Source organism: Schistocerca gregaria, unplaced genomic scaffold (genome assembly GCF_023897955.1).
Source record: "Schistocerca gregaria isolate iqSchGreg1 unplaced genomic scaffold, iqSchGreg1.2 ptg000259l, whole genome shotgun sequence".
Taxonomy (NCBI): domain Eukaryota; kingdom Metazoa; phylum Arthropoda; class Insecta; order Orthoptera; family Acrididae; genus Schistocerca; species Schistocerca gregaria.
In genome coordinates this window covers 3141453-3213541 of record NW_026061764.1, presented here as the reverse complement: position 1 = coordinate 3213541, position 72089 = coordinate 3141453, and positions in this window count along the sequence as shown.

Here is a 72089-nt window from a genome sequence, read left to right as displayed (position 1 = left end):
CTCAAACAGTCTACATATTGATCGTTCCCTGGAAGACCAGCAGTAGTTTCCGATGCACATCTGGAGGCATTCTGTAATCTGTGGACCATCAGAGTGTTGATGAAACACAGAAATTGCCTCGGGATTGAATACAACAGTCACCATGCGCACTTTACTCCATGGGTGTAATGTCTCAAACAGTCTACGATTTGATCGTTCCCTAGAAGACCAGTATAAGTTTCCGATGCACATCTTGAGGCATTCTGTAATCTGTGGACTATCAGAGTGTTGATGAAACACAGAAATTTCATCGGGATTGAATACAACAGTCACCATGCACACTTTCATCCGTGGGAGTAATGTCTCAAACAGTCTACGCTTTCATCTTCTCCTGGAAGACCAGTAGTAGTTTCCGATGCACATCTGGAGGCATTCTGTAATCTGTGGACCATCAGAGTGTTGATGAAACACAGAAATTGCATCGGGATTGAATTCAACAGTCAAAATGCGCACATTCCTCCGTTGTAGTAATGTCTCAAACAGTGTACGCTTTGATCGTTCCCTGGAAGACCAGTAGTAGTTTCCTATGCACAACTGGAGGCATTCTGTAATCTGTGGACTATCAGAGTGTTCATGAAACACAGAAATTGCATCGGGATTGAATACAACAGTCACCATGCGCAGTGTCCTCCATGGGAGTAATGTCTCAAACAGTCTACGCTTTGATCGTTCTCAGGAAGACCAGTAGTAGTTTCCGATACGCATCTGGAGGCATTCTGTAATCTGTGGACTATCAGAGTGTTTAGGAACACAGAAATTGCTTCGGGATTGAATACATCAGTCACCATGCACACTTTCCCCCATGGGAGTAATGTCTCAAACAGTCTACGCTTTGATCGTTCCCAGGAAGACCAGTAGTAGTTTCCGATGCACATCTGGAGCCATTCTGTAAGCTGTGGACAATCAGAGTGTTGATGAAACACAGATATTGCATCGGGAGTGAATACAACAGTCACCATGTGCACTTTCCTCCATGGGAGTGATGTCTCAAACAGTCTACAATTTGATCGTTCCCTGGAAGACCAGTAGTAGTTTCCGATGCACATCTGGAGGCATTCTGTATTCTGTGCACTATGAGAGTGTTGATGAAACCAAAATTGCATCGGGATTGAATACAACAGTCACCATGCACACTTCCCTCCATGGAAGTAATGTCTCAAACAGTCTACGCTTTCATCGTTCCCAAGAAGATCAGTAGTAGCTTCCGATGCACATCTGGAGCCATTCTGTAATCTGTGGACTATCAGAGTGTTCATGAAACACAGAAATTGCATCGGAACTGAATACAACAGTCACCATGCGCACTTTCCTCCATGGGAGTAATTCTCAAACAGTCTACACTTTGATCGTTCCCTGGAAGACCAGCAGTAGTTTCCGATGCACATCTGGAGGCATTCTGTAATCTGTGGACTATCAGAGTGTTGATGAAACAATGAAATTGAATCGGGATTGAATACAACAGTCACCATGCGCACTTTACTCCATGGGTGTAATGTCTCAAACAGTCTACGCTTTGATCGTTCCCTGGAAGACCAGTATAAGTTTCCGATGCACATTTTGAGGCATTCTGTAATCGGTTAACTATCAGAGTGTTGATGAAACACAGAAATTTCATCGGGATTGAATACAACAGTCACCATGCACACTTTCCTCCATGGGAGAAATGTCTCAAACAGTCTACGCTTTCATCGCTCCCTGGAAGACCAGTAGTAGTTCCCGATGCACATCTGGAGACTTTCTGTAATCTGTGGACCATCAGAGTGTTGATGAAACACAAAAATTGCATCGGGATTGAATACAATAGTCACCATGCGCACATTCCTCTATTGTAGTAATGTCTCAAACAGTGTACGTTTTAATCATTCCCTGGAAGACCAGTAGTAGTTTCCGATGCACATGTGGAAGCATTCTTTAATCTGTGGACTATCAGAGTGTTGATGAAACACAGTTATCGCATCGGGATTGAATACAACAGTCACCATGCGCATTTTCCTCCATAGGAGTAATGTCACAAACGGTCTACGTTTTGATCGTTCCCTGGTAGACCAGTAGTAGTTTCCGATGCACATCTGGAGGCATTCTGTAATCTGTGGACTATCAGAGTGTTCATGAAACACAGAAATTGCATCGGAATTGATTACAACAGTCACCATGCGCACTTTCCTCCATGGGAGTAATTCTCAAACAGTCTACAATTTGATCGTTCCCTGGAAGACCGGTAGTAGTTTCCGATGCACATCTGGAGGCATTCTGTAATCTGTGGACTATCAGAGTGTTGATGAAACACAGAAATTACCTCGTGATTGAATACAACAGTCACCATGCGCACTTTCCTCCATGGGTGTAATGTCTCAAACAGCCTATGCTTTGATCGTTCCCTGGAAGACCAGAAAAAGTTTCCGATGCACATCTCGAGGCATTCTGTAATCTGTGGACTATCAGAGTGTTGATGAAACACAGAAATTGCATCAGGATTGAATACAACAGTCACCATGCGCACTTTCCTCCATGGGTGTAATGTCTCAAAGAGTCTACGCTTTGATCGATCCCTGGAAAACCAGTAGTAGTTTCCGATGCACATCTGGAGACTTTCTGTAATCTGTGGACCATCAGAGTGTTGATGAAACACAAAAATTGCATCGGGATTGAATACAACAGTCACCATGCGCACATTCCTCTATTGTGGTAATGTCTCAAACAGTGTACGATTTGATCATTCCCTGGAAGACCAGTAGTAGTTTCCGATGCACATCTGGAAGCATTCTTTAATCTGTGGACTATCAGAGTGTTGATGAAACACAGTTATCGCATCGGGATTGAATACAACAGTCACCATGCGCATTTTCCTCCATAGGAGTAATGTCTCAAACAGTCTACGTTTTGATCGTTCCCTGGTAGACCAGTAGTAGTTTCCGATGCACATCTGGAGTCATTCTGTATTCTGTGGACTATCAGAGTGTTCATGGAACACAGAAATTGCATCGGAATTGAATACAACAGTCACCATGCGCACTTTCCTCCATGGGAGTAATTCTCAAACAGTCTACACTTTGCTTGTTCCCTGGAAGACCAGTAGTAGTTTCCGATGCACATCTGGAGGCATTCTGTAATCTGTGGACTAGTAGAGTGTTGATGAAACACAGAAATTGCCTCGGGATTGAATACAACAGTCACCATGCGCACTTTCCTCCATGGGAGTAATGTCTCAAACAGTCTACGCTTTGATCGTTTCCTGGAAAACCAGTAGTAGTTTCCGATGCACATCTGGAAGCATTCTGTAATCTGTGGACTATCAGAGTGTTGATGAAACACAGTTATCGCATCGGGATTGAATACAACAGTCACAATGCGCACTTGCCTCCATGCGAGTAATATCTCAAACAGCCTACGCTTTGATCGCTTCCTGAAAGACCAGTAGTAATTTCCCATGCACACCTTTAGCCACTCTGTAATCTGTGGACTATCAGAGTGTCGATGAAGCACAGTTATCGCATCGGGATTGAATACAACAGTCACCATGCGCACTTTCCTCCATAGGAGTAATGTCTCAAACAGTCTACGCTTTGATCATTCCCTGGAAGACCAGTAGTAGTTTCCGATGCACATGTGGAAGCATTCTTTAATCTGTGGACTATCAGAGAGTTGATGAAACACAGTTATCGCATCGGGATTGAATACAACAGTCACCATGCGCATTTTCCTCCATAGGAGTAATGTCTCAAACAGTCTACGTTTTGATCGTTCCCTGGTAGACCAGTAGTAGTTTCCGATGCACATCTGGAGGCATTCTGTAATCTGTGGACTATCAGAGTGTTCATGAAACACAGAAATTGCATCGGAATTGAATACAACAGTCACCATGCGCACATTCCTCCATGGGAGTAATTCTCAAACAGTCTACACTTTGATCGTTCCGTGGAAGACCAGTAGTAGTTTCCGATGCACATCTGGAGGCATTCTGTAATCTGTGGACTATCAGAGTGTTGATGAAACACAGAAATTACCTCGGGATTGGATACAACAGTCACCATGCGCACTTTCCTCCATGGGTGTAATGTCTCAAACAGCCTATGCTTTGATCGTTCCCTGGAAGACCAGTAGTAGTTTCCGATGCACATCTGGAAGCATTTTTTAATCTGTGGACTATCAGAGTGTCGATGAAACACAGTTATCGCATCGGGATTGAATACAACAGTCACCATGCGCACTTTCCTCCATGGGAGTAATGTCTCAAACAGTCTACGCTTTCATCGTTCCCTTGAAGACCAGTAGTAGTTTCCGATGCACATCTGGAGACTTTCTGTAATCTGTGGACCATCAGAGTGTTGATGAAACACAAAAATTGCATCGGGATTGAATACAACAGTCACCATGCGCACATTCCTCTATTGTAGTAATGTCTCAAACAGTGTACGCTTTGATCATTCCCTGGAAGACCAGTAGTAGTTTCCGATGCACATCTGGAAGCATTCTGTAATCTGTGGACTATCAGAGTGTTGATGAAACACAGTTAACGCATCGGGATTGAATACAACAGTCACAATGCGCACTTGCCTCCATGCGAGTAATATCTCAAACAGCCTACGCTTTGATCGCTCCCTGAAAGGCCAGTAGTAATTTCCCATGCACACCTTTAGCCACTCTGTAATCTGTGGACTATCAGAGTGTTGATGAAACACAGAAATTGCATCTGGATTGAATTCAACAGTTACCATGCGCCCTTTCCTCCATGGGAGTAATTTTACATAGAGACTACGCTTTGATCGTTCCGTGGAAGACCAGTACTAGTTTCCGATGCACATCTAGAGGCATTCTGTAATCTGTGGACCATCAGAGTGTTGATGAAACACAGAAATTGCATCGGGATTGAATACAATAGTCACCATGCGCACTTTCCTCCATGGGAGTAATGTCTCAAAGAGTCTAAGCTTTGAGCGTTCCCTGGAAGACCAGTAGTAGTTTCCGATGCACATCTGGAGGCATTCTGTAATCTGTGGACCATCAGAGTGTTGTTGAAACACAGAAATTGCATCGGGATTGAATACAACAGTCACCATGCGCACATTCCTCCATTATAGTAATGTCTCAAACAGTGTACGCTTAGATCGTTCCCTGGAAGACCAGTAGTAGTTTCCGATGCACATCTGGAAGCATTTTTTAATCTGTGGACTATCAGAGTGTCGATGAAGCACAGTTATTCCAACGGGATTGAATACAACAGTCACCATGCCCACTTTCCTCCATAGGAGTAATGTCTCAAACAGTCTACGCTTTGATCGTTCCCTGGAAGACCAGTAGTAGTTTCCGATGCACATCTTGAGTCATTTTGTAATCTGTGGACTATCAGAGTGTTGATGAAACACAGAAATTGCATCGAGATTGAATACAACAGTCACCTTGCGCACTTTCCTCCATGGGAGTAATGTCTCAAACAGTCTACGCTTTGATCGTTCCCTGGAAGACCAGCAAAAGTTTCCGATGCAGATCTGGCTGCATTCTGTAATCTGTGGACTATCAGAGTATTGATGAAACACAGAAATTGCATCGGGATTGAATACAACAGTCACCATGCACACTTTCCTCCATGGGAGTAATGTCTCAAACAGTCTACGCTTTCATCCTTCCCTGTAAGACCAGTAGTAGTTTCCGATGCACATCTGGAGGCATTCTGTAATCTGTGGATGATCAGAGAGTTGATGAAAAAGAGAAATTGCATCGGGATTGAATACAACAGTCACCACGCGCACTTTCCTCCATGGGAGTAATGTCTCAAACAGTCTACGCTTTGATCGTTCCCTGGAAGACCAGTAGTAGTTTTCGATGCACATCTGGAGGCATTCTGTAATCTGTGGACTATCAGAGTGTTGATGAAACACAGTTATCGCATCGGGATTGAAAAGAACAGTCACCATGCGCACATTCCTCCATGGGAGTAATGTCTCAAACATTCTACGCTTTGATCGTTCCCTGGAAGACCAGCAAAAGTTTCCGATGCAGATCTGGATGCATTCTGTAATCTGTGGACTATCAGAGTATTGATGAAACACAGAAATTGCATCGGGATTGAATACAAGAGTCACCATGCACACTTTCCTCCATGGGAGTAATGTCTCAAACAGTCTACGCTTTCATCCTTCCCTGTAAGACCAGTAGTAGTTTCCGATGCACATCTGGAGGCATTCTGTAATCTGTGGATGATCAGAGAGTTGATGAAAAAGAGAAATTGCACCGAGATTGAATACAACAGTCACCTTGCGCACTTTCCTCCATGGGAGTAATGTCTCAAACAGTCTACGCTTTGATCGTTCCCTGGAAGACCAGCAAAAGTTTCCGATGCACATGTGGAAGCATTCTTTAATCTGTGGACTATCAGAGTGTTGATGAAACACAGTTATCGCATCGGGATTGAATACAACAGTCACCATGCGCATTTTCCTCCATAGGAGTAATGTCACAAACGGTCTACGTTTTGATCGTTCCCTGGTAGACCAGTAGTAGTTTCCGATGCACATCTGGAGGCATTATGTAATCTGTGGACTATCAGAGTGTTCATGAAACACAGAAATTGCATCGGAATTGAATACAACAGTCACCATGCGCACTTTCCTCCATGGGAGTAATTCTCAAACAGTCTACAATTTGATCGTTCCCTGGAAGACCGGTAGTAGTTTCCGATGCACATCTGGAGGCATTCTGTAATCTGTGGACTATCAGAGTGTTGATGAAACACAGAAATTACCTCGTGATTGAATACAACAGTCACCATGCGCACTTTCCTCCATGGGTGTAATGTCTCAAACAGCCTATGCTTTGATCGTTCCCTGGAAGACCAGAAAAAGTTTCCGATGCACATCTCGAGGCATTCTGTAATCTGTGGACTATCAGAGTGTTGATGAAACACAGAAATTGCATCAGGATTGAATACAACAGTCACCATGCGCACTTTCCTCCATGGGTGTAATGTCTCAAAGAGTCTACGCTTTGATCGATCCCTGGAAAACCAGTAGTAGTTTCCGATGCACATCTGGAGACTTTCTGTAATCTGTGGACCATCAGAGTGTTGATGAAACACAAAAATTGCATCGGGATTGAATACAACAGTCACCATGCGCACATTCCTCTATTGTGGTAATGTCTCAAACAGTGTACGATTTGATCATTCCCTGGAAGACCAGTAGTAGTTTCCGATGCACATCTGGAAGCATTCTTTAATCTGTGGACTATCAGAGTGTTGATGAAACACAGTTATCGCATCGGGATTGAATACAACAGTCACCATGCGCATTTTCCTCCATAGGAGTAATGTCTCAAACAGTCTACGTTTTGATCGTTCCCTGGTAGACCAGTAGTAGTTTCCGATGCACATCTGGAGTCATTCTGTATTCTGTGGACTATCAGAGTGTTCATGGAACACAGAAATTGCATCGGAATTGAATACAACAGTCACCATGCGCACTTTCCTCCATGGGAGTAATTCTCAAACAGTCTACACTTTGCTTGTTCCCTGGAAGACCAGTAGTAGTTTCCGATGCACATCTGGAGGCATTCTGTAATCTGTGGACTAGTAGAGTGTTGATGAAACACAGAAATTGCCTCGGGATTGAATACAACAGTCACCATGCGCACTTTCCTCCATGGGAGTAATGTCTCAAACAGTCTACGCTTTGATCGTTTCCTGGAAAACCAGTAGTAGTTTCCGATGCACATCTGGAAGCATTCTGTAATCTGTGGACTATCAGAGTGTTGATGAAACACAGTTATCGCATCGGGATTGAATACAACAGTCACAATGCGCACTTGCCTCCATGCGAGTAATATCTCAAACAGCCTACGCTTTGATCGCTTCCTGAAAGACCAGTAGTAATTTCCCATGCACACCTTTAGCCACTCTGTAATCTGTGGACTATCAGAGTGTCGATGAAGCACAGTTATCGCATCGGGATTGAATACAACAGTCACCATGCGCACTTTCCTCCATAGGAGTAATGTCTCAAACAGTCTACGCTTTGATCATTCCCTGGAAGACCAGTAGTAGTTTCCGATGCACATGTGGAAGCATTCTTTAATCTGTGGACTATCAGAGAGTTGATGAAACACAGTTATCGCATCGGGATTGAATACAACAGTCACCATGCGCATTTTCCTCCATAGGAGTAATGTCTCAAACAGTCTACGTTTTGATCGTTCCCTGGTAGACCAGTAGTAGTTTCCGATGCACATCTGGAGGCATTCTGTAATCTGTGGACTATCAGAGTGTTCATGAAACACAGAAATTGCATCGGAATTGAATACAACAGTCACCATGCGCACATTCCTCCATGGGAGTAATTCTCAAACAGTCTACACTTTGATCGTTCCGTGGAAGACCAGTAGTAGTTTCCGATGCACATCTGGAGGCATTCTGTAATCTGTGGACTATCAGAGTGTTGATGAAACACAGAAATTACCTCGGGATTGGATACAACAGTCACCATGCGCACTTTCCTCCATGGGTGTAATGTCTCAAACAGCCTATGCTTTGATCGTTCCCTGGAAGACCAGTAGTAGTTTCCGATGCACATCTGGAAGCATTTTTTAATCTGTGGACTATCAGAGTGTCGATGAAACACAGTTAACGCATCGGGATTGAATACAACAGTCACAATGCGCACTTGCCTCCATGCGAGTAATATCTCAAACAGCCTACGCTTTGATCGCTCCCTGAAAGGCCAGTAGTAATTTCCCATGCACACCTTTAGCCACTCTGTAATCTGTGGACTATCAGAGTGTTGATGAAACACAGAAATTGCATCTGGATTGAATTCAACAGTTACCATGCGCCCTTTCCTCCATGGGAGTAATTTTACATAGAGACTACGCTTTGATCGTTCCGTGGAAGACCAGTACTAGTTTCCGATGCACATCTAGAGGCATTCTGTAATCTGTGGACCATCAGAGTGTTGATGAAACACAGAAATTGCATCGGGATTGAATACAATAGTCACCATGCGCACTTTCCTCCATGGGAGTAATGTCTCAAAGAGTCTAAGCTTTGAGCGTTCCCTGGAAGACCAGTAGTAGTTTCCGATGCACATCTGGAGGCATTCTGTAATCTGTGGACCATCAGAGTGTTGTTGAAACACAGAAATTGCATCGGGATTGAATACAACAGTCACCATGCGCACATTCCTCCATTATAGTAATGTCTCAAACAGTGTACGCTTAGATCGTTCCCTGGAAGACCAGTAGTAGTTTCCGATGCACATCTGGAAGCATTTTTTAATCTGTGGACTATCAGAGTGTCGATGAAGCACAGTTATTCCAACGGGATTGAATACAACAGTCACCATGCCCACTTTCCTCCATAGGAGTAATGTCTCAAACAGTCTACGCTTTGATCGTTCCCTGGAAGACCAGTAGTAGTTTCCGATGCACATCTTGAGTCATTTTGTAATCTGTGGACTATCAGAGTGTTGATGAAACACAGAAATTGCATCGAGATTGAATACAACAGTCACCTTGCGCACTTTCCTCCATGGGAGTAATGTCTCAAACAGTCTACGCTTTGATCGTTCCCTGGAAGACCAGCAAAAGTTTCCGATGCAGATCTGGCTGCATTCTGTAATCTGTGGACTATCAGAGTATTGATGAAACACAGAAATTGCATCGGGATTGAATACAACAGTCACCATGCACACTTTCCTCCATGGGAGTAATGTCTCAAACAGTCTACGCTTTCATCCTTCCCTGTAAGACCAGTAGTAGTTTCCGATGCACATCTGGAGGCATTCTGTAATCTGTGGATGATCAGAGAGTTGATGAAAAAGAGAAATTGCATCGGGATTGAATACAACAGTCACCACGCGCACTTTCCTCCATGGGAGTAATGTCTCAAACAGTCTACGCTTTGATCGTTCCCTGGAAGACCAGTAGTAGTTTTCGATGCACATCTGGAGGCATTCTGTAATCTGTGGACTATCAGAGTGTTGATGAAACACAGTTATCGCATCGGGATTGAAAAGAACAGTCACCATGCGCACATTCCTCCATGGGAGTAATGTCTCAAACATTCTACGCTTTGATCGTTCCCTGGAAGACCAGCAAAAGTTTCCGATGCAGATCTGGATGCATTCTGTAATCTGTGGACTATCAGAGTATTGATGAAACACAGAAATTGCATCGGGATTGAATACAAGAGTCACCATGCACACTTTCCTCCATGGGAGTAATGTCTCAAACAGTCTACGCTTTCATCCTTCCCTGTAAGACCAGTAGTAGTTTCCGATGCACATCTGGAGGCATTCTGTAATCTGTGGATGATCAGAGAGTTGATGAAAAAGAGAAATTGCACCGAGATTGAATACAACAGTCACCTTGCGCACTTTCCTCCATGGGAGTAATGTCTCAAACAGTCTACGCTTTGATCGTTCCCTGGAAGACCAGCAAAAGTTTCCGATGCAGATCTGGATGCATTCTGTAATCTGTGGACTATCAGAGTATTGATGAAACACAGAAATTGCATCGGGATTGAATACAAGAGTCACCATGCACACTTTCCTCCATGGGAGTAATGTCTCAAACAGTCTACGCTTTCATCCTTCCCTGTAAGACCAGTAGTAGTTTCCGATGCACATCTGGAGGCATTCTGTAATCTGTGGATGATCAGAGAGTTGATGAAAAAGAGAAATTGCATCGGGATTGAATACAACAGTCACCTAGCGCACTTTTCTCCATGGGAGTAATGTCTCAAACAGTCTACGCTTTGATCGTTCCCTGGAAGACCAGTAGTAGTTTTCGATGCACATCTGGAGGCATTCTGTAATCTGTGGACTATCAGAGTGTTGATGAAACACAGTTATCGCATCGGGATTGAAAACAACAGTCACCATGCGCACTTTCCTCCATGGGAGTAATGTCTCAAACAGTCTACGATTTGATCGTTCCCTGGAAGACCAGTAGTAGTTTCCGATGCACATCTGGAAGCATTAAGTAATCTGTGGACTATCAGAGTGTTGATGAAACACAGTTATCAGATCGGGATTGAATACAACAGTCACAATGCGCACTTGCCTCCATGCGAGTAATATCTCAAACAGCCTACGCTTTGATCACTCCCTGAAAGACCAGTAGTAGTTTCAAATGCACATCTGGAGGCATTCAGTAATCTGTGGACCATCAGAGTGATGATGAAACACAGAAATTGCATCGGGATTGAATACAACAGTCACCTTGCGCACTTTCCTCCATGGGAGTAATGTCTCAAACAGTCTACGCTTTGATCGTTCCCTGGAAGACCAGCAAAAGATTCCGATGCAGATCTGGATGCATTCTGTAATCTGTGGACTATCAGAGTATTGATGAAACACAGAAATTGCATCGGGATTGAATACAACAGTCACCATGCACACTTTCCTCCATGGGAGTAATGTCTCAAACAGTCTACGCTTTCATCCTTCCCTGTAAGACCAGTAGTAGTTTCCGATGCACATCTGGAGGCATTCTGTAATCTGTGGACCATCAGAGTGTTGATGAAAAAGAGAAATTGCATCGGGATTGAATACAACAGTCACCATGCGCACATTCCTCCATTATAGTAATGTCTCAAACAGTGTACGCTTAGATCGTTCCCTGGAAGACCAGTAGTAGTTTCCGATGCACATCTGGAAGCATTTTTTAATCTGTGGACTATCAGAGTGTTGATGAAACACAGTTGTCGCATCGGGATTGAATACAACAGTCACCATGTTCACTTTCCTCCATAGGAGTAATATCTCAAACAGTCTACGCTTTGATCGTTCCCTGGAAGACCAGTAGTAGTTTCCGATGCACATATTGAGTCATTTTGTAATCTGTGGACTATCGGAGTGTTGATGAAACACAGAAATTGCACCGAGATTGAATACATCAGTCACCTTGCGCACTTTCCTCCATGGGAGTAATGTCTCAAACAGTCTACGCTTTGATCGTTCCCTGGAAGACCAGCAAAAGTTTCCGATGCAGATCTGGATGCATTCTGTAATCTGTGGACTATCAGAGTATTGATGAAACACAGAAATTGCATCGGGATTGAATACAAGAGTCACCATGCACACTTTCCTCCATGGGAGTAATGTCTCAAACAGTCTACGCTTTCATCCTTCCCTGTAAGACCAGTAGTAGTTTCCGATGCACATCTGGAGGCATTCTGTAATCTGTGGATGATCAGAGAGTTGATGAAAAAGAGAAATTGCATCGGGATTGAATACAACAGTCACCTAGCGCACTTTTCTCCATGGGAGTAATGTCTCAAACAGTCTACGCTTTGATCGTTCCCTGGAAGACCAGTAGTAGTTTTCGATGCACATCTGGAGGCATTCTGTAATCTGTGGACTATCAGAGTGTTGATGAAACACAGTTATCGCATCGGGATTGAAAACAACAGTCACCATGCGCACTTTCCTCCATGGGAGTAATGTCTCAAACAGTCTACGATTTGATCGTTCCCTGGAAGACCAGTAGTAGTTTCCGATGCACATCTGGAAGCATTATGTAATCTGTGGACTATCTGAGTGTTGATGAAACACAGTTATCAGATCGGGATTGAATACAACAGTCACAATGCGCACTTGCCTCCATGCGAGTAATATCTCAAAGAGCCTACGCTTTGATCACTCCCTGAAAGACCAGTAGTGGTTTCCGATGCACATCTGGAGGCATTCTGTAATCTGTGGACTATCAGAGTATTGATGAAACACAGAAATTGCATCGGGATTGAATACAACAGTCACCATGCACACTTTCCTCCATGGGAGTAATGTCTCAAACAGTCTACGCTTTGATCGTTCCCTGGAAGACCAGCAAAAGTTTCCGATGCAGATCTGGATGCATTCTGTAATCTGTGGACTATCAGAGTATTGATGAAACACAGAAATTGCATCGGGATTGAATACAAGAGTCACCATGCACACTTTCCTCCATGGGAGTAATGTCTCAAACAGTCTACGCTTTCATCCTTCCCTGTAAGACCAGTAGTAGTTTCCGATGCACATCTGGAGGCATTCTGTAATCTGTGGATGATCAGAGAGTTGATGAAAAAGAGAAATTGCATCGGGATTGAATACAACAGTCACCACGCGCACTTTCCTCCATGGGAGTAATGTCTCAAACAGTTAACTTTTTGATCGTTCCCTGGAAGACCAGTAGTATTTTCCGATGCACATCTGGAGGCATTCTGTAATCTGTGGACTATCAGAATGTTGATGAAACACAGAAATTGCATTGAGATTGAATACAACAGTCACCATGCGCACTTTCCTCCATTTGAGTAATGTCTCAAACAGTCTACGTTTTCATCGTTCCCTGGAAGACCTGTAGTAATTTCCGTTGCACATCTTGACTCATTTTGTAATCTGTGGACTATCAGAGTGTTGATGAGACACAGAAATTGCATCGGGATTGAATACAACAGTCACCATGCGCACATTCCTCCATTATAGTAATGTCTCAAACAGTGTACGCTTAGATCGTTCCCTGGAAGACCAGTAGTAGTTTCCGATGCACATCTGGAAGCATTTTTTAATCTGTGGACTATCAGAGTGTTGATGAAACACAGCTATCGCATCGGGATTGAATACAACAGTCACCATGTTCACTTTCCTCCATAGGAGTAATATCTCAAACAGTCTACGCTTTGATCGTTCCCTGGAAGACCAGTAGTAGTTTCCGATGCACATCTGGAAGCATTTTTTAATCTGTGGACTATCAGAGTGTCTATGAAGCACAGTTATCGCATCGGGATTGAATACAACAGTCACCATGCGCACTTTCCTCCATAGGAGTAATGTCTCAAACAGTCTACGCTTTGATCGTTCCCTGGAAGACCAGTAGTAGTTTCCGATGCACATCTTGAGTCATTTTGTAATCTGTGGACTATCAGAGTGTTGATGAAACACAGAGATTGCATCGAGATTGAATACAACAGTCACCTAGCGCACTTTCCTCCATGGGAGTAATGTCTCAAACAGTCTACGCTTTGATCGTTCCCTGGAAGACCAGTAGTAGTTTTCGATGCACATCTGGAGGCATTCTGTAATCTGTGGAATATCAGAGTGTTGATGAAACACAGTTATCGCATCGGGATTGAAAACAACAGTCACCATGCGCACTTTCCTCCATGGGAGTAATGTCTCAAACAGTCTACGATTTGATCGTTCCCTGGAAGACCAGTAGTAGTTTCCGATGCACATCTGGAAGCATTAAGTAATCTGTGGACTATCAGAGTGTTGATGAAACACAGTTATCAGATCGGGATTGAATACAACAGTCACAATGCGCACTTGCCTCCATGCGAGTAATATCTCAAACAGCCTACGCTTTGATCACTCCCTGAAAGACCAGTAGTAGTTTCAAATGCACATCTGGAGGCATTCAGTAATCTGTGGACCATCAGAGTGATGATGAAACACAGAAATTGCATCGGGATTGAATACAACAGTCACCTTGCGCACTTTCCTCCATGGGAGTAATGTCTCAAACAGTCTACGCTTTGATCGTTCCCTGGAAGACCAGCAAAAGATTCCGATGCAGATCTGGATGCATTCTGTAATCTGTGGACTATCAGAGTATTGATGAAACACAGAAATTGCATCGGGATTGAATACAACAGTCACCATGCACACTTTCCTCCATGGGAGTAATGTCTCAAACAGTCTACGCTTTCATCCTTCCCTGTAAGACCAGTAGTAGTTTCCGATGCACATCTGGAGGCATTCTGTAATCTGTGGATGATCAGAGAGTTGATGAAAAAGAGAAATTGCATCGGGATTGAATACAACAGTCACCACGCGCACTTTCCTCCATGGGTGTAATGTCTCAAACAGTTAACTTTTTGATCGTTCCCTGGAAGACCAGTAGTAGTTTCCGATGCACATCTGGAGGCATTCTGTAATCTGTGGACTATCAGAGAGTTGATGAAACACAGAAATTGCATCGAGATTGAATACAACAGTCACCATGCGCACTTTCCTCCATGGGAGTAATGTCTCAAACACTTTACGCTTTGATCGCTCCTTGGAAGACCAGTAGTAGTGTCCATTGCACATCTGGAGGCATTCTATAATCTGTGGACTATTAGAGTGTTGATGAAACACAGAAATTGCATCGGGATTGAATACAACAGTCACAATGCGCACTTTCCTTCATGGGAGTAATGTCTCAAACAATCTACGCATTGATCGATCCCAGGAAGGCCAGTAGTAGTTTCGAATGCACATCTGGAGGCATTCTGTAATCTGTGGACTATCCGAGTGTTTATGAAACACAGTTATCGCATCGGGATTGAATACAACAGTCACCATGCGCACATTCCTCAATGCGAGTAATATCTCAAACAGCCTACGCTTTGATCGTTCCCTGGAAGACCAGTAGTAGTTTCCGATGCACATCTGGAGGCATTCTGTATTCTGTGGACTATCAGAGTGTTGATGAAACCAAAATTGCATCGGGATTCAATACAACAGTCACCATGCACACTTTCCTCCATCGGAGTAATGTCTCAAACAGTCTGCGCTTTGATCGTTCCCAGGAAGACCAGTAGTAGTTTCCGATGCACATCTGGAGCCATTGTGTATTCTGTGGACAATCAGAGTGTTGATGAAACACAGATATTGCATCGGGAGTGAATACAACAGTCACCATGCGCACTTTCCTCCATAGGAGTAATGTCTCAAACAGTGTACGCTTTGATCGTTCCCTGGCAGAGCAGTAGTAGTTTCCGATGCACATCTCTAGGCATTCTGTAATCTGTGGACTATCAGAGTGTTCATGAAACACAGAAATTGTATCGGAATTGAATACAACAGTCACCATGCGCACTTTCCACCATGGGAGTACTTCTCAAACATTCTACGCTTTGATCTTTCCCTGGAAGTCCAGTAGTAGTTTCCGATGCATATTTGGAGGCATTCTGTAATCAGTGGACCTTCAAAGTGTTGATGAAACACAGAAATTGCCTCGGGATTGAATACAACAGTCACCATGCACACTTTCCTCCATTGGAGAAATGTCTTAAACAGTCTCCGTTTTGATCGTACCCTGGAAGACAAGTAGCAGTTTCCGATTTACATCTGGAGGCATTCTGTAATCTGTGGACTATCAGAGTGTTGATGAAACACAGAAATTGCGTCGAGATTGAATACAACAGTCACCATGCGCACTTTTCTCCATGGGAGTGATGTCTCAAACAGTCTACGCTTTGATCGTTCCCTGGAAGACCAGTAGTAGTTTCCGATGCCCATCTGGACGCATTCTGTAATCTGTGGACTATCAGAGTGTTGATGAAACACAGATATTGCATCCGGATCGAATACAACAGTCACCATGCGCACTTTACTCCATGGGAGTAATGTCTCAAAGAGACTACGCTTTGATCGTTCCCTGGAAGACCGGTAGTAGTTTCCGATGCATATCTGGAAGCATTCTGTAATCTGTGGACTATCAGAGTGTTGATGAAACACAGATATTGCATCGGGAGTGAATACAACAGTCACCATGCGCAGTTTCCTCCATAGGAGTAATGTCTGAAACATTTTACGCTTTGATCGCTCCTTGGAAGACAAGTAGTAGTTTCCGTTGCACATGTGGAGGCATTCAATAATCTGTGGACTATCAGAGTGTTGATGAAACACCGAAATTGCATCGGGATTGAATACAACAGTCACCATGCACAATTTCCTCCGTGGGAGTACTGTCTCAAACAGTCTACGCTTTTATCATTCCCGGTAAGACCAGTATTAGTTTCCGATGCACATCTGGAGCCATTGTGTATTCTGTGGACAATCAGAGTGTTGATGAAACACAGATATTGCATCGGGAGTGAATACAACAGTCACCATTCGCACTTTCCTCCATAGGAGTAATGTCTCAAACAGTGTACGCTTTGATCGTTCCCTGGAAGAGCAGTAGTAGTTTCCGATGTACATCTCTAGGCATTCTGTAATCTGTGGACTATCAGGGTGTTCATGAAACACAGAAATTGTATCGGAATTGAGTACAACAGTCACCATGCGCACTATCCACCATGGGAGTAATTCTCTAACAGTCTACGTTTTGATCTTTCCCTGGAAGTCCAGTAGTAGTTTCCGATGCATATTTGGAGGCATTCTGTAATCAGTGGACCTTCAAAGTGTTGATGAAACACAGAAATTGCCTCGGGATTGAATACAACAGTCACCATGCACACTTTCCTCCATTGGAGTAATGTCTTAAACAGTCTACGTTTTGATCGTACCCTGGAAGACAAGTAGCAGTTTCCGATTTACATCTGGAGGCATTCTGTAATCTGTGGACTATCAGAGTGTTGATGAAACACAGAAATTGCATCGAGATTGAATACAACAGTCACCATGCGCACTTTTCTCCATGGGAGTGATGTCTCAAACAGTCTACGCTTTGATCGTTCCCTGGAAGACCAGTAGTAGTTTCCGATGCACATCTGGACGCATTCTGTAATCTGTGGACTATCAGAGTGTTGATGAAACACAGATATTGCATCCGGATTCAATACAACAGTCACCATGATCACTTTCCTCCATGGGAGTAATGTCTCAAAGAGACTACGCTTTGATCGTTCCCTGGAAGACCGGTAGTAGTTTCCGATGCATATCTGGAAGCATTCTGTAATCTGTGGACTATCAGAGTGTTGATGAAACACAGAAATTGCGTCGAGATTGAATACAACAGTCACCATGCGCACTTTTCTCCATGGGAGTGATGTCTCAAACAGTCTACGCTTTGATCGTTCCCTGGAAGACCAGTAGTAGTTTCCGATGCCCATCTGGACGCATTCTGTAATCTGTGGACTATCAGAGTGTTGATGAAACACAGATATTGCATCCGGATCGAATACAACAGTCACCATGCGCACTTTACTCCATGGGAGTAATGTCTCAAAGAGACTACGCTTTGATCGTTCCCTGGAAGACCGGTAGTAGTTTCCGATGCATATCTGGAAGCATTCTGTAATCTGTGGACTATCAGAGTGTTGATGAAACACAGATATTGCATCGGGAGTGAATACAACAGTCACCATGCGCAGTTTCCTCCATAGGAGTAATGTCTGAAACATTTTACGCTTTGATCGCTCCTTGGAAGACAAGTAGTAGTTTCCGTTGCACATGTGGAGGCATTCAATAATCTGTGGACTATCAGAGTGTTGATGAAACACCGAAATTGCATCGGGATTGAATACAACAGTCACCATGCACAATTTCCTCCGTGGGAGTACTGTCTCAAACAGTCTACGCTTTTATCATTCCCGGTAAGACCAGTATTAGTTTCCGATGCACATCTGGAGCCATTGTGTATTCTGTGGACAATCAGAGTGTTGATGAAACACAGATATTGCATCGGGAGTGAATACAACAGTCACCATTCGCACTTTCCTCCATAGGAGTAATGTCTCAAACAGTGTACGCTTTGATCGTTCCCTGGAAGAGCAGTAGTAGTTTCCGATGTACATCTCTAGGCATTCTGTAATCTGTGGACTATCAGGGTGTTCATGAAACACAGAAATTGTATCGGAATTGAGTACAACAGTCACCATGCGCACTATCCACCATGGGAGTAATTCTCTAACAGTCTACGTTTTGATCTTTCCCTGGAAGTCCAGTAGTAGTTTCCGATGCATATTTGGAGGCATTCTGTAATCAGTGGACCTTCAAAGTGTTGATGAAACACAGAAATTGCCTCGGGATTGAATACAACAGTCACCATGCACACTTTCCTCCATTGGAGTAATGTCTTAAACAGTCTACGTTTTGATCGTACCCTGGAAGACAAGTAGCAGTTTCCGATTTACATCTGGAGGCATTCTGTAATCTGTGGACTATCAGAGTGTTGATGAAACACAGAAATTGCATCGAGATTGAATACAACAGTCACCATGCGCACTTTTCTCCATGGGAGTGATGTCTCAAACAGTCTACGCTTTGATCGTTCCCTGTAAGACCAGTAGTAGTTTCCGATGCACATCTGGACGCATTCTGTAATCTGTGGACTATCAGAGTGTTGATGAAACACAGATATTGCATCCGGATTCAATACAACAGTCACCATGATCACTTTCCTCCATGGGAGTAATGTCTCAAAGAGACTACGCTTTGATCGTTCCCTGGAAGACCGGTAGTAGTTTCCGATGCATATCTGGAAGCATTCTGTAATCTGTGGACTATCAGAGTGTTGATGAAACACAGTTTTTGCATCGGGAGTGAATACAACAGTCACCATGCGCCCTTTCCTCCATGGGAGTAATTTCTCAACGAGACTACGCTTTGATCGTTCCCTGGAAGATCAGTAGTAGTTTCCGATGCATATCTGGAGGCGTTCTGTAATCTATGGACAATCAGACTGTTGATAAAACACAGATATTCCATCGGGATTGAATACAACAGTCACCATGCGCTCTTTCCTCCATGGGAGTAATGTCTCAAACAGTCTACGCTTTGATCGTTCCCTGGAAGACCAGTAGTAGTTTCCGATGCGCATCTGGAGGCATTCTGTAATCTGTGGACTATAAGACTGTTGATGAAACACAGAAATTAAATCGGGATTGAATACAACAGTCACCACGCGCACTTTCCTCCATCTGAGCAATGTCTCAAAGAGTTTACGCTCAGATCGTCCCCTGGAAGACCAGTAGTAGTTTCCGATGCACATCTGGAGGCATTCTGTAATCTGTGCACTATCAGAGTGTTGATGAAACACAGAAATTGCATCGGGATTGAATAGAACAGTCCCCATTCGTACTTTCCTCCATGGGAGTAGTATCTCAAAGTGTCTACGCTTTGATAGCTCCCTGGAAGACCAGAAGTTGTTTCCGATGCACAACTGGAGGCATTCTGTAATCTGTGGAATATCAGAGTGTTGATGAAACACAGAAATTGCATCGGGATTGAATACAACAGTCACCATGCGCACTTTCCTCCATGGGAGTAATGTCTCAAACAGTCTACGCTTTGATCGTTCCCTGGAAGACCAGTATTAGATTCCGATGCACATCTGGTGGCATTCTGAAATCTGTGGACCATCGGAGTGTTGATGAAACACAGAAATTGCATCGGGATTGAATACAACAGTCACCACGCGCACTTTCCTCCCGGGAGTAATGTCTCAAACAGTCTACGCTTTGATAGTACCCTGGAAGACCAGTAGTAGTTTCCGATGCACGTCTGGTGGCATTCTGTAATCTGTGGACTATCAGAGTGTTGATGAAACACAGTTATCGCCTCGGGATTAAATACAACAGTCACCATGCGCCCTTTCCTCCATGGGAGTAATTTCTCAACGAGACTACGCTTTGATCGTTCCCTGGAAGACCAGTAGTAGTTTCCGATGCACATCTGGAAGCATTTTTTAATCTGTAGACTATCAGAGTGTTGATGAAACACAGTTATCGCATCGGGATTGAATACAACAGTCACCATGTGCACTTTCCTCCATAGGAGTAATGTCTCAAACAGTCTACGCTTTGATCGTTCCCTGGAAGACCAGTAGTAGCTTCCGATGCACATCTGGAAGCATTTTTTAATCTGTGGACTATCAGAGTGTCGATGAAACACAGTTATTGCATCGGGATCGAATACAACAGTCACCATGCGCACTTTCCTCCATGGGAGTAATTCTCAAACAGTCTACACTTTGATCGTTCCCTGGAAAACCAGTAGTAGTTTCCGAAACACATCTGGAGGCATTCTGTAACCTGTGGACTATCAGAGTGTTGATGAAACACTGAAATTGCCTCGGGATTGAATACAACAGTCACCATGCGCACTACTCCATGGGTGTAATGTCTCAACAGTCTATGCTTTGATCGTTCCCATGAAGACCAGTATAAGTTTCCGATGCACATCTGGAGGCATTCTGTAATCTGTCGACTATCAGAGTGTTGATGAAACACACAAATTTCATGGGGATTGAATACAACAGTCACCATGCACACTTTCCTCCATGGGAGTAATGTCTCAAACAGTCTACGCTTTCATCGTTCCCTGGAAGACCAGTAGTAGTTTCCGATGCACATCTGGAGTCATTCTGTAATCTGTGGACTATCAGTGTGTTGATGAAACACAGGAATTGCATCGAGATTGAGTACAACAGTCACCATGCACACTTTCCTCCATGGGAGTAATGTCTCAAACAGTCTACGCTTTCATCGTTCCCTGAAAGACCAGTAGTAGTTTCCGATGCTCATCTGGAGGCATTCTGTAATCTGTGGACTATCAGAGAGTTGATGAAACACAGAAATTGCATCGGGATTGAATACAACAGTCACCATGCCCACTTTCCTCCATGGGAGTAATGTCTCAAACAGTCTACGCTTTGATCGTTCCCTGGAAGACCTGTAGTAGTTTCCGATGCACATCTGGATGCATTCTGTAATCTGTGCACTATCAGAGTTTTGATGAAACACAGAAATTGCATCGGGATTGAATACAACAGTCACCATGCGCACTTTCCTCCATGGGAGTAATGTCTCAAACAGTCTACGCTTTGATAGTACCCTGGAAGACCAGTAGTAGTTTCCGATGCACATCTGGTGGCATTCTGTAATCTGTGGACTATCAGAGTGTTGATGAAACACAGTTATCGCCTCGGGATTAAATACAACAGTCACCATGCGCCCTTTCCTCCATGGGAGTAATTTCTCAAAGAGACTACGCTTTGATAGTTCCCTGGAAGACCAGTAGCAGTTTCCGATGCACATCTGGAAGCATTTTTTAATCTGTGGACTATCAGAGTGTCGATGAAACATAGTTATCGCATCGGGATAGAATACAACAGTCACCATGCGCACTTTCCTCCATAGTAGTAATGTCTCAAACAGTCTACGGTTTGATCGTTCCCTGGAAGACCAGTAGTAGTTTCCGATGCACATTTGGAAGCATTTTTTAATCTGTAGACTATCAGAGTGTTGATGAAACACAGTTATCGCATCGGGATTGAATACAACAGTCACCATGTGCACTTTCCTCCATAGAAGTAATGTCTCAAACAGTCTACGCTTTGATCGTTCCCTGGAAGACCAGTAGTAGCTTCCGATGCACATCTGGAAGCATTTTTTAATCTGTGGACTATCAGAGTGTCGATGAGACACAGTTATTGCATCGGGGTCGAATACAACAGTCACCATGCGCACTTTCCTCCATGGGAGTAATTCTCAAACAGTCTACAATTTGATCGTTCCCTGGAAAACCAGTAGTAGTTTCCGAAACACATCTGGAGGCAATCTGTAACCTGTGGACTATCAGAGTGTTGATGAAACACTGAAATTGCCTCGGGATTGAATTCAACAGTCACCACGCGCACTTTACTCCATGGGTGTAATGTCTCAACAGTCTACGCTTTGATCGTTCCCATGAAGACCAGTATAAGTTTCCGATGCACATCTGGAGGCATTCTGTAATCTGTCGACTATCAGAGTGTTGATGAAACACACAAATTTCATGGGGATTGAATACAACAGTCACCATGCACACTTTCCTCCATGGGAGTAATGTCTCAAACAGTCTACGCTTTCATCGTTCCCTGGAAGACCAGTAGTAGTTTCCGATGCACATCTGGAGGCATTCTGTAATCTGTGGACTATCAGTGTGTTGATGAAATACAGGAATTGCATCGAGATTGAGTACAACAGTCACCATGCACACTTTCCTCCATGGGTGTAATGTCTCAAACAGTCTACGCTTTCATCGTTCCCTGAAAGACCAGTAGTAGTTTCCGATAATCATCTGGAGGCATTCTGTAATCTGTGGACTATCAGAGAGTTGATGAAACACAGAAATTTCATGGGGATTGAATACAACAGTCACCATGCGCACTACTCCATGGGTGTAATGTCTCAACAGTCTATGCTTTGATCGTTCCCATGAAGACCAGTATAAGTTTCCGATGCACATCTGGAGGCATTCTGTAATCTGTCGACTATCAGAGTGTTGATGAAACACACAAATTTCATGGGGATTGAATACAACAGTCACCATGCACACTTTCCTCCATGGGAGTAATGTCTCAAACAGTCTACGCTTTCATCGTTCCCTGGAAGACCAGTAGTAGTTTCCGATGCACATCTGGAGTCATTCTGTAATCTGTGGACTATCAGTGTGTTGATGAAACACAGGAATTGCATCGAGATTGAGTACAACAGTCACCATGCACACTTTCCTCCATGGGAGTAATGTCTCAAACAGTCTACGCTTTCATCGTTCCCTGAAAGACCAGTAGTAGTTTCCGATGCTCATATGGAGGCATTCTGTAATCTGTGGACTATCAGAGAGTTGATGAAACACAGAAATTGCATCGGGATTGAATACAACAGTCACCATGCCCACTTTCCTCCATGGGAGTAATGTCTCAAACAGTCTACGCTTTGATCGTTCCCTGGAAGACCTGTAGTAGTTTCCGATGCACATCTGGATGCATTCTGTAATCTGTGCACTATCAGAGTTTTGATGAAACACAGAAATTGCATCGGGATTGAATACAACAGTCACCATGCGCACTTTCCTCCATGGGAGTAATGTCTCAAACAGTCTACGCTTTGATAGTACCCTGGAAGACCAGTAGTAGTTTCCGATGCACATCTGGTGGCATTCTGTAATCTGTGGACTATCAGAGTGTTGATGAAACACAGTTATCGCCTCGGGATTAAATACAACAGTCACCATGCGCCCTTTCCTCCATGGGAGTAATTTCTCAAAGAGACTACGCTTTGATAGTTCCCTGGAAGACCAGTAGCAGTTTCCGATGCACATCTGGAAGCATTTTTTAATCTGTGGACTATCAGAGTGTCGATGAAACATAGTTATCGCATCGGGATAGAATACAACAGTCACCATGCGCACTTTCCTCCATAGTAGTAATGTCTCAAACAGTCTACGGTTTGATCGTTCCCTGGAAGACCAGTAGTAGTTTCCGATGCACATTTGGAAGCATTTTTTAATCTGTAGACTATCAGAGTGTTGATGAAACACAGTTATCGCATCGGGATTGAATACAACAGTCACCATGTGCACTTTCCTCCATAGAAGTAATGTCTCAAACAGTCTACGCTTTGATCGTTCCCTGGAAGACCAGTAGTAGCTTCCGATGCACATCTGGAAGCATTTTTTAATCTGTGGACTATCAGAGTGTCGATGAGACACAGTTATTGCATCGGGGTCGAATACAACAGTCACCATGTGCACTTTCCTCCATGGGAGTAATTCTCAAACAGTCTACAATTTGATCGTTCCCTGGAAAACCAGTAGTAGTTTCCGAAACACATCTGGAGGCAATCTGTAACCTGTGGACTATCAGAGTGTTGATGAAACACTGAAATTGCCTCGGGATTGAATTCAACAGTCACCACGCGCACTTTACTCCATGGGTGTAATGTCTCAACAGTCTACGCTTTGATCGTTCCCATGAAGACCAGTATAAGTTTCCGATGCACATCTGGAGGCATTCTGTAATCTGTCGACTATCAGAGTGTTGATGAAACACACAAATTTCATGGGGATTGAATACAACAGTCACCATGCACACTTTCCTCCATGGGAGTAATGTCTCAAACAGTCTACGCTTTCATCGTTCCCTGGAAGACCAGTAGTAGTTTCCGATGCACATCTGGAGGCATTCTGTAATCTGTGGACTATCAGTGTGTTGATGAAATACAGGAATTGCATCGAGATTGAGTACAACAGTCACCATGCACACTTTCCTCCATGGGTGTAATGTCTCAAACAGTCTACGCTTTCATCGTTCCCTGAAAGACCAGTAGTAGTTTCCGATAATCATCTGGAGGCATTCTGTAATCTGTGGACTATCAGAGAGTTGATGAAACACAGAAATTGCATCGGGATTGAATACAACAGTCACCATGCCCACTTTCCTCCATGGGAGTAACGTCTCAAGCAGTCTACGCTTTGATCGTTCCCTGGAAGACCAGTAGTAGTTTCCCATGCACATCTGGAAGCATTCTGTAATCTGTGGACTATCCGAGTGTTGATGAAACACAGTTATCGCATCGGGATTGAATACAACAGTCACCATGCGCACTTTCCTCCATGGGAGTAATGTCTCAAAGAGACTACGCTTTGAACGTTCCCTGGCAGACCAGGAGTAGTTTCCACTGCACATCTGGAGGCATTCTGAAATCTGCGTACCATCAGAGTGCTGATGAAACACAGAAATTGCATCGGGATTGAATACAACAGTCACCATGCGCAGTTACCTCCATGGGAGTATTGTCTCAAACAGTCTACGCTTTGATCGTTCTCAGGAAGACCAGTTGTAGTTTCCGATACACATCTGGAGGCATTCTGTAATCTGTGGAATATCAGAGTGTTTAGGAACACAGAAATTGCGTGGGGATTGAATACAACAGGCACCATGCGCACTTTCCTCCATGGGAGTAATGTCTCAAAGAGTCTACGCTTTGATCGTTCCCTGGAAGACCAGTAGTAGTTTCCGATGCACATCTGGAGGCATTCTGTATTCTGTGGACAATTAGAGTGTTGATGATACCAAAATTGCATCGGGATTGAATACAACAGTCACCATGCACACTTTCCTCCATGGGAGTAATGTCTCAAACAATCTGCGCTTTGATCGTTCCCAGGAAGACCAGTAGTAGTTTCCGATGCACATCTGGAGCCATTGTGTATTCTGTGGATAATCAGAGTGTTGATGAAACACAGATGTTGCATCGGGAGTGAATACAACAGTCACCATGTGCACTTTCCTCCATAGGAGTAATGTCTCAAACAGTCTACGCTTTGATCGTTCCCTGGAAGAGCAGTAGTAGTTTCCGATGCACATCTGGAGGCATTCTGTAATCTGTCGACTATCAGAGTGTTGATGAAACACAGAAATTTCATGGGGATTGAATACAGCAGTCACCATGCACACTTTCCTCCATGGGAGTAATGTCTCAAACAGTCTACGCTTTCATCGTTCCCTGGAAGACCAGTATTAGTTTCCGATGCACATCTGGAGGCATTCTGTAATCTGTGGATGATCAGAGAGTTGATGAAACACAGAAATTGCATCGGGATAGAATACAACATTCACCATGTGCACTTTCCTCCATAGGAGTAATGTCTCAAACAGTCTACGCTTTGATCGTTCCCTGGAAGACCAGTAGTAGTTTCCGATGCACATCTGGAAGCATTTTTTAATCTGTGGACTATCAGAGTGTCGATGAAACACAGTTATTGCATCGGGATCGAATACAACAGTCACCATGCGCACTTTCCTCCATGGGAGTAATTCTCAAACAGTCTACACTTTGATCGTTCCCTGGAAAACCAGTAGTAGTTTCCGATGCACATCTGGAGGCATTCTGTAACCTGTGGACTATCAGAGTGTTGATGAAACACAGAAATTGCCTCGGGATTGAATACAACAGTCACCATGCGCACTTTACTCCATGGGTGTAATGTCTCAACAGTCTACGCTTTGATCGTTCCCATGAAGACCAGTATAAGTTTCAGATGCACATCTGGAGGCATTCTGTAATCTGTGGACTATCAAAGTGTTGATGAAACACACAAATTTCATGGGGATTGAATACAACAGTCACCATGCACACTTTCCTCCATGGGAGTAATGTCTCAAACAGTCTACGCTTTGATCGTTCCCTGGAAGACCAGTAGTAGTTTCCGATGCACATCTGGATGCATTCTGTAATCTGTGCACTATCAGAGTTTTGATGAAACACAGAAATTGCATCGGGATTGAATACAACAGTCACCATGCGCACTTTCCTCCATGGGAGTAGTGTCTCAAGCAGTCTACGCTTTGATCGTTCCCTGGAAGACCAGTAGTAGTTTCCCATGCACATCTGGAAGCATTCTGTAATCTGTGGACTATCCGAGTGTTGATGAAACACAGTTATCGCATCGGGATTGAATACAACAGTCACCATGCGCACTTTCCTCCATGGGAGTAATGTCTCAAAGAGACTACGCTTTGAACGTTCCCTGGCAGACCAGGAGTAGTTTCCACTGCACATCTGGAGGCATTCTGAAATCTGCGTAACATCAGAGTGCTGATGAAACACAGAAATTGCATCGGGATTGAATACAACAGTCACCATGCGCAGTTACCTCCATGGGAGTATTGTCTCAAACAGTCTACGCTTTGATCGTTCTCAGGAAGACCAGTTGTAGTTTCCGATACACATCTGGAGGCATTCTGTAATCTGTGGAATATCAGAGTGTTTAGGAACACAGAAATTGCGTCGGGATTGAATACAACAGGCACCATGCGCACTTTCCTCCATGGGAGTAATGTCTCAAAGAGTCTACGCTTTGATCGTTCCCTGGAAGACCAGTAGTAGTTTCCGATGCACATCTGGAGCCATTGTGTATTCTGTGGATAATCAGAGTGTTGATGAAACACAGATGTTGCATCGGGAGTGAATACAACAGTCACCATGTGCACTTTCCTCCATAGGAGTAATGTCTCAAACAGTCTACGCTTTGATCGTTCCCTGGAAGACCAGTATTAGATTCCGATGCACATCTGGTGGCATTCTGAAATCTGTGGACCATCAGAGTGTTGATGAAACACAGAAATTGCATCGGGATTGAATACAACAGTCACCACGCGCACTTTCCTCCCGGGAGTAATGTCTCAAACAGTCTACGCTTTGATAGTACCCTGGAAGACCAGTAGTAGTTTCCGATGCACATCTGGTGGCATTCTGTAATCTGTGGACTATCAGAGTGTTGATGAAACACAGTTATCGCCTCGGGATTAAATACAACAGTCACCATGCGCCCTTTCCTCCATGGGAGTAATTTCTCAAAGAGACTACGCTTTGATAGTTCCCTGGAAGACCAGTAGTAGTTTCCGATGCACATCTGGAAGCATTTTTTAATCTGTGGACTATCAGAGTGTCGATGAAACATAGTTATCGCATCGGGATTGAATACAACAGTCACCATGCGCACTTTCCTCCATAGTAGTAATGTCTCAAACAGTCTACGCTTTGATCGTTCCCTGGAAGACCAGTAGTAGTTTCCGATGCACATTTGGAAGCATTTTTTAATCTGTGGACTATCAGAGTGTCGATGAGACACAGTTATTGCATCGGGGTCGAATACAACAGTCACCATGCGCACTTTCCTCCATGGGAGTAATTCTCAAACAGTCTACAATTTGATCGTTCCCTGGAAAACCAGTAGTAGTTTCCGAAACACATCTGGAGGCATTCTGTAACCTGTGGACTATCACAGTGTTGATGAAACACTGAAATTGCCTCGGGATTGAATACAACAGTCACCATGCGCACTTTACTCCATGGGTGTAATGTCTCAACAGTCTACGCTTTGATCGTTCCCATGAAGACCAGTATAAGTTTCCAATGCACATCTGGAGGCATTCTGTAATCTGTCGACTATCAGAGTGTTGATGAAACACACAAATTTCATGGGGATTGAATACAAGAGTCACCATGCACACTTTCCTCCATGGGAGTAATGTCTCAAACAGTCTACGCTTTCATCGTTCCCTGGAAGACCAGTAGTAGTTTCCGATGCACATCTGGAGGCATTCTGTAATCTGTGGACTATCAGTGTGTTGATGAAACACAGGAATTGCATCGAGATTGAGTACAACAGTCACCATGCACACTTTCCTAGATGGGTGTAATGTCTCAAACAGTCTACGCTTTCATCGTTCCCTGAAAGACCAGTAGTAGTTTCCGATAATCATCTGGAGGCATTCTGTAATCTGTGGACTATCAGAGAGTTGATGAAACACAGAAATTGCATCGGGATTGAATACAACAGTCACCATGCCCACTTTCCTCCATGGGAGTAATGTCTCAAACAGTCTACGCTTTGATCGTTCCCTGGAAGACCAGTAGTAGTTTCCGATGCACATCTGGATGCATTCTGTAATCTGTGCACTATCAGAGTTTTGATGAAACACAGAAATTACATCGGGATTGAATACAACAGTCACCATGCGCACTTTCCTCCATGGGAGTAGTGTCTCAAGCAGTCTACGCTTTGATCGTTCCCTGGAAGACCAGTAGTAGTTTCCCATGCACATCTGGAAGCATTCTGTAATCTGTGGACTATCCGAGTGTTGATGAAACACAGTTATCGCATCGGGATTGAATACAACAGTCACCATGCGCACTTTCCTCCATGGGAGTAATGTCTCAAACAATCTGCGCTTTGATCGTTCCCAGGAAGACCAGTAGTAGTTTCCGATGCACATCTGGAGCCATTGTGTATTCTGTGGATAATCAGAGTGTTGATGAAACACAGATGTTGCATCGGGAGTGAATACAACAGTCACCATGTGCACTTTCCTCCACAGGAGTAATGTCTCAAACAGTCTACGCTTTGATCGTTCCCTGGAAGAGCAGTAGTAGTTTCCGATGCACATCTGGAGGCATTCTGTAATCTGTCGACTATCAGAGTGTTGATGAAACACAGAAATTTCATGGGGATTGAATACAGCAGTCACCATGCACACTTTCCTCCATGGGAGTAATGTCTCAAACAGTCTACGCTTTCATCGTTCCCTGGAAGACCAGTATTAGTTTCCGATGCACATCTGGAGGCATTCTGTAATCTGTGGATGATCAGAGAGTTGATGAAACACAGAAATTGCATCGGGATAGAATACAACAGTCACCATGTGCACTTTCCTCCATAGGAGTAATGTCTCAAACAGTCTACGCTTTGGTCGTTCCCTGGAAGACCAGTAGTAGTTTCCGATGCACATCTGGAAGCATTTTTTAATCTGTGGACTATCAGAGTGTCGATGAAACACAGTTATTGCATCGGGATCGAATACAACAGTCACCATGCGCACTTTCTTCCATGGGAGTAATTCTCAAACAGTCTACACTTTGATCGTTCCCTGGAAAACCAGTAGTAGTTTCCGATGCACATCTGGAGGTATTCTGTAATCTGTGCACTATCAGAGTTTTGATGAAACACAGAAATTGCATCGGGATTGAATACAACAGTCACCATGCGCACTTTCCTCCATGGGAGTAATGTCTCAAGCAGTCTACGCTTTGATCGTTCCCATGAAGACCAGTATAAGTTTCAGATGCACATCTGGAGGCATTCTGTAATCTGTGGACTATCAGAGTGTTGATGAAACACAGAAATTTCATGGGGATTGAATACAACAGTCACCATGCACTCTTTCCTCCATGGGAGTAATGTCTCAAACAGTCTACGCTTTCATCGTTCCCTGGAAGACCAGTAGTAGTTTCCAATGCACATCTGGAGGCATTCTGTAATCTGTGGACTATCAGAGTGTTGATGAAACACAGGAATTGCATCGAGATTGAGTACAACAGTCACCATGCACACTTTCCTCCATGGGAGTAATGTCTCAAACAGTCTACGCTTTCATCGTTCCCTGGAAGACCAGTAGTAGTTTCCGATGCTCATCTGGAGGTATTCTGTAATCTGTGCACTATCAGAGTTTTGATGAAACACAGAAATTGCATCGGGATTGAATACAACAGTCACCATGCGCACTTTCCTCCATGGGAGTAATGTCTCAAGCAGTCTACGCTTTGATCGTTCCCTGGATGACCAGTAGTAGTTTCCCATGCACATCTGGAAGCATTCTGTAATCTGTGGACTATCCGAGTGTTCATGAAATACAGTTATCGCATCGGGATTGAATACAACAGTCACCATGCGCACTTTCCTCCATGGGAGTAATGTCTCAAACAGACTACGCTTTGAACGTTCCCTGGCAGACCAGGAGTTGTTTCCGCTTCACATCTGGAGGCATTCTGTAATCTGTGTACCATCAGAGTGTTGATGAAACACAGAAATTGCATCGGGATTGAATACAACAGTCACCATGCGCAGTTACCTCCATGGGAGTAATGTCTCAAACAGTCTACGCTTTGATCGTTTCCATGAAGACCAGTATAAGTTTCCGATGCACATCTGGAGACATTCTGTAATCTGTCGACTATCAGAGTGTTGATGAAACACACAAATTTCATGGGGATTGAATACAACAGTCACCATGCACACTTTCCTCCATGGGAGTAATGTCTCAAACAGTCTACGCTTTCATCGTTCCCTGGAAGACCAGTAGTAGTTTCCGATGCACATCTGGAACCATTGTGTATTCTGTGGATAATCAGAGTGTTGATGAAACACAGATGTTGCATTGGGAGTGAATACAACAGTCACCATGTGCACTTTCCTCCATAGGAGTAATGTCTCAAACAGTCTACGCTTTGATCGTTCCCTGGAAGAGCAGTAGTAGTTTCCGATGCACATCTGGAGGCATTCTGTAATCTGTCGACTATCAGAGTGTTGATGAAACACAGAAATTTCATGGGGATTGAATACAACAGTCACCATGCACACTTTCCTCCATGGGAGTAATGTCTCAAACAGTCTACGCTTTCATCGTTCCCTGGAAGACCAGTATTAGTTTCGGATGCACATCTGGAGGCATTCTTTAATCTGTGGATGATCAGAGAGTTGATGAAACACAGAAATTGCATCGGGATAGAATACAACAGTCACCATGTGCACTTTCCTACATAGGAGTAATGTCTCAAACAGTCTACGCTTTGATCGTTCCCTGGAAGACCAGTAGTAGTTTCCGATGCACATCTGGAAGCATTTTTTAATCTGTGGACTATCAGAGTGTCGATGAAACACAGTTATTGGATCGGGATCGAATACAACAGTCACCATGCGCACTTTCCTCCATGAGAGTAATTCTCAAACAGTCTACACTTTGATCGTTCCCTGGAAAACCAGTAGTAGTTTCCGATGCACATCTGGAGGCATTCTGTAACCTGTGGACTATCAGAGTGTTGATGAAACACAGAAATTGCCTCGGGATTGAATACAACAGTCACCATGCGCACTTTACTCCATGGGTGTAATGTCTCAACAGTCTACGCTTTGATCGTTCCCATGAAGACCAGTATAAGTTTCCGATGCAAATCTGGAGGCATTCTGTAATCTGTCGACTATCAGAGTGTTGATGAAACACAGAAATTTCATGGGGATTGAATACAACAGTCACCATGCACTCTTTCCTCCATGGGAGTAATGTCTCAAACAGTCTACGCTTTGATCGTTCCCTGGAAGACCAGCAGTAGTTTCCGATGCACATCTGGAGGCATTCTGTAATCTGTGGACTATCAGAGTGTTGATGAAACACAGAGATTGCATCGAGATTGAATACAACAGTCACCATGCCCTCTTTCCTCCATGGGAGTAATGTCTCAAACAGTCTACGCTTTGATCGTTCCCTGGATGACCCGTAGTAGTTTCCCATGCACATCTGGAAGCATTCTGTAATCTGTGGACTATCCGAGTGTTTATGAAACACAGTTATCGCATCGGGATTGAATACAACAGTTACCATGCGCACATTCCTCAATGCGAGTAATATCTCAAACAGCCTACGCTTTGATCGTTCCCTGGAAGACCAGTAGTAGTTTCCGATGCACATCTGTTGGCATTCTGTATTCTGTGGACTATCAGAATGTTGATGAAACCAAAATTGCATCGGGATTCAATACAACAGTCACCATGCACACTTTCCTCCATCGGAGTAATGTCTCAAACAGTCTGCGCTTTGATCGTTCCCAGGAAGACCAGTAGTAGTTTCCGATGCACATCTGGAGCCATTGTGTATTCTGTGGACAATCAGAGTGTTGATGAAACACAGATATTGCATCGGGAGTGAATACAACGGTCACCATGCGCACTTTCCTTTATAGGAGTAATGTCTCAAACAGTGTACGCTTTGATGGTTCCCTGGAAGAGCAGTAGTAGTTTCCGATGCACATCTCTAGGCATTCTGTAATCTGTGGACTATCAGAGTGTTCATGAAACACAGAAATTGTATCGGAATTGAATACAACAGTCACCATGCGCACTTTCCACCATGGGAGTAATTCTCAAACATTCTACGCTTTGATCTTTCCCTGGAAGTCCAGTAGTAGTTTCCGATGCATATTTGGAGGCATTCTGTAATCAGTGGACCTTCAAAGTGTTGATGAAACACAGAAATTGCCTCGGGATTGAATACAACAGTCACCATGCACAATTTCCTCCATTGGAGAAATGTCTTAAACAGTCTCCGTTTTGATCGTACCCTGGAAGACAAGTAGCAGTTTCCGATTTACATCTGGAGGCATTCTGTAATCTGTGGACTATCAGAGTGTTGATGAAACACAGAAATTGCATCGAGATTGAATACAACAGTCACCATGCGCACTTTTCTCCATGGGAGTGATGTCTCAAACAGTCTACGCTTTGATCGTTCCCTGGAAGACCAGTAGTAGTTTCCGATGCCCATCTGGACGCATTCTGTAATCTGTGGACTATCAGAGTGTTGATGAAACACAGATATTGCATCCGGATCGAATACAACAGTCACCATGCGCACTTTACTCCATGGGAGTAATGTCTCAAAGAGACTACGCTTTGATCGTTCCCTGGAAGACCGGTAGTAGTTTCCGATGCATATCTGGAAGCATTCTGTAATCTGTGGACTATCAGAGTGTTGATGAAACACAGATATTGCATCGGGAGTGAATACAACAGTCACCATGCGCAGTTTCCTCCATAGGAGTAATGTCTGAAACAGTTTACGCTTTGATCGCTCCTTGGAAGACAAGTAGTAGTTTCCGTTGCACATGTGGAGGCATTCAATAATCTGTGGACTATCAGAGTGTTGATGAAACACCGAAATTGCATCGGGAATGAATACAACAGTCACCATGCACAATTTCCTCCGTGGGAGTACTGTCTCAAACAGTCTACGCTTTTATCATTCCCGGTAAGACCAGTAGTAGTTTCCGATGCACATCTGGAGCCATTGTGTATTCTGTGGACAATCAGAGTGTTGATGAAACACAGATATTGCATCGGGAGTGAATACAACAGTCACCATGCGCACTTTCCTCCATAGGAGTAATGTCTCAAACAGTGTACGCTTTGATCGTTCCCTGGAAGAGCAGTAGTAGTTTCCGATGTACATCTCTAGGCATTCTGTAATCTGTGGACTATCAGGGTGTTCATGAAACACAGAAATTGTATCGGAATTGAGTACAACAGTCACCATGCGCACTTTCCACCATGGGAGTAATTCTCAAACAGTCTACGTTTTGATCTTTCCCTGGAAGTCCAGTAGCAGTTTCCGATGCATATTTGGAGGCATTCTGTAATCAGTGGACCTTCAAAGTGTTGATGAAACACAGAAATTGCCTCGGAATTGAATACAACAGTCACCATGCACACTTTCCTCCATTGGAGTAATGTCTTAAACAGTCTACGTTTTGATCGTACCCTGGAAGACATGTAGCAGTTTCCGATTTACATCTGGAGGCATTCTGTAATCTGTGGACTATCAGAGTGTTGATGAAACACAGAAATTGCATCGAGATTGAATACAACAGTCACCATGCGCACTTTTCTCCATGGGAGTGATGTCTCAAACAGTCTACGCTTTGATCGTTCCCTGGAAGACCAGTAGTAGTTTCCGATGCACATCTGGACGCATTCTGTAATCTGTGGACTATCAGAGTGTTGATGAAACACAGATATTGCATCCGGATTCAATACAACAGTCACCATGCGCACTTTCCTCCATGGGAGTAATGTCTCAAAGAGACTACGCTTTGATCGTACCCTGGATGACCGGTAGTAGTTTCCGATGCATATCTGGAAGCATTCTGTAATCTGTGGACTATCAAAGTGTTGATGAAACACAGTTTTTGCATCGGGAGTGAATACAACAGTCACCATGCGCAGTTTCCTCCATAGGAGTAATGTCTGAAACAGTTTACGCTTTGATCGTTCCCTGGAAGATCAGTAGTAGTTTCCGATGCATATCTGGAGGCGTTCTGTAATCTATGGACTATCAGAGTGTTGATGAAACACAGAAATTGCATCGGGATTAATAGAACAGTCCCCATTCGTACTTTCCTCCATGGGAGTAGTATCTCAAAGTGTCTACGCTTTGATCGCTCCCTGGAAGACCAGAAGTTGTTTCCGATGCACAACTGGAGGCATTCTGTAATCTGTGGAATATCAGAGTGTTGATGAAACACAGAAATTGCATCGGGATTGAATACAACAGTCACCATGCGCACTTTCCTCCATGGGAGTAATGTCTCAAATAGTCTACGCTTTGATAGTTCCCTGGAAGACCAGTATTAGATTCCGATGCACATCTGGTGGCATTCTGAAATCTGTGGACCATCAGAGTGTTGATGAAACACAGAAATTGCATCGGGATTGAATACAACAGTCACCACGCGCACTTTCCTCCCGGGAGAAATGTCTCAAACAGTCTACGCTTTGATAGTACCCTGGAAGACCAGTAGTAGTTTCCGATGCACGTCTGGTGGCATTCTGTAATCTGTGGACTATCAGAGTGTTGATGAAACACAGTTATCGCCTCGGGATTAAATACAACAGTCACCATGCGCCCTTTCCTCCATGGGAGTAATTTCTCAAAGAGACTACGCTTTGATAGTTCCCTGGAAGACCAGTAGTAGTTTCCGATGCACATCTGGAAGCATTTTTTAATCTGTGGACTATCAGAGTGTCGATGAAACATAGTTATCGCATCGGGATTGAATACAACAGTCACCATGCGCACTTTCCTCCATAGGAGTAATGTCTCAAACAGTCTACGCTTTGATCGTTCCCTGGAAGACCAGTAGTAGTTTCCGATGCACATTTGGAAGCATTTTTTAATCTGTAGACTATCAGAGTGTTGATGAAACACAGTTATCGCATCGGGATTGAATACAACAGTCACCATGTGCACTTTCCTCCATAGGAGTAATGTCTCAAACAGTCTACGCTTTGATCGTTCCCTGGAAGACCAGTAGTAGTATATTCCGATGCACATCTGGAAGCATTTTTTAATCTGTGGACTATCAGAGTGTCGATGAAACACAGTTATTGCATCGGGGTCGAATACAACAGTCACCATGCGCACTTTCCTCCATGGGAGTAATTCTCAAACAGTCTACACTTTGATCGTTCCCTGCAAAACCAGTAGTAGTTTCCGAAACACATCTGGAGGCATTCTGTAACCTGTGGACTATCAGAGTGTTGATGAAACACTGAAATTGCCTCGGGATTGAATACAACAGTCACCATGCGCACTTTCCTCCATGGGAGTAATTCTCAAACAGTCTACACTTTGATCGTTCCCTGGAAAACCAGTAGTAGTTTCCGATGCACATCTGGAGGCATTCTGTAACCTGTGGACTATCAGAGTGTTGATGAAACCCAGAAATTGCCTCGGGATTGAATACAACAGTCACCATGCGCACTTTACTCCATGGGTGTAATGTCTCAACAGTCTACGCTTTGATCGTTCCCATGAAGACCAGTATAAGTTTCCGATGCACATCTGGAGGCATTCTGTAATCTGTGGACTATCAGAGTGTTGATGAAACACAGAAATTTCATGGGGATTGAATACAACAGTCGCCATGCACTCTTTCCTCCATGGGAGTAATGTCTCAAACAGTCTACGCTTTCATCGTTCCCTGGAAGACCAGTAGTAGTTTCCGATGCACATCTGGAGGCATTCTGTAATCTGTGGACTATCAGAGTGTTGATGAAACACAGGAATTGCATCGAGATTGAGTACAACAGTCACCATGCACACTTTCCTCCATGGGAGTAATGTCTCAAACAGTCTACGCTTTCATCGTTCCCTGGAAGACCAGTAGTAGTTTCCGATGCTCATCTGGAGCTATTCTGTAATCTGTGCACTATCAGAGTTTTGATGAAACACAGAAATTGCATCGGGATTGAATACAACAGTCACCATGCGCACTTTCCTCCATGGGAGTAATGTCTCAAGCAGTCTACGCTTTGATCGTTCCCTGGATGACCAGTAGTTGTTTCCCATGCACATCTGGAAGCATTCTGTAATCTGTGGACTATCCGAGTGTTGATGAAACACAGTTATCGCATCGGGATTGAATACAACAGTCACCATGCGCACTTTCCTCCATGGGAGTAATGTCTCAAAGAGACTACGCTCTGAACGTTTCCTGGCAGACCAGGAGTTGTTTCCGCTGCACATCTGGAGGCATTCTGTAATCTGTGTACCATCAGAGAGTTGATGAAACACAGAAATTGCATCGGGATTGAATACAACAGTCACCATGCGCAGTTACCTCCATGGGAGTAATGTCTCAAACAGTCTACGCTTTGATCGTTTCCATGAAGACCAGTATAAGTTTCCGATGCACATCTGGAGGCATTCTGTAATCTGTCGACTATCAGAGTGTTGATGAAACACAGAAATTAAATCGGGATTGAATACAACAGTCACCACGCGCACTTTCCTCCATCTGAGCAATGTCTCAAAGAGTTTACGCTCAGATCGTCCCCTAGAAGACCAGTAGTAGTTTCCGATGCACATCTGGAGGCATTCTGTAATCTGTGCACTATCAGAGTGTTGATGAAACACAGAAATTGCATCGGATTTATAGAACAGTCCCCATTCGTACTTTCCTCCATGGGAAAAGTATCTCAAAGTGTCTACGCTTTGATCGCTCCCTGGAAGACCAGAAGTTGTTTCTGATGCACAACTGGAGGCATTCTGTAATCTGTGGAATATCAGAGTGTTGATGAAACACAGAAATTGCATCGGGATTGAATACAACAGTCACCATGCGCACTTTCCTCCATGGGAGTAATGTCTCAAATAGTCTACGCTTTGATAGTTCCCTGGAAGACCAGTATTAGATTCCGATGCACATCTGGTGGCATTCTGAAATCTGTGGACCATCAGAGTGTTGATGAAACACAGAAATTGCATCGGGATTGAATACAACAGTCACCACGCGCACTTTCCTCCCGGGAGTAATGTCTCAAACAGTCTACGCTTTGATAGTACCCTGGAAGACCAGTAGTAGTTTCCGATGCACGTCTGGTGGCATTCTGTAATCTGTGGACTATCAGAGTGTTGATGAAACTCAGTTATCGCCTCGGGATTAAATACAACAGTCACCATGCGCCCTTTCCTCCATGGGAGTAATTTCTCAAAGAGACTACGCTTTGATAGTTCCCTGGAAGACCAGTAGTAGTTTCCGATGCACATCTGGAAGCATTTTTTAATCTGTGGACTATCAGAGTGTCGATGAAACATAGTCATCGCATCGGGATTGAATACAACAGTCACCATGCGCACTTTCCTCCATAGGAGTAATGTCTCAAACAGTCTACGCTTTGATCGTTCCCTGGAAGACCAGTAGTAGTTTCCGATGCACATTTGGAAGCATTTTTTAATCTGTAGACTATCAGAGTGTTGATGAAACACAGTTATCGCATCGGGATTGAATACAACAGTCACCATGTGCACTTTCCTCCATAGGAGTAATGTCTCAAACAGTCTACGCTTTGATCATTCCCTGGAAGACCAGTAGTAGTATATTCCGATGCACATCTGGAAGCATTTTTTAATCTGTGGACTATCAGAGTGTCGATGAAACACAGTTATTGCATCGGGGTCGAATACAACAGTCACCATGCGCACTTTCCTCCATGGGAGTAATTCTCAAACAGTCTACACTTTGATCGTTCCCTGCAAAACCAGTAGTAGTTTCCGAAACACATCTGGAGGCATTCTGTAACCTGTGGACCTTCAGAGTGTTGATGAAACACTGAAATTGCCTCGGGATTGAATACAACAGTCACCATGCGCACTTTCCTCCATGGGAGTAATTCTCAAACAGTCTACACTTTGATCGTTCCCTGGAAAACCAGTAGTAGTTTCCGATGCACATCTGGAGGCATTCTGTAACCTGTGGACTATCAGAGTGTTGATGAAACCCAGAAATTGCCTCGGGATTGAATACAACAGTCACCATGCGCACTTTACTCCATGGGTGTAATGTCTCAACAGTCTACGCTTTGATCGTTCCCATGAAGACCAGTATAAGTTTCCGATGCACATCTGGAGGCATTCTGTAATCTGTGGACTATCAGAGTGTTGATGAAATACAGAAATTTCATGGGGATTGAATACAACAGTCGCCATGCACTCTTTCCTCCATGGGAGTAATGTCTCAAACAGTCTACGCTTTCATCGTTCCCTGGAAGACCAGTAGTAGTTTCCGATGCACATCTGGAGGCATTCTGTAATCTGTGGACTATCAGAGTGTTGATGAAACACAGGAATTGCATCGAGATTGAGTACAACAGTCACCATGCACACTTTCCTCCATGGGAGTAATGTCTCAAACAGTCTACGCTTTCATCGTTCCCTGGAAGACCAGTAGTAGTTTCCGATGCTCATCTGGAGCTATTCTGTAATCTGTGCACTATCAGAGTTTTGATGAAACACAGAAATTGCATCGGGATTGAATACAACAGTCACCATGCGCACTTTCCTCCATGGGAGTAATGTCTCAAGCAGTCTACGCTTTGATCGTTCCCTGGATGACCAGTAGTAGTTTCCCATGCACATCTGGAAGCATTCTGTAATCTGTGGACTATCCGAGTGTTGATGAAACACAGTTATCGCATCGGGATTGAATACAACAGTCACCATGCGCACTTTCCTCCATGGGAGTAATGTCTCAAAGAGACTACGCTCTGAACGTTTCCTGGCAGACCAGGAGTTGTTTCCGCTGCACATCTGGAGGCATTCTGTAATCTGTGTACCATCAGAGAGTTGATGAAACACAGAAATTGCATCGGGATTGAATACAACAGTCACCATGCGCAGTTACCTCCATGGGAGTAATGTCTCAAACAGTCTACGCTTTGATCGTTTCCATGAAGACCAGTATAAGTTTCCGATGCACATCTGGAGGCATTCTGTAATCTGTCGACTATCAGAGTGTTGATGAAACACACAAATTTCACGGGGATTGAATACAACAGTCACCATGCACACTTTCCTCCATGGGAGTAATGTCTCAAACAGTCTACGCTTTCATTGTTCCCTGGAAGACCAGTAGTAGTTTCCGATGCACATCTGGAGCCATTGTGTATTCTGTGGATAATCAGAGTGTTGATGAAACACAGATGTTGCATCGGGAGTGAATACAACAGTCACCATGAGCACTTTCCTCCATAGGAGTAATGTCTCAAACAGTCTACGCTTTGATCGTTCCCTGGAAGAGCAGTAGTAGTTTCCGATGCACATCTGGAGGCATTCTGTAATCTATCGACTATCAGAGTGTTGATGAAACACAGAAATTTCATGGGGATTGAATACAACAGTCACCATGTGCACTTTCCTCCATAGGAGTAATGTCTCAAACAGTCTACGCTTTGATCGTTCCCTGGAAGACCAGTAGTAGTTTCCGATGCACATCTGGAAGCATTTTTTAATCTGTGGACTATCAGAGTGTCGATGAAACACAGTTATTGCATCGGGATCGAATACAACAGTCACCATGCGCACTTTCCTCCATGGAAGTAATTCTCAAACAGTCTACACTTTGATCGTTCCCTGGAAAACCAGTAGTAGTTTCCGATGCACATCTGGAGGCATTCTGTAACTTGTGGACTATCAGAGTGTTGATGAAACACAGAAATTGCCTCGGGATTGAATACAACAGTCACCATGCGCACTTTACTCCATGGGTGTAATGTCTCAACAGTCTACGCTTTGATCGTTCCCATGAAGACCAGTATAAGTTTCCGATGCAAATCTGGAGGCATTCTGTAATCTGTCGACTATCAGAGTGTTGATGAAACACAGAAATTTCATGGGGATTGAATACAACAGTCACCTTGCACTCTTTCCTCCATGGGAGTAATGTCTCAAACAGTCTACGCTTTCATCGTTCCCTGGAAGACCAGTAGTAGTTTCCGATGCACATCTGGAGGCATTCTGTAATCTGTGGACTATCAGAGTTTTGATGAAACACAGAAATTGCATCGGGATTGAATACAACAGTCACCATGCGCACTTTCCTCCATGGGAGTAATGTCTCAAGCAGTCTACGCTTTGATCGTTCCCTGGATGACCAGTAGTAGTTTCCCATGCACATCTGGAAGCATTCTGTAATCTGTGGACTATCCGAGTGTTGATGAAACACAGTTATCGCATCGGGATTGAATACAACAGTCACCATGCGCACTTTCCTCCATGGGAGTAATATCTCAAAGAGACTACGCTTTGAACGTTCCCTGGCAGACCAGGAGTGGTTTCCGCTGCACATCTGGAGGCATTCTGTAATCTGTGTACCATCAGAGTGTTGATGAAACACAGAAATTGCATCGGGATTGAATACAACAGTCACCATGCGCAGTTACCTCCATGGGAGTAATGTCTCAAACAGTCTACGCTTTGATCGTTCTCAGGAAGACTAGTAGTAGTTTCCGATACACATCTGGAGGCATTCTGTAATCTGTGGACTATCAAAGTGTTTAGAAACACAGAAATTGCTTCGGGATTGAATACAACACGCACCATGCACACTTTCCTCCATGGGAGTAATGTCTCAAAGAGTCTACGCTTTGATCGTTCCCTGGAAGACCAGTAGTAGTTTCCGATGCACATCTGGAGGCATTCTGTATTCTGTGGACAATTAGAGTGTTGATGATACCAAAATTGCATCGGGATTGAATACAACAGTCACTATGCACACTTTCCTCCATGGGAGTAATGTCTGAAACAGTCTGCGCTTTGGTCGTTCCCAGGAAGACCAGTAGTAGTTTCCGATGCCATCTGGAGCCATTGTGTATTCTGTGGATAATCAGAGAGTTGATGAAACACAGATATTGCATCGGGAGTGAATACAACAGTCACCACGTGCACTTTCCTCCATAGGAGTAATGTCTCAAACAGTCTACGCTTTGATCGTTCCCTGGAAGAGCAGTAGTAGTTTCCGATGCACATCTGGAGGCATTCTGTAATCTGTCGACTATCAGAGTGTTGATGAAACACAGATATTTCATGGGGATTAAATACAACAGTCACCATGCACACTTTCCTCCATGGGAGTAATGTCTCAAACAGTCTACGCTTTCATCGTTCCCTGGAATACCAGTAGTAGCTTCCGATGCACATCTGGAGGCATTCTGTAATCTGTGGATGATCAGAGAGTTGATGAAACACAGAAATTGCATCGGGATTGAATGCAACAGTCACCATGCGCACTTTCCTCCATGGGAGTAATGTCTCAAACAGTTTACGTTTTGATCGTTCCCTAGAAGACCAGTAGTAATTTCCGATGCACATCTGGAGGCATTGTGTAATCTGTGGACTATCAGAGTGTTGATGAAACACAGATATTGCATCGGGATAGAATACAACAGTCACCATGCACACTTCCCTCCATGTGGTAATGTCTCAAGCAGTTTACGCTTTGATCGCTCCTTGGAAGACCAGTAGTAGTTTCCGTTGCACTTTTGGAGGCATTCTATAATCTGTGGACTATTAGAGTGTTGATGAAACACAGAAATTGCATCGGGATTGAATACAACAAACGCCATGCGCACTTTCCTTCATGGGAGTAATGTCTCAAACAATCTACGCTTTGATCGATCCCAGGAAGACCAGTAGTAGTTTCGAATGCACATCTGGAGGCATTCTGTAATCTGTGGGCTATCAGAGTGTTGATGAAACATAGAAATTGCATCGAGATTGAACACAACAGTCACCATGCGCACTTTCCTCCAATGGGAGTGATGTCTCAAACAGTCTACGCTTTTATCGTTCCCTGGAAGACCAGTAGTAGTTTCCGATGCACATCTGGAGGCATTCTGTAATCTGTGGACTATCAGAATGTTGATGAAACACAGAAATTGCCTCGGGATTGAATACAACAGTCACCATGCGCACTTTACTCCATGGGTGTAATGTCTCAACAGTCTACGCTTTGATCGTTCCCATGAAGACCAGTATAAGTATCCGATGCACATCTGGAGGCATTCTGTAATCTGTCGACTATCAGAGTGTTGATGAAACACAGAAATTTCATGGGGATTGAATACAACAGTCACCATGCACTCTTTCCTCCATGGGAGTAATGTCTCAAACAGTCTACGCTTCCATCGTTCCCTGGAAGACCAGTAGTAGTTTCCGATGCACATCTGGAGGCATTCTGTAATCTGTGGACTAACAGAGTGCTGATGAAACACAGCAATTGAATCGAGATTAAATACAACAGTCACCATGCACACTTTCCTCCATGGGAGTAATGTCTCAAACAGTCTACGCTTTCATCGTTCCCTGGAAGACCAGTAGTAGTTTCCGATGCTCATCTGGAGGCATTCTGTAATCGGTGCACTATCAGAGTTTTGATGAAACACAGAAATTGCATAGGGATTGAATACAACAGTCACCATGCGCACTTTCCTCCATGGGAGTAATGTCTCAAGCAGTCTACGTTTTGATCGTTCCCTGGATGACCAGTAGTAGTTTCCCATGCACATCTGGAAGCATTCTGTAATCTGTGGACTATCCGAGTGTTGATGAAACACAGTTATCGCATCGGGATTGAATACAACAGTCACCATGCGCACTTTCCTCCATGGGAGTAATGTCTCAAAGAGACTACGCTTTGAACGTTCCCTGGCAGACCAGGAGTAGTTTCCGCTGCACATCTGGAGGCATTCTGTAATCTGTGTACCATCAGAGTGTTGATGAAACACAGAAATTGCATCGGGATTGAATACAACAGTCACCATGCGCAGTTACCTCCAAGGGAGTAATGTCTCAAACAGTCTACGCTTTGATCGTTCTCAGGAAGACCAGTAGTAGTTTCCGATACACATCTGGAGGCATTCTGTAATCTGTGGACTATCAGAGTGTTTAGAAACACAGAAATTGCTTCGGGATTGAATACAACAGTCACCATGTGCACTTTCCTCCATAGGAGTAATGTCTCAAACAGTCTACGCTTTGATCGTTCCCTGGAAGACCAGTAGTAGTTTCCGATGCACATCTGGAAGCATTTTTTAATCTGTGGACTATCAGAGTGTCGATGAAACACAGTTATTGCATCGGGATCGAATACAACAGTCACCATGCGCACTTTCCTCCATGGAAGTAATTCTCAAACAGTCTACACTTTGATCGTTCCCTGGAAAACCAGTAGTAGTTTCCGATGCACATCTGGAGGCATTCTGTAACCTGTGGACTATCAGAGTGTTGATGAAACACAGAAATTGCCTCGGGATTGAATACAACAGTCACCATGCGCACTTTACTCCATGGGTGTAATGTCTCAACAGTCTACGCTTTGATCGTTCCCATGAAGACCAGTATAAGTTTCCGATGCAAATCTGGAGGCATTCTGTAATCTGTCGACTATCAGAGTGTTGATGAAACACAGAAATTTCATGGGGATTGAATACAACAGTCACCTTGCACTCTTTCCTCCATGGGAGTAATGTCTCAAACAGTCTACGCTTTCATCGTTCCCTGGAAGACCAGTAGTAGTTTCCGATGCACATCTGGAGGCATTCTGTAATCTGTGGACTATCAGAGTTTTGATGAAACACAGAAATTGCATCGGGATTGAATACAACAGTCACCATGCGCACTTTCCTCCATGGGAGTAATGTCTCAAGCAGTCTACGCTTTGATCGTTCCCTGGATGACCAGTAGTAGTTTCCCATGCACATCTGAAAGCATTCTGTAATCTGTGGACTATCCGAGTGTTGATGAAACACAGTTATCGCATCGGGATTGAATACAACAGTCACCATGCGCACTTTCCTCCATGGGAGTAATATCTCAAAGAGACTACGCTTTGAACGTTCCCTGGCAGACCAGGAGTGGTTTCCGCTGCACATCTGGAGGCATTCTGTAATCTGTGTACCATCAGAGTGTTGATGAAACACAGAAATTGCATCGGGATTGAATACAACAGTCACCATGCGCAGTTACCTCCATGGGAGTAATGTCTCAAACAGTCTACGCTTTGATCGTTCTCAGGAAGACTAGTAGTAGTTTCCGATACACATCTGGAGGCATTCTGTAATCTGTGGACTATCAAAGTGTTTAGAAACACAGAAATTGCTTCGGGATTGAATACAACACGCACCATGCACACTTTCCTCCATGGGAGTAATGTCTCAAAGAGTCTACGCTTTGATCGTTCCCTGGAAGACCAGTAGTAGTTTCCGATGCACATCTGGAGGCATTCTGTATTCTGTGGACAATTAGAGTGTTGATGATACCAAAATTGCATCGGGAATGAATACAACAGTCACCATGCACACTTTCCTCCATGGGAGTAATGTCTGAAACAGTCTGCGCTTTGGTCGTTCCCAGGAAGACCAGTAGTAGTTTCCGATGCCATCTGGAGCCATTGTGTATTCTGTGGATAATCAGAGAGTTGATGAAACACAGATATTGCATCGGGAGTGAATACAACAGTCACCACGTGCACTTTCCTCCATAGGAGTAATGTCTCAAACAGTCTACGCTTTGATCGTTCCCTGGAAGAGCAGTAGTAGTTTCCGATGCACATCTGGAGGCATTCTGTAATCTGTCGACTATCAGAGTGTTGATGAAACACAGATATTTCATGGGGATTAAATACAACAGTCACCATGCACACTTTCCTCCATGGGAGTAATGTCTCAAACAGTCTACGCTTTCATCGTTCCCTGGAATACCAGTAGTAGCTTCCGATGCACATCTGGAGGCATTCTGTAATCTGTGGATGATCAGAGAGTTGATGAAACACAGAAATTGCATCGGGATTGAATGCAACAGTCACCATGCGCACTTTCCTCCATGCGAGTAATGTCTCAAACAGTTTACGTTTTGATCGTTCCCTAGAAGACCAGTAGTAATTTCCGATGCACATCTGGAGGCATTCTGTAATCTGTGGACTATCAGAGTGTTGATGAAACACAGATATTGCATCGGGATAGAATACAACAGTCACCATGCACACTTCCCTCCATGTGGTAATGTCTCAAGCAGTTTACGCTTTGATCGCTCCTTGGAAGACCAGTAGTAGTTTCCGTTGCACTTTTGGAGGCATTCTATAATCTGTGGACTATTAGAGTGTTGATGAAACACAGAAATTGCATCGGGATTGAATACAACAAACGCCATGCGCACTTTCCTTCATGGGAGTAATGTCTCAAACAATCTACGCTTTGATCGATCCCAGGAAGACCAGTAGTAGTTTCGAATGCACATCTGGAGGCATTCTGTAATCTGTGGGCTATCAGAGTGTTGATGAAACATAGAAATTGCATCGAGATTGAACACAACAGTCACCATGCGCACTTTCCTCCAATGGGAGTGATGTCTCAAACAGTCTACGCTTTTATCGTTCCCTGGAAGACCAGTAGTAGTTTCCGATGCACATCTGGAGGCATTCTGTAATCTGTGGACTATCAGAGTGTTGATGAATCACAGAAATTGCCTCGGGATTGAATACAACAGTCACCATGCGCACTTTACTCCATGGGTGTAATGTCTCAACAGTCTACGCTTTGATCGTTCCCATGAAGACCAGTATAAGTATCCGATGCACATCTGGAGGCATTCTGTAATCTGTCGACTATCAGAGTGTTGATGAAACACAGAAATTTCATGGGGATTGAATACAACAGTCACCATGCACTCTTTCCTCCATGGGAGTAATGTCTCAAACAGTCTACGCTTCCATCGTTCCCTGGAAGACCAGTAGTAGTTTCCGATGCACATCTGGAGGCATTCTGTAATCTGTGGACTAACAGAGTGCTGATGAAACACAGCAATTGAATCGAGATTAAATACAACAGTCACCATGCACACTTTCCTCCATGGGAGTAATGTCTCAAACAGTCTACGCTTTCATCGTTCCCTGGAAGACCAGTAGTAGTTTCCGATGCTCATCTGGAGGCATTCTGTAATCGGTGCACTATCAGAGTTTTGATGAAACACAGAAATTGCATAGGGATTGAATACAACAGTCACCATGCGCACTTTCCTCCATGGGAGTAATGTCTCAAGCAGTCTACGTTTTGATCGTTCCCTGGATGACCAGTAGTAGTTTCCCATGCACATCTGGAAGCATTCTGTAATCTGTGGACTATCCGAGTGTTGATGAAACACAGTTATCGCATCGGGATTGAATACAACAGTCACCATGCGCACTTTCCTCCATGGGAGTAATGTCTCAAAGAGACTACGCTTTGAACGTTCCCTGGGAGACCAGGAGTAGTTTCCGCTGCACATCTGGAGGCATTCTGTAATCTGTGTACCATCAGAGTGTTGATGAAACACAGAAATTGCATCGGGATTGAATACAACAGTCACCATGCGCAGTTACCTCCAAGGGAGTAATGTCTCAAACAGTCTACGCTTTGATCGTTCTCAGGAAGACCAGTAGTAGTTTCCGATACACATCTGGAGGCATTCTGTAATCTGTGGACTATCAGAGTGTTTAGAAACACAGAAATTGCTTCGGGATTGAATACAACAGGCACCATGCGCACTTTCCTCCGTGGGAGTAATGTCTCAAAGAGTCTACGCTTTGATCGTTCCCTGGAAGACCAGTAGTAGTTTCCGATGAACATCTGGAGGCATTCTGTATTCTGTGGACAATTAGAGTGTTGATGATACCAAAATTGCATCGGGATTGAATACAACAGTCACCATGCGCACTTTCCTCCATGGGAGTAATGTCTCAAACAGTCTGCGCTTTGGTCGTTCCCAGGAAGACCAGTAGTAGTTTCCGATGCTCATCTGGAGCCATTGTGTATTCTGTGGATAATCAGAGTGTTGATGAAACACAGATGTTGCATCGGGAGTGAATACAACAGTCACCATGTGCACTTTCCTCCATAGGAGTAATGTCTCAAACAGTCTACGCTTTCATCGTTCCCTGGAAGACCAGTATTAGTTTCCGATGCACATCTAGAGGCATTCTGTGATCTGTGGGTGATCAGAGAGTTGATGAAACACAGAAATTGCATCGGGATAGAATACAACAGTCACCATGTGCACTTTCCTCCATAGGAGTAATGTCTCAAACAGTCTACGCTTTGATCGTTCCCATGAAGACCAGTATAAGTTTCCGATGCACATCTGGAGGCATTCTGTAATCTGTCGACTATCAGAGTGTTGATGAAACACAGAAATTTCATGGAGATTGAATACAACAGTCACCATGCACTCTTTCCTCCATGGGAGTAATGTCTCAAACAGTCTACGATTTCATCGTTCCCTGGAAGACCAGTAGTAGTTTCCGATGCACATCTGGAGGCATTCTGTATTCTGTGGACTATCAGAGTGTTGATGAAACACTGGAATTGCATCGAGATTAAATACAACAGTCACCATGCACACTTTCCTCCATGGGAGTAATGTCAAGAACAGTCTACGCTTTCATCGTTCCCTGAAAGACCAGTAGTAGTTTCCGATGCTCATCTGGAGGCATTCTGTAATCGGTGCACTATCAGAGTTTTGATGAAACACAGAAATTGCATCGGGATTGAATACAACAGTCACCATGCGCACTTTCCTCCATGGGAGTAATGTCTCAAGCAGTCTACGCTTTGATCGTTCCCTGGATGACCAGTAGTAGTTTCCCATGCACATCTGGAAGCATTCTGTAATCTGTGGACTATCCGAGTGTTGATGAAACACAGTTATCGCATCGGGATTGAATACAACAGTCACCATGCGCACTTTCCTCCATGGGAGTAATGTCTCAAAGAGACTACGCTTTGAACGTTCCCTGGCAGACCAGGAGTAGTTTCCGCTGCACATCTGGAGGCATTCTGTAATCTGTGTACCATCAGAGTGTAGATGAAACACAGAAATTGCATCGGGATTGAATACAACAGTCACCATGCGCAGTTACCTCCATGGGAGTAATGTCTCAAACAGTCTACGCTTTGATCGTTCTCAGGAAGACCAGTAGTAGTTTCCGATATACATCTGGAGGCATTCTGTAATCTGTGGACTATCAGAGTGTTTAGAAACACAGAAATTGCTTCGGGATTGAATACAACAGGCACCATGCGCACTTTCCTCCATGGGAGTAATGTCTCAAAGAGTCTACGCTTTGATCGTTCCCTGGAAGTCCAGTAGTAGTTTCCGATAAACATCTGGAGGCATTCTGTATTCTGTGGACAATTAGAGTGTTGATGATACCAAAATTGCATCGGGATTGAATACAACAGTCACCATGCGCACTTTCCTCCATGGGAGTAATGTCTCAAACAGTCTGCGCTTTGGTCGTTCCCAGGAAGACCAGTAGTAGTTTCTGATGCACATCTGGAGCCATTGTGTATTCTGTGGATAATCAGAGTGTTGATGAAACACAGATATTGCATCGGGAGTGAATACAACAGTCACCACGTGCACTTTCCTCCATAGGAGTAATGTCTCAAACAGTCTACGCTTTGATCGTTCCCTGGAAGAGCAGTAGTAGTTTCCGATGCACATCTGGAGGCATTCTGTAATCTGTCGACTATCAGATTGTTGATGAAACACAGATATTTCATGGGGATTGAATACAACAGTCACCATGCACACTTTCCTCCATGGGAGTAATGTCTCAAACAGTCTACGCTTTCATCGTTCCCTGGAATACCAGTAGTAGTTTCCGATGCACATCTGGAGGCATTCTGTAATCTGTGGATGATCAGAGAGTTGATGAAACACAGAAATTGCATCGGGATTGAATGCAACAGTCACCATGCGCACTTTCCTCCATGGGAGTAATGTCTCAAACAGTCTACGTTTTGATCGTTCCCTAGAAGACCAGTAGTAATTTGCGATGCACATCTGGAGGCATTCTGTAATCTGTGGACTATCAGAGTGTTGATGAAACACAGATATTGCATCGGGATTGAATACAACAGTCACCATGCCCACTTCCCTCCATGTGGTAATGTCTCAAGCAGTTTACGCTTTGATCGCTCCTTGGAAGACCAGTAGTAGTTTCCGTTGCACTTTTGGAGGCATTCTATAATCTGTGGACTATTAGAGTGTTGATGAAACACAGAAATTGCATCGGGATTGAATACAACAAACACCATGCGCACTTTCCTTCATGGGAGTAATGTCTCAAACAATCTACGCTTTGATCGATCCCAGGAAGACCAGTAGTAGTTTCGAATGCACATCTGGAGGCATTCTGTAATCTGTGGGCTATCAGAGTGTTGATGAAACACAGAAATTGCATCGAGATTGAACAAAACAGTCACCATGCGCACTTTCCTCCATGGGAGTAATGTCTCAAACAGTCTACGCTTTGATCGTTCCCTGGAAGACCAGTAGTAGTTTCCGATGCACATCTGGAGGCATTCTGTAATCTGTGGACTGTCAGAGTGTTGATGAAACACAGAAATTGCTTCGGGATTGAATGCGCACTTTACTCCATGGGTGTAATGTCTCAACAGTCTACGATTTGATCGTTCCCTGGAAGACCAGTATAAGTTTCCGATGCACATCTGGAGGCATTATGTAATCTGTCGACTATCAGAGTGTTGATGAAACACAGAAATTTCATGGGGATTGAATACAACAGTCACCATGCAAACTTTCCTCCATGGGAGTAATGTCTCAAACAGTCTACGCTTTCATCGTTCCCTGGAAGACCAGTAGTAGTTTTCGATGCACATCTGGAGGCATTCTGTAATCTGTGGACTATCAGAGTGTTGATGAAACACAGGAAATGCATCGAGATTGAGTACAACAGTCACCATGCGCACTTTCCTGCATGGGAGTAATGTCTCAAGCAGTCTACGCTTTGACCGTTCCCTGGATGACCAGTAGTAGTTTCCCATGACATCTGGAAGCATTCTGTAATCTGTGGACTATCCGAGTGTTGATGAAACACAGTTATCGCATCGGGATTGAATACAACAGTCACCATGCGCACTTTCCTCCATGGGACTAATGTCTCAAAGAGACTACGGTTTGAACGTTCCCTGGCAGACCAGGAGTAGTTTCCGCTGCACATCTGGAAGCATTCTGTAATCTGTGTACCATCAGAGTGTTGATGAAACACAGAAATTGCATCGGGATTGAATACAACAGTCACCATGCGCAGTTGAATCCATGGGAGTAATGTCTCAAACAGTCTACGCATTGATCGTTCTCAGGAAGACCAGTAGTAGTTTCCGATACACATCTGGAGGCATTCTGTAATCTGTGGACTATCAGAGTGTTTAGGAACACAGAAATTGCTTCGGGATTGAATACAACAGGCACCATGCGCACTTTTCTCCATGGGAGTAATGTCTCAAAGAGTCTACGCTTTGATCGTTCCCTGGAAGACCAGTAGTAGTCTCCGATGCACATCTGGAGGCATTCTGTATTTTGTTGACAATCAGAGTGTCGATGATACCAAAATTGCATCGGGATTGAATACAACAGTCACCATGCACACTTTCCTCCATGGGAGTAATGTCTCAAACAGTCTGCGCTTTGATCGTTCCCGGGAAGACCAGTAGTACTTTCCGATGCACATCTGGAGCCAATGTGTATTCTGTGGATAATCAGAGTGTTGATGAAACACAGATATTGCATCGGGAGTGAATACAACAGTCAGCATGTGCACTTTCCTCCATAGGAGTAATGTCTCTAACAGTCTACGCTTTGATCGTTCCCTGGAAGAGCAGTAGTAGTTTCCGATGCACATCTGGAGGCATTCTGTAATCTGTCGACTATCAGAGTGTTGACGAAACACAGAAATTTCATGGGGATTGAATTCAACAGTCACCATGCACACTTCCCTCCATGGGAGTAATGTCTCAAACAGTCTACGCTTTCATCGTTCCCTGGAAGACCAGTAGTAGTTTCCGATGCACATCTGGACCCATTCTGTAATCTGTGGATGATCAGAGAGTTGATGAAACACAGAAATTGCATCGGGATTGAATACAACAGTCACCATGCGCACTTTCCTCCATGGGAGTAATGTCTCAAACAGTTTACGCTTTGATCGTTCCCTGGAAGACCAGTAGTAATTTCCGATGCACATCTGGAGGCATTCTGTAATCTGTAGACTATCAGAGAGTTGATGAAACACAGATATTGCATCGGGATTGAATACAACAGTCACCATGCGCACTTACCTCCATGGGGTAATGTCTCAAGCAGTTTACGCTTTGATCGTTCCTTGGAAGACCAGTAGTAGTTTCCGTTGCACATCTGGAGGCATTCTATAATCTGTGGACTATTAGAGTGTTGATGAAACACAGAAATTGCATCGGGATTGAATACAACAGTCACCATGCGCACTTTCCTTCATGGGAGTAATGTCTCAAACAATCTACGCTTTGATCGATCCCAGGAAGACCAGTAGTAGTTTCGAATGCACATCTGGAGGCATTCTGTAATCTGTGGGCTATCAGAGTGTTGATGAAACACAGAAACTGCATCGAGATTGAACACAACAGTCACCATGCGCACTTTCCTTCATGGGAGTAATGTCTCAAACAGTCTACGCTTTGATCGTTCCCTGGAAGACCAGTAGTAGTTTCCGATGCACATCTGGAGGCATTCTGTAATCTGTGGACTATCAGAGTGTTGATGAAACACAGAAATTGCCTCGGGATTGAATGCGCACTTTACTCCATGAGTGTAATGTCTCAACAGTCTACGCTTTGATCGTTCCCTGGAAGACCAGTATAAGTTTCCCATGCACATCTGGAGGCATTATGTAATCTGTCGACTATCAGAGTGTTGATGAAACACAGAAATTTCATGGGGATTGAATACAACAGTCACCATGCAAACTTTCCTCCATGGGAGTAATGTCTCAAACGGTCTACGCTTTCATCGTTCCCTGGAAGACCAGTAGTAGTTTTCGATGCACATCTGGAGGCATTCTGTAATCTGTGGACTATCAGAGTGTTGATGAAACACAGAAATTGCATCGGGATTGAATACAACAGTCACCATGCGCACTTTCCTGCATGGGAGTAATGTCTCAAGCAGTCTACGCTTTGACCGTTCCCTGGATGACCAGTAGTAGTTTCCCATGACATCTGGAAGCATTCTGTAATCTGTGGACTATCCGAGTGTTGATGAAACACAGTTATCGCATCGGGATTGAATACAATAGTTACCATGCGCACTTTCCTCCATGGGACTAATGTCTCAAAGAGACTACGCTTTGAAAGTTCCCTGGCAGACCAGGAGTAGTTTCCGCTGCACATCTGGAAGCATTCTGTAATCTGTCTACCATCAGAGTGTTGATTAAACACAGAAATTGCATCGGGATTGAATACAACAGTCACCATGCGCAGTTACCTCCATGGGAGTAATGTCTCAAACAGTCTACGCTTTGATCGTTCTCAGGAAGACCAGTAGTAGTTTCCGAAGCACATCTGGAGCCATTGTGTATTCTGTGGATAATCAGAGTGTTGATGAAAAACAGATATTGCATCGGGAGTGAATACAACAGTCAGCATGTGCACTTTCCTCCATAGGAGTAATGTCTCAAACAGTCTACGCTTTGATCGTTCCCTGGAAGAGCAGTAGTAGTTTCCGATGCACATCTGGAGGCATTCTGTAATCTGTCGACTATCAGAGTGTTGACGAAACACAGAAATTTCATGGGGATTGAATTCAACAGTCACCATGCACACTTCCCTCCATGGGAGTAATGTCTCAAACAGTCTACGCTTTCATCGTTCCCTGGAAGACCAGTAGTAGTTTCCGATGCACATCTGGAGGCATTCTGTAATCTGTGGATGATCAGAGAGTTGATGAAACACAGAAATTGCATCGGGATTGAATACAACAGTCACCATGCGCACTTTCCTCCATGGGAGTAATGTCTCAAACAGTTTACGCTTTGATCGTTCCCTGGAAGACCAGTAGTAATTTCCGATGCACATCTGGAGGCATTCTGTAATCTATGGACTATCAGAGAGTTGACGAAACACAGATATTGCATCGGGATTGAATACAACAGTCACCATGCGCACTTTCCTCCATGGGGTAATGTCTCAAGCAGTTTACGCTTTGATCGCTCCTTGGAAGACCAGTAGTAGTTTCCGTTGCACATCTGGAGGCATTCTATAATCTGTGGACTATTAGAGTGTTGATGAAACACAGAAATTGCATCGGGATTGAATACAACAGTCACCATGCGCACTTTCCTCCATGGGAGTAATGTCTCAAACAGCCTGCGCTTTGATCGTTCCCTGGAAGACCAGTAGTAGTTTCCGATGCACATCTGGAGGCATTCTGTAATCTGTGCACTATCAGAGTTTTGATGAAACACAGAAATTGCATCGGGATTGAATACAACAGTCACCATGCGCACTTTCCTCCGTGGGAGTAATGTCTCAAACAGTCTGCGCTTTGATCGTTCCCTGGATGACCAGTAGTAGTTTCCCATGCACATCTAGAAGCATTCTGTAATCTGTGGACTATCAGAGTGTTGATGAAACACAGATATTGCATCCGGATTGAATACAACAGTCACCATGCGCACTTTCCTCCATAGGAGTAATGTCTCAAAGAGACTACGCTTTGATCGTTCCCTGGAAGACCAGTAGTAGTTTCCGAAGCACATCTGTAAGCATTCTGTAATCTGTGGACTATCAGAGTGTTGATGAAACACAGATATTGCATCGGGAGTGAATACAACAGTCCCAATGCGCAGTTTCCTCCATAGGAGTAATGTCTCAAACAGTCTGCGCCTTGATCGTTCCCAGGAAGACCAGTAGTAGTTTCCGATACACATCTGGAGGCATTCTGTAATCTGTGGACTATCAGAGTGTTTAGGAACACAGAAATTGCTTCGGGATTGAATACAACAGGCACCATGCGCACTTTCCTTCATGGGAGTAATGTCTCAAACAGCCTACGCTTTGATCGTTCCCTGGAAGACCAGTAGTAGTTTCCGATGCACATCTAGAGGCAATCTGTATTCTGTGGACTATCAGAGTGTTGATCACATCAAAATTGCCTCGGGATTGAATACAACAGTCACTATGCACACTTTCCTCCATGGGGGTAATGTCACAAACAGTCTGCGCTTTGATCGTTCCCAGGAAGACCAGTAGTAGTTTCCGATGCACATCTGGAGCAATTGTGTATTCTGTGGATAATCAGAGTGTTGATGAAACGCAGATATTGCATCGGGAGTGAATACAACAGTCACCATGCGCACTTTCCTCCATAGGAGTAATGTCTCAAACAGTCTACGCTTTGATCGTTCCCTGGAAGAGCAGTAGTAGTTTCCGATGCACATCTGGAGGCATTCTGTAATCTTTCGACTATCAGAGTGTTGATGAAACACAGAAATTTCATGGGGATTGAATACAACAGTCACCATGCACACTTTCCTCCATGGGAGTAATGTCTCAAGCAGTCTACGCTTTGATCGTTCCCTGCATGACCAGTAGTAGTTTCCCATTCACATCTGGAAGCATTCTATAATACGTGGACTATCAGAGTGTTGATGAAACACAGATATTGCATCCGGATTGATTACAACAGTCACCATGCGCACTTTCCTCCATGGGAGTAATGTCTCAAACAGTCTACGCTTTGATCGTTCCCAGAAAGACGAGTAGTAGTTTCCGATGCACATCTGGAAGCATTCTGTAATCTGTGGACTATCAGAGTGTTGATGAAACACAGATATTGCATCGGGAGTGAATACAACAGTCACCATGCGCAGTTTCCTCCATAGGAGTAATGTCTCAAACAGTCTGCTCCTTGATCGTTCCCAGGAAGACCAGTAGTAGTTTCCGATACACATCTGGAGGCATTCTGTAATCTGTGGATTATCAGAGTGTTTAGGAACAAAGAATTTGCTTCGGGATTGAATACAACAGTCACCATGCGCACTTTCTTGAATGGGAGTAATGTCTCAAACAGTCTACGTTTTGATCGTTCGCTGGAAGACCAATAGTAGTTTTCGATACACATCTGGAGGCATTCTGTAATCTGTGGACTATCTGAGTGTTCATGAAACACAGAAATTGCATCGGAATTGATTACCACAGTCACCATGCGCACTTTGCTCCATGGGAGTAATTCTCTAACAGTCTACGCTTTGATCGTTCCCTGGAAGACCAGTAGTAGCTTCCGATGCATATCTGGAATCATTCTGTAATCTGTGGACCTTCAAAGTGTTGATGAAACACAGAAATTGCCTCGGGATTGAATACAACAGTCACCATGCGAACTTTCCTCCATGGGAGTAAAGTCTCAAACAGTCTACTCTTTGATCGTTCCCTGGAAGACCAGTAGTAGTTTCCGATGCAAATCTGGAGGCATTCTGTAATCTGTGGACTATCAGAGTGTTGATGAAACACAGAAATCGCATCGGGTTTGAATACAACAGTCAAAATGCGCACTTTCCTCCATGGGAGTAATGTCTCAAACAGTCTACGCTTTGATGATGCCCTGGAAGACCAGTAGTAGTTTCCGATGCACATCTGGAAGCATTCTGTAATCTGTGGACTATCAGAGTGTTGATGAGACCCAGAAATTGCATCGGGATTGAATACAACGGTCACCATGCGCACTTCCCTACATGGGAGTAATGTCTCAAACAGTCTACGCTTTGATCGTTCCCTGGAAGACCAGTAGTAGTTTCCGATGCACGTCTGGAAGCATTCCTTAATCTGTTTACTATCAGAGTGTTGGTGAAACACAGTTATCGCATCGGGATTGAATACAACATTCACAAAGCGCACTTTCCTCCATGCGGGTAATATCTCAAACAGCCTACGCTTTGATCGCTCCCTGAAAGATAAGTAGTAATTTCCGATGCACATCTGGAGCCATTCTGTAATCTGTGGACTATCAGAGTGTTGATGAAACACAGAAATTGCATCTGGATTGAATTCAACAGTCACCATGCGCCCTTTCATCCATGGGAGTAATTACTCAAAGAAACTACGCTTTGATCGTTCCCTGGAAGACCAGTAGTAGTTTCCGATGCACATCAGGAGGCATTCTGTAACCTGTAGACCATAAGAATGTTGATGAAACACAGAAATTGCATTGGGATTGAATACAACAGTCACAAGGCGCACTTTCCTCCATGGGAGTAATGTCTCAAAGAGTCTACGCTTTGATCGTTCCCTGGAAGCCCAGTAGTAGTTTCCGATGCACATCTGGTGGCATTCTGTAATCTGTGGACCATCAGAGTGTTGATGAAACACAGAAATTGTATCGGGATTGAAAACAACAGTCACCATGCGCAGTTTCCTCCATGGGAGTAATGTCTCAAACAGTCTATCCTTTGATCGTTCCCAGGACGACCAGTAGTAGTTTCCGATACACATCTGGAGGCATTCTGTAATCTGTGGACTATGAGAGTGTTTTGGAACACAGAAATTGCTTCGGGATTGAATACAACAGTCACCATGCGCACTCTCCTCCATGGGAGTATTGTCTCAAACGGTTTACGCTTTGATCGTTCAATGGAAGACCAGTAGTAGTTTCCGATGCACATCTGGAGGCATTCTGTATTCTGTTTACTCTCAGAGTGTTGATGAAACACAGAAATTGCATCGGAATTGAATACAACAGTCACCATGCGCACTTTCCTCAATGTGAGTAATGTGTCAAACAGTCTATACTTTGATCGTTCCCTGGGAGACCAGTAGTAGTTTCCGATGCACATCTGGAGGCATTCTGTAATCTGTGGACTATCAGAGTGTTGATGAAACACAGAAATTGCCTCGGGATTGAATGCGCACTTTACTCCATGGGTGTAATGTCTCAACAGTCTACGCTTTGATCGTTCCCTGGAAGACCAGTATAAGTTTCCGATGCACATCTGGAGGCATTATGTAATCTGTCGACTATCAGAGTGTTAATGAAACACAGAAATTTCATGGGGATTGAATACAACAGTCACCATGCAAACTTTCCTCCATGGGAGTAATGTCTCAAACAGTCTACGCTTTCATCGTTCCCTGGAAGACCAGTAGTAGTTTTCGATGCACATCTGGAGGCATTCTGTAATCTGTGGACTATCAGAGTGTTGATGAAACACAGGAAATGCATCGAGATTGAGTACAACAGTCACCATGCACATTTTCCTCCATGGGAGTAATGTCTCAAACAGTCTACGCTTTCATCGTTCCCTGGAAGACCAGTAGTAGTTTCCGATGCACATCTGGAGGCATTCTGTAATCTGTGCACTATCAGAGTTTTGATGAAACACACAAATTGCATCGGGATTGAATACAACAGTCACCATGCGCACTTTCCTGCATGGGAGTAATGTCTCAAGCAGTCTACGCTTTGACCGTTCCCTGGATGACCAGTAGTAGTTTCCCATGACATCTGGAAGCATTCTGTAATCTGTGGACTATCCGAGTGTTGATGAAACACAGTTATCGCATCGGGATTGAATACAATAGTCACCATGCGCACTTTCCTCCATGGGACTAATGTCTCAAAGAGACTACGCTTTGAACGTTCCCTGGCAGACCAGGAGTAGTTTCCGCTGCACATCTGGAAGCATTCTGTAATCTGTGTACCATCAGAGTGTTGATTAAACACAGAAATTGCATCGGGATTGAATACAACAGTCACCATGCGCAGTTACCTCCATGGGAGTAATGTCTCAAACAGTCTACGCTTTGATCGTTCTCAGGAAGACCAGTAGTAGTTTCCGAAGCACATCTGGAGCCATTGTGTATTCTGTGGATAATCAGAGTGTTGATGAAAAACAGATATTGCATCGGGAGTGAATACAACAGTCAGCATGTGCACTTTCCTCCATAGGAGTAATGTCTCAAACAGTCTACGCTTTGATCGTTCCCTGGAAGAGCAGTAGTAGTTTCCGATGCACATCTGGAGGCATTCTGTAATCTGTCGACTATCAGAGTGTTGACGAAACACAGAAATTTCATGGGGATTGAATTCAACAGTCACCATGCACACTTCCCTCCATGGGAGTAATGTCTCAAACAGTCTACGCTTTCATCGTTCCCTGGAAGACCAGTAGTAGTTTCCGATGCACATCTGGAGGCATTCTGTAATCTGTGGATGATCAGAGAGTTGATGAAACACAGAAATTGCATCGGGATTGAATACAACAGTCACCATGCGCACTTTCCTCCATGGGAGTAATGTCTCAAACAGTTTACGCTTTGATCGTTCCCTGGAAGACCAGTAGTAATTTCCGATGCACATCTATAGGCATTCTGTAATCTGTGGACTATCAGAGAGTTGACGAAACACAGATATTGCATCGGGATTGAATACAACAGTCACCATGCGCACTTTCCTCCATGGGGTAATGTCTCAAGCAGTTTACGCTTTGATCGCTCCTTGGAAGACCAGTAGTAGTTTCCGTTGCACATCTGGAGGCATTCTATAATCTGTGGACTATTAGAGTGTTGATGAAACACAGAAATTGCATCGGGATTGAATACAACAGTCACCATGCGCACTTTCCTCCATGGGAGTAATGTCTCAAACAGGCTGCGCTTTGATCGTTCCCTGGAAGACCAGTAGTAGTTTCCGATGCACATCTGGAGGCATTCTGTAATGTGTGCACTATCAGAGTTTTGATGAAACACAGAAATTGCATCGGGATTGAATACAACAGTCACCATGCGCACTTTCCTCCGTGGGAGTAATGTCTCAAACAGTCTGCGCTTTGATCGTTCCCTGGATGACCAGTAGTAGTTTCCCATGCACATCTAGAAGCATTCTGTAATCTGTGGACTATCAGAGTGTTGATGAAACACAGATATTGCATCCGGATTGAATACAACAGTCACCATGCGCACTTTCCTCCATAGGAGTAATGTCTCAAAGAGACTACGCTTTGATCGTTCCCTGGAAGACCAGTAGTAGTTTCCGAAGCACATCTGTAAGCATTCTGTAATCTGTGGACTATCAGAGTGTTGATGAAACACAGATATTGCATCGGGAGTGAATACAACAGTCCCAATGCGCAGTTTCCTCCATAGGAGTAATGTCTCAAACAGTCTGCGCCTTGATCGTTCCCAGGAAGTTCAGTAGTAGTTTCCGATACACATCTGGAGGCATTCTGTAATCTGTGGACTATCAGAGTGTTTAGGAACACAGAAATTGCTTCGGGATTGAATACAACAGGCACCATGCGCACTTTCCTTCATGGGAGTAATGTCTCAAACAGCCTACGCTTTGATCGTTCCCTGGAAGACCAGTAGTAGTTTCCGATGCACATCTAGAGGCAATCTGTATTCTGTGGACTATCAGAGTGTTGATCACAACAAAAATGCCTCGGGATTGAATACAACAGTCACTATGCACACTTTCCTCCATGGGAGTAATGTCACAAACAGTCTGCGCTTTGATCGTTCCCAGGAAGACCAGTAGTAGTTTCCGATGCACATCTGGAGCCATTGTGTATTCTGTGGATAATCAGAGTGTTGATGAAACGCAGATATTGCATCGGGAGTGAATACAACAGTCACCATGCGCACTTTCCTCCATAGGAGTAATGTCTCAAACAGTCTACGCTTTGATCGTTCCCTGGAAGAGCAGTAGTAGTTTCCGATGCACATCTGGAGGCATTCTGTAATCTTTCGACTATCAGAGTGTTGATGAAACACAGAAATTTCATGGGGATTGAATACAACAGTCACCATGCACACTTTCCTCCATGGGAGTAATGTCTCAAGCAGTCTACGCTTTGATCGTTCCCTGCATGACCAGTAGTAGCTTCCCATTCACATCTGGAAGCATTCTATAATCTGTGGACTATCAGAGTGTTGATGAAACACAGATATTGCATCCGGATTGAATACAACAGTCACCATGCGCACTTTCCTCCATGGGAGTAATGTCTCAAACAGTCTACGCTTTGATCGTTCCCAGAAAGACGAGTAGTAGTTTCCGATGCACATCTGGAAGCATTCTGTAATCTGTGGACTATCAGAGTGTTGATGAAACACAGATATTGCATCGGGAGTGAATACAACTGTCACCATGCGCAGTTTCCTCCATAGGAGTAATGTCTCAAACAGTCTGCTCCTTGATCGTTCCCAGGAAGACCAGTAGTAGTTTCCGATACACATCTGGAGGCATTCTGTAATCTGTGGATTATCAGAGTGTTTAGGAACAAAGAATTTGCTTCGGGATTGAATACAACAGTCACCATGCGCACTTTCTTGAATGGGAGTAATGTCTCAAACAGTCTACGTTTTGATCGTTCGCTGGAAGACCAATAGTAGTTTTCGATACACATCTGGAGGCATTCTGTAACCTGTGGACTATCTGAGTGTTCATGAAACACAGAAATTGCATCGGAATTGATTACCACAGTCCACATGCGCACTTTGCTCCATGGGAGTAATTCTCTAACAGTCAACGCCTTGATCGTTCCCTGGAAGACCAGTAGTAGCTTCCGATGCATATCTGGAGGCATTCTGTAATCTGTGGACCTTCAAAGTGTTGATGAAACACAGAAATAGCCTCGGGATTGAATACAACAGTCACCATGCGAACTTTCCTCCATGGGAGTAAAGTCTCAAACAGTCTACTCTTTGATCGTTCCCTGGAAGACCAGTAGTAGTTTCCGATGCAAATCTGGAGGCATTCTGTAATCTGTGGACTATCAGAGTGTTGATGAAACACAGAAATCGCATCGGGTTTGAATACAACAGTCAAAATGCGCACTTTCCTCCATGGGAGTAATGTCTCAAACAGTCTACGCTTTGATGATGCCCTGGAAGACCAGTAGTAGTTTCCGATGCACATCTGGAAGCATTCTGTAATCTGTGGACTATCAGAGTGTTGATGAGACCCAGAAATTGCATCGGGATTGAATACAACGGTCACCATGCGCACTTCCCTACATGGGAGTAATGTCTCAAACAGTCTACGCTTTGATCGTTCCCTGGAAGACCAGTAGTAGTTTCCGATGCACGTCTGGAAGCATTCCTTAATCTGTTTACTATCAGAGTGTTGGTGAAACACAGTTATCGCATCGGGATTGAATACAACAGTCACAAAGCGCACTTTCCTCCATGCGGGTAATATCTCAAACAGCCTACGCTTTGATCGCTCCCTGAAAGATAAGTAGTAATTTCCGATGCACATCTGGAGCCATTCTGTAATCTGTGGACTATCAGAGTGTTGATGAAACACAGAAATTGCATCTGGATTGAATTCAACAGTCACCATGCGCCCTTTCATCCATGGGAGTAATTACTCAAAGAAACTACGCATTGATCGCTCCCTGGAAGACCAGTAGTAGTTTCCGATGCACATCAGGAGGCATTCTGTAACCTGTAGACCATAAGAATGTTGATGAAACACAGAAATTGCATTGGGATTGAATACAACAGTCACAAGGCGCACTTTCCTCCATGGGAGTAATGTCTCAAAGAGTCTACGCTTTGATCGTTCCCTGGAAGTCCAGTAGTAGTTTCCGATGCACATCTGGTGGCATTCTGTAATCTGTGGACCATCAGAGTGTTGATGAAACACAGAAATTGCATCGGGATTGAAAACAACAGTCACCATGCGCAGTTTCCTCCATGGGAGTAATGTCTCAAACAGTCTATTCTTTGATCGTTCCCAGGACGACCAGTAGTAGTTTCCGATACACATCTGGAGGCATTCTGTAATCTGTGGACTATGAGAGTGTTTTGGAACACAGAAATTGCTTCGGGATTGAATACAACAGTCACCATGCGCACTCTCCTCCATGGGAGTATTGTCTCAAACGGTTTACGCTTTGATCGTTCAATTTAAGACCAGTAGTAGTTTCCGATGCACATCTGGAGGCATTCTGTATTCTGTTTACTCTCAGAGTGTTGATGAAACACAGAAATTGCATCGGAATTGAATACAACAGTCACCATGCGCACTTTCCTCAATGTGAGTAATGTGTCAAACAGTCTATACTTTGATCGTTCCCTGGAAGACCAGTAGTAGTTTCCGATGCACATCTGGAGGCATTCTGTAATCTGTGGACTATCAGAGTGTTGATGAAACACAGAAATTGCCTCGGGATTGAATACAACAGTCACCATGCGCACTTTCCTCCATGGGACTAATGTCTCAAAGAGACTACGCTTTGAACGTTCCCTGGCAGACCAGGAGTAGTTTCCGCTGCACATCTGGAAGCATTCTGTAATCTGTGTACCATCAGAGTGTTGATGAAACACAGAAATTGCATCGGGATTGAATACAACAGTCACCATGCGCAGTTACTTCCATGGGAGTAATGTCTCAAACAGTCTACGCTTTGATCGTTCTCAGGAAGACCAGTAGTAGTTTCCGAAGCACATCTGGAGCCATTGTGTATTCTGTGGATAATCAGAGTGTTGATGAAACACAGATATTGCATCAAGAGTGAATACAACAGTCAGCATGTGCACTTTCCTCCATAGGAGTAATGTCTCAAACAGTCTACGCTTTGATCGTTCCCTGGAAGAGCAGTAGTAGTTTCCGATGCACATCTGGAGGCATTCTGTAATCTGTCGACTATCAGAGTGTTGACGAAACACAGAAATTTCATGGGGATTGAATTCAACAGTCACCATGCACACTTCCCCCCATGGGAGTAATGTCTCAAACAGTCTACGCTTTCATCGTTCCCTGGAAGACCAGTAGTAGTTTCCGATGCACATCTGGAGGCATTCTGTAATCTGTGGATGATCAGAGTGTTGATGAAACACAGAAATTGCATCGGGATTGAATACAACAGTCACCATGCGCACTTTCCTCCATGGGAGTAATGTCTCAAACAGTTTACGCTTTGATCGTTCCCTGGAAGACCAGTAGTAATTTCCGATGCACATCTGGAGGCATTCTGTAATCTGTGGACTATCAGAGAGTTGATGAAAAACAGATATTGCATCGGGATTGAACACAACAGTCACCATGCGCACTTTCCTCCATGGGGTAATGTCTCAAGCAGTTTACGCTTTGATCGCTCCTTGGAAGACCAGTAGTAGTTTCCGTTGCACATCTGGAGGCATTCTATAATCTGTGGACTATTAGAGTGTTGGTGAAACACAGAAATTGCATCGGGATTGAATACAACAGTCACCATGCGCACTTTCCTTCATGGGAGTAATGTCTCAAACAATCTACGCTTTGATCGATCCCAGGAAGACCAGTAGTAGTTTCGAATGCACATCTGGAGGCATCCTGTAATCTGTGGACTATCAGAGTGTTGATGAAACACAGAAATTGCATCGAGATTGAATAAAACAGTCACCATGCGCACTTTCCTCCATGGGAGTAATGTCTCAAACAGTCTGCGCTTTGATCGTTCCCTGGAAGACCAGTAGTACTTTCCGATGCACATCTGGAGGCATTCTGTAATCTGTGCACTATCAGAGTTTTGATGAAACACAGAAATTGCATCGGGATTGAATACAACAGTCACCATGCGCACTTTCCTCCGTGCGAGTAATGTCTCAAACAGTCTGCGCTTTGATCGTTCCCTGGATGACCAGTAGTAGTTTCCCATGCACATCTAGAAGCATTCTGTAATCTGTGGACTATCAGAGTGTTGATGAAACACAGATATTGCATCCGGATTGAATACAACAGTCACCATGCGCACTTTCCTCCATAGGAGTAATGTCTCAAAGAGACTACGCTTTGATCGTTCCCTGGAAGACCAGTAGTAGTTTCCGAAGCACATCTGTAAGCATTCTGTAATCTGTGGACTATCAGAGTGTTGATGAAACACAGATATTGCATCGGGAGTGAATACAACAGTCCCAATGCGCAGTTTCCTCCATAGGAGTAATGTCTCAAACAGTCTGCGCCTTGATCGTTCCCAGGAAGACCAGTAGTAGTTTCCGATACACATCTGGAGGCATTCTGTAATCTGTGGACTATCAGAGTGTTTAGGAACACAGAAATTGCTTCGGGATTGAATACAACAGGCACCATGCGCACTTTCCTTCATGGGAGTAATGTCTCAAACAGCCTACGCTTTGATCGTTCCCTGGAAGACCAGTAGTAGTTTCCGATGCACATCTAGAGGCATTCTGTATTCTGTGGACTATCAGAGTGTTGATCACACCAAAATTGCCTCGGGATTGAATACAACAGTCACTATGCACACTTTCCTCCATGGGAGTAATGTCACAAACAGTCTGCGCTTTGATCGTTCCCAGGAAGACCAGTAGTAGTTTCCGATGCACATCTGGAGCCATTGTGTATTCTGTGGATAATCAGAGTGTTGATGAAACACAGAAATTTCATGGGGATTGAATACAACAGTCACCATGCACACTTTCCTCCATGGGAGTAATGTCTCAAGCAGTCTACGCTTTGATCGTTCCCTGCATGACCAGTAGTAGTTTCCGATGCACATCTGGTGGCATTCTGTAATCTGTGGACCATCAGAGTGTTGATGAAACACAGAAATTGCATCGGGATTGAAAACAACAGTCACCATGCGCAGTTTCCTCCATGGGAGTAATGTCTCAAACAGTCTATTCTTTGATCGTTCCCAGGACGACCAGTAGTAGTTTCCGATGCACATCTGGAAGCATTCTGTAATCTGTGGACTATCAGAGTGTTGATGAAACACAGATATTGCATCAGGAGTGAATACAACAGTCACCATGCGCAGTTTCCTCCATAGGAGTAATGTCTCAAACAGTCTGCTCCTTGATCGTTCCCAGGAAGACCAGTAGTAGTTTCCGATACACATCTGGAGGCATTCTGTAATCTGTGGATTATCAGAGTGTTTAGGAACAAAGAATTTGCTTCGGGATTGAATACAACAGTCACCATGCGCACTTTCTTGAATGGGAGTAATGTCTCAAACAGTCTACGTTTTGATCGTTCGCTGGAAGACCAATAGTAGTTTTCGATACACATCTGGAGGCATTCTGTAATCTGTGGACTATCTCAGTGTTCATGAAACACAGAAATTGCATCGGAATTGATTACCACAGTCACCATGCGCACTTTGCTCCATGGGAGTAATTCTCTAACAGTCTACGCTTTGATCGTTCCCTGGAAGACCAGTAGTAGCTTCCGATGCATATCTGGAGGCATTCTGTAATCTGTGGACCTTCAAAGTGTTGATGAAACACAGAAATTGCCTCGGGATTGAATACAACAGTCACCATGCGAACTTTCCTCCATGGGAGTAAAGTCTCAAACAGTCTACTCTTTGATCGTTCCCTGGAAGACCAGTAGTAGTTTCCGATGCAAATCTGGAGGCATTCTGTAATCTGTGGACTATCAGAGTGTTGATGAAACACAGAAATCGCATCGGGTTTGAATACAACAGTCAAAATGCGCACTTTCCTCCATGGGAGTAATGTCTCAAACAGTCTACGCTTTCATCGTTCTCTGGAAAACCAGTAGTAGTTTCCGATGCACATCTGGAGGCATTCTGTAATGTGTAGACGATCAAAGAGTTGATGAAACACAGAAATTGCATCGGGATTGAATACAACAGTCACCATGCGCACTTTCCTCTGTGTTAATGATGTTTCAAACAGTCTACGAAATGATCGTTCTCTGAAAGACCAGTAGTAGTTTCCGATGCACATCTGGAGGCATTCTGTAATCTGTGGACTATCAGAGTGTTGATGAAACACAGAAATTGCATCAGGATTGAATACAACAGTCACCATGCGCACATTCCTCCATGGGAGTAATGTCTCAAACAGTCTACGCTTTGATCGTTCCCTGGAAGACCAGTAGTAGTTTCCGATGCACGTCTGGAAGCATTCCTTAATCTGTTTACTATCAGAGTGTTGGTGAAACACAGTTATCGCATCGGGATTGAATACAACAGTCACAAAGCGCACTTTCCTCCATGCGGGTAATATCTCAAACAGCCTACGCTTTGATCGCTCCCTGAAAGATAAGTAGTAATTTCCGATGCACATCTGGAGCCATTCTGTAATCTGTGGACTATCAGAGTGTTGATGAAACACAGAAATTGCATCTGGATTGAATTCAACAGTCACCATGCGCCCTTTCATCCATGGGAGTAATTACTCAAAGAAACTACGCTTTGATCGTTCCCTGGAAGACCAGTAGTAGTTTCCGATGCACATCAGGAGGCATTCTGTAACCTGTAGACCATAAGAATGTTGATGAAACACAGAAATTGCATTGGGATTGAATACAACAGTCACAAGGCGCACTTTCCTCCATGGGAGAATGTCTCAAAGAGTCTACGCTTTGATCGTTCCCTGGAAGCCCAGTAGTAGTTTCCGATGCACATCTGGTGGCATTCTGTAATCTGTGGACCATCAGAGTGTTGATGAAACACAGAAATTGCATCGGGATTGAAAACAACAGTCACCATGCGCAGTTTCCTCCATGGGAGTAATGTCTCAAACAGTCTATTCATTGATCGTTCCCAGGACGACCAGTAGTAGTTTCCGATACACATCTGGAGGCATTCTGTAATCTGTGGACTATGAGAGTGTTTTGGAACACAGAAATTGCTTCAGGATTGAATACAACAGTCTCCATGCGCACTCTCCTCCATGGGAGTATTGTCTCAAACGGTTTACGCTTTGATCGTTCAATGGAAGACCAGTAGTAGTTTCCGATGCACATCTGGAGGCATTCTGTATTCTGTTTACTCTCAGAGTGTTGATGAAACACAGAAATTGCATCGGAATTGAATACAACAGTCACCATGCGCACTTTCCTCAATGTGAGTAATGTGTCAAACAGTCTATACTTTGATCGTTCCCTGGAAGACCAGTAGTAGTTTCCGATGCACATCTGGAGGCATTCTGTAATCTGTGGACTATCAGAGTGTTGATGAAACACAGAAATTGCCTCGGGATAGAATACAACTGCCACCATGCGCACTTTCCTCCATGGGTGTAATGCCTCAAACAGTCTACGCTTTGTTCGTTCCCTGGAAGACCAGCAAAAGTTTCCGATGCACATCTGGAGGCATTCTGTAATCTGTGGACTATCAGAGTATTGATGAAACACAGAAATTGCATCGGTTTTGAATACAACAGTCACCATGCACACTTTCCTCCACGGGAGTAATGTCTCAAACAGTCTACGCTTTCATCGTTTCCTGGAAGACCAGTAGTAGTTTCCGATACACATTTGGAGGCATTCTGTAATCTGTGGATGATCAGAGAGTTGATGAAACACAGAAATTGCATAAAGATGGAATACAACAGTCACCATTGGCACTTTCCTCCATGGGAGTAATGTCTCAAACAGTCTACGCTTTCTTCGTTCCCTGGCAGACCAGTAGTAGTTTCCGATGCGCATCTGGAGGCATTCTGTAATCTGTGGACGATCAGAGAGTTGATGAAACACAGAAATTGCATCGGGATTGAATACAACAGTCACCATGCGCACTTCCCTTCATGGGAGTAATGTCTCTAACAATCTACGCATTGATCGATCCCAGGAAGACCAGTAGTAGTTTCCGATGCACATCTGGCGGCATTCTCAAATCTGTGGACTATCAGAGTGTTGATGAAACACAGAAATTGCATCTGGATTGAATTCAACAGTCACCATGCGCCCTTTCCTCCATGGGAGTAATTTCTCAAAGTGAATACGATTTGATCTTTCCCTGGAATACCAGTAGTAGTTTCCGATGCACATCTGGAGGCATTCTGTAATCTGTGGACCATCAAAGTGTTGATGAAACACAGATATTGCATCGGGATTGAATACAACAGTCACCATGCGCACTTTCCTCCGTGGGAGTAATGTCTCAAAGAGTCTACCATTTGTTCGTTCCCTGGAAGACCAGTAGTAGTTTCCGATGCACATCTGGAGGCATTCTGTAATCTGTGGACCATCAGAGTGTTGATGAAACACAGAAATTGCATCGGGATTGAATACAACAATCACCATGCGCAGTTTCCTCCATGGGAGTAATGTCTCAAACAGTCTACGCTTTGATCGTTCCCAGGACGCCCAGTAGTAGTTTCCGATACACATTTGGAGCCATTCTGTAATCTGTTTACTATGAGAGTGTTTAGGAACAAAGAAATTGCTTCGGGATTGAATACAACAGTCATCATGCGCACTTTCCTCCATTAGAGTATTGTCTCAAACAGTTTACGCTTTGATCGATCGCTGGAAGACCAGTTAAAGTTTCCGATGCACACCAGGAGGCATTCTGTAATCTGTGGACTATCAGAGTATTGATGAAGCACAGAAATTGCATCGGGATTGAATACAACAGTCACCATGCACACTTTCCTCCATGGGAGTAATGTCTCAAACAGTCTACGCTTTCATTGTTCCCTGGAAGACCAGTAGTAGTTTCCGATGCAAATCTGGAGGCATTCTGTAATCTGTGGACTATCAGAGTGTTGATGAAACACAGAAATCGCATCGGGTTTGAATACAACAGTCAAAATGCGCACTTTCCTCCATGGGAGTAATGTCTCAAACAGTCTACGCTTTCATTGTTCTCTGGAAAACCAGTAGTAGTTTCCGATGCACATCTGGAGGCATTCTGTAATGTGTAGACGATCAGGGAGTTGAAGAAACGCAGAAATTGCATCGGGATTGAATACAACAGTCACCATGCGCACTTTCCTCCATGTTAGTGATGTCTCAAACAGTCTACGAAATGATCGTTCCCTGAAAGACCAGTAGTAGTTTCCGATGCACATCTGGAGGCATTCTGTAATCTGTGGACTATCAGAGTGTTGATGAAACACAGAAATTGCATCAGGATTGAATACAACAGTCACCATGCGCACATTCCTCCATGGGAGTAATGTCTCAAACAGTCTACGCTTTGATGGTGCCCTGGAAGACCAGTAGTAGTTTCCGATGCACATCTGGAAGCATTCTGTAATCTGTGGACTATCAGAGTGTTGATGAGACCCAGAAATTGCATCGGGATTGAATACAACGGTCACCATGCGCAATTCCCTACATGGGAGTAATGTCTCAAACAGTCTACGCTTTGATCGTTCCCTGGAAGACCAGTAGTAGTTTCCGATGCACGTCTGGAAGCATTCCTTAATCTGTTTACTATCAGAGTGTTGGTGAAACACAGTTATCGCATCGGGATTGAATACAACAGTCACAAAGCGCACTTTCCTCCATGCGGGTAATATCTCAAACAGCCTACGCTTTGATCGCTCCCTGAAAGATAAGTAGTAATTTCCGATGCACATCTGGAGCCATTCTGTAATCTGTGGACTATCAGAGTGTTGATGAAACACAGAAATTGCATGTGGATTGAATTCAACAGCCACCATGCGCCCTTTCATCCATGGGAGTAATTACTCAAAGAATCTACGCTTTGATCGTTCCCTGGAAGACCAGTAGTAGTTTCCGATGGACATCAGGAGGCATTCTGTAACCTGTAGACCATACGAATGTTGATGAAACACAGAAATTGCATTGGGATAGAATACAACAGTCACAAGGCGCACTTTCCTCCATGGGAGTAATGTCTCAAAGAGTCTACGCTTTGATCGTTCCCTGGAAGCCCAGTAGTAGTTTCCGATGCACATCTGGAGGCATTCTGTAATCTGTGGACTATCAGAGTGTTGATGAAACACAGAAATTGCCTCGGGATAGAATACAACTGCCACCATGCGCACTTTCCTCCATGGGAGTAATGCCTCAAACAGTCTACGCTTTGATCGTTCCCTGGAAGACCAGCAAAAGTTTCCCATGCACATCTGGAGGCATTCTGTAATCTGTGGACTATCAGAGTATTGATGAAACACAGAGATTGCATCGGGGTTGAATACAACAGTCATCATGCACACTTTCCTCCACGGGAGTAATGTCTCAAACAGTCTACGCTTTCATCGTTCCCTGGAAGACCAGTAGTAGTTTCCGATACACATTTGGAGGCATTCTGTAATCTGTGGATGATCAGAGAGTTGATGAAACACAGAAATTGCATAAAGATTGAATACAACAGTCACCATTGGCACTTTCCTCCATGGGTGTAATGTCTCAAACAGTCTACGCTTTCTTCGTTCCCTGGAAAACCAGTAGTAGTTTCCGATGCGCATCTGGAGGCATTCTGTAATCTGTGGACCATCAAAGTGTTGATGAAACACAGATATTGCATCGGGATTGAATACAACAGTCACCATGCGCACTTTCCTCCGTGGGAGTAATGTCTCAAAGAGTCTACCATTTGTTCGTTCCCTGGAAGACCAGTAGTAGTTTCCGATGCACATCTGGAGGCATTCTGTAATCTGTGGACCATCTGAGTGTTGATGAAACACAGAAATTGCATCGGGATTGAATACAACAATCACCATGCGCAGTTTCCTCCATGGGAGTAATGTCTCAAACAGTCTACGCTTTGATCGTTCCCAGGACGCCCAGTAGTAGTTTCCGATACACATCAGGAGCCATTCTGTAATCTGTTGACTATGAGAGTGTTTAGGAACACAGAAATTGCTTCGGGATTGAATACAACAGTCATCATGCGCACTTTCCTATATGGGAGTATTGTCTCAAACAGTTTACGCTTTGATCGATCGCTGGAAGACCAGTTAAAGTTTCCAATGCACACCAGGAGGCATTCTGTAATCTGTGGACTATCAGAGTATTGATGAAACACAGAAATTGCATCGGGATTGAATACAACAGTCACCATGCACACTTTACTCCATGGGAGTAATGTCTCAAACAGTCTACACTTTCATCGTTCCCTGGATGACCAGTAGTTTCCGATGCACATCTGGCGGCATTCTGTAATCTGTGGATGATCAGAGAGTTGATGAAACACAGAAATTGCTTAAAGATTGAATACAACAGTCACCATGCGCACTTTCCTCCTTGGGAGTATTCTCTCAAACAGTTTACGCTTTGATCGATCGCTGGAAGACCAGTTAAAGTTTCCGATGCACACCAGGAGGCATTCTGTAATCTGTGGACTATCAGAGTGTTGATGAAACACAGAAATTGCATCGAGATTGAATAAAACAGTCACCATGCGCACTTTCCTCCATGGGAGTAATGTCTCAAACAGTCTGCGCTTTGATCGTTCCCTGGAAGACCAGAAGTATGTTCCGATGCACATCTGGAGGCATTTTGTAATCTGTGGACTATCAGAGTGTTGATGAAACACAGAAATAGCATCGGGATTGAATACAACAGTCACCATGCGCACTTTCCTCCATGGGGGTAATTCTCAAACAGTCTACGCTTTTATCGTTCCGTGGAAGACCAGAAGTAGTTTCCGATGCACATCTGGAGGCATTCTGTAA